This window comes from Gossypium hirsutum, chromosome A03 (assembly GCF_007990345.1).
Source record: "Gossypium hirsutum isolate 1008001.06 chromosome A03, Gossypium_hirsutum_v2.1, whole genome shotgun sequence".
In the NCBI taxonomy this organism is placed as follows: Eukaryota; Viridiplantae; Streptophyta; class Magnoliopsida; order Malvales; family Malvaceae; genus Gossypium; species Gossypium hirsutum.
Window position 1 is genome coordinate 1,979,090 of NC_053426.1, and position 56,175 is coordinate 2,035,264.

A 56,175-nucleotide genomic window follows, 5' to 3' on the forward strand; every position below is an offset into this window, starting at 1 on the left:
AACCCTACATGACCCATCACACTAAATAAACTCATTTGAAAAGGGGGGCTCATTGCTTGTGGACCAAACGGGCCAATAAACTCACTCCAATTTTTGTATCTTATACTAACTAGCCGACTCATTTGGGCAAAACAGACCTAAAATTTGATTTTGAAGAAATGGAGAAACAAACAAGAAAAGAGAAGGATATTTAGGTTAAAGGATGATAAGCCCTTCCCAACTCACCCTTAGCCTTTTTACAGAACATTGTTATAATAGTACCGTTCTTAACATTTTTGGACCCTAGGTAAAATAATAAAATAGAGTTTTAGATTACTTAAAAGTTAGAGAAAAAATTTTAAGTCCTTTAAAAATTAGTAAAAATAAAATTAGCCCCTAAAAGTTAAAAAAAAATTTGAGACCCTGAGCGGCCGCACCTTCAGATGACCCCAAAAACGGACCTGATTAAAAAGCTAGTTTAATTTCTTAATATCCCTTTGCTCCAAAAGCTATTCTATTTTTATCCATTGCTATGTCATGGTGACACAAGATAGATACAAGAAAATGAGTTGAAAATTGGCAAGCAATCACTACAAATAATTATCTAAAACACACAAAAGCAGACCTTATCTTCCACTTCATTGCTAATATTATGGTCACATTAGGCCGTAGTAGCAATGAAGCAACTGAAATATTATAAGATCAATACACCTTGCAACATGTGTGCCATGCAATGATCTGGAGGGACAGCAAATCATGTTTAACTAAACCCCAAGTTACCAACAACATTGAACAAATTATTATATAAAAGCATATTTGTCACGCAAAGGTAATGGAACTAAAACCAACCATTTTAACTCCTTAAATCCAAACTCCATCATGTGAACAATATTTGATTACATACACATTTATGACCTGATTCTTAAATAAAATAATGCTTAGGAATTATATGTGCTTTGGTATTATTTCAAGTTCAGGTCATTTGAGTTTTTTGATCAAGTTTTTTGAGTTAGGTCATTTCAAGTTTTAATTATTTTAAGTTTACTTGTTCGGGTTATTTTGGGTTTAAGTTGGACATGTTGGAGTTATTGACTTTTTTTATGATCAAAATGAGTTAGAATGATTCAAATTAATTGAGTTGAATTTTAGGGGTTGAGTCGACATTGACAAGTCTAAGCGTATATATATCTATTTGGTGAATCATATAATGTAACATTATTAAAAATAAAGTTATTTTTATATAGGGATAAATCTCAAAGCTACACATGAACTTTGGTCAAATGTGCAATGTTATACATAAACTTTGATTTTATGCAATTCTATACATGAAATTTTGATTTAATTTAATTTCCACAAAATATTAACACAATTATCGATATAATACTATTTTATGTTTACATATTGCATATAAAAATAATTATATTTATCAAATATACAAACAAATCGATATATTTATTTATTTAAAAATGCATAACTAAATCAAAGTTAAAGTTTTGTGTATATATTTGAACCACAATCCGAGTTTTATGTATATAATTGCACCAAATTAAAGTTCATGTATAAAATTACTCATTAAACCGAAGTTTGTATATAATTTTAATATTTTATCTTGGATTTTAAAAACTATAACATCACAAAAAAAACTTTGACGATATGGATATATACAGTATTTTAAACCTTAAAATCATAATTATTATTTTTATTTAGATAATCAAACCATGATTTTAAATTTGAAATATTTTATGATGTTTTCATCTCAAAATGTATGCCAATATATAGAAATGCTAAACAATATTTGTGCAAAACGATAGTTTTGTTTTTATAAAGACAAAAGAACACAACCTTGTGTAAAATGTAAGGCCAATATCAACCAAAAAAGAAAGGCAAAGTCTAGGACAAAATTAAAGGACGACCATATATGGCTAAGGAGGGGATGTGATGGGACCATCAAGCTTAGTGTGTGTGTTTTTGTAATAAGTAAGGACCAATCAATGATTTTTCTCAATCCTATTTCCCATAAGATAAATCACATGATTTCATCAAACGTTGGGTCATTGTCTGCTTCTTGTTTCTTTCTTCACTGTCAAAACAAAAACGAAAGCAGAATAGTGAAAGTATTCGTTGGTCGATTGTCTTAAAAAATTTAGTTTCTCCCACATTGAATGCTGGCCTTTTTTATGGTTCAAAAGCCCTGCAGCATTCATTTTTCAGCCAACTTAACTATATTCAATGTGATTCATTCAATAATATGATTCTTACATCTCGCAATCCCACCAACCTCGTAGAGTATTCTGTAAATTAGAGACCTACGATAATCAAATCCTGTCAACCAAAACTAGGGACCTTCTATCTTATTGTTATATCTCTTGATAAGATAACCAATAGTTAAGAGAAAATGATATCAATAGGGCGGTTAAGCTTTAGAGAATATGGAACCAACAAAAGACTAACATATGGCACCTCGAGAAGGGCCATTAACACCCTTTATAAATATTTAGATACTATTTATATTTAGATATTACAATTATTTTAACTTTATTTTTATCAAAATAATATTTAAATACTAACCCCTAAATTTGCACATGCTTTATAAAATTCCCTAAGATCTAGACTTTAGAATATCCCCCTCTCTCACACATTCTCAAATACTTTTCTCTCTTAAAAATCCATATTATCTCTTACACAATGGAATGAACCATGACCAACCACTGTAATCCTAATTTGATATCTATACATGTGAAACAGACCTATGGTTGAACAGAAATGGTTGTATTTGCAATTCCAAATTGTTGCCAGTATATGATGGTTACTGAGAGTAGGTGATCACCATTAAAGGCAAAACTTGCACATCAAATTCAATGGACTATGTGATTTGACTTTAATTCTAATTCTAATTTTAATTATAATCATCATACACCTTTCTTTTAATTTTATATTCCTTAGTTATCGTTTGTTTATATATCAATTATGAATGGAAGTTCCTTTCAAAAAGAAATAAAAATTATGAATGGAAGCTAGTCAAAGATTGTTTAGTCACACTTTATAATTTGCACCATAAATATATATATATTTTTCACACCATGTGAAAGAAAGAAAAATATATATAAAAAATAGTATCTGTTTTTTTATTATTTAAATTAATGACATGTTTTTTTTTTAAGAAGAAAGTAATGCTATAGTTTTTAAAAGGTAATGATAATTTTTTTTAATTCGTAATGACTAATTTTGTTTTTAATATTTATATTTTTTTGTTAAATCAATCTAAATTTTTTAAGTTAAATTTAGTCATTAATTTTTTAAAAATAAGCATATCGCTTGCTTGCTGATCAAAACATTTTTTAAAAAATGTTGGCGTGGTAACTTTCGTGTCTATCTGAATATGCTTCATGCTGATGTGGTATTATTTTGTCTTATATGTTATATTAAAAATATTTTAAAATTTAAATTTAAAATATTTATAATAAAAAAATCAAAAAGTTTAGCATGACATGCACGTGAAATCGTGGATTGTTACACGGACTACCATGCTTAAAACTTTAGTACTTTAGTCAATATTTCCATTAAGAAAATGATTTTAACTCCTCTTAAAAGATTGATGGTTAAATTCAACATTTTTTAAAAGGTTGAGAGACAAATTTAACTCAAAAAACAATAATGGTACTCAAATAAATAATAATGTAAACATTAAGGATTAAATTTATTATTATACTTTTTTTTAAGAATAGGTTTTAAATGATGTAGTTATTTTAGGGGTAGTTTTTTTAAATATATCATTTTATTAAAACATATTATATAAATAATTTAAAAGATAAAATTATATTATGTATATTTTAGGCCCTTATGTTTAGCATTTTGTTTGGTTCTTAAGGGAAATGTTGCATCTTAGTTTACTTAGTATGATTAATGTCCCATTTGCATTTGTTTAAGTTTTTATTTAATATTTTTTTTTAAAAGTTTTTTATTTAATTATGTTTGATTTTTATATGATTTTAGTATTTGATAATTAATTGATTATTTTGTAACTTGGATTAGGTTCATGAGAGCTTAAGGTTTGAGTCTGAGGACTGTAGGCAAAGAAATGGAGCATGGAAAACAAGCCGAGTGCCCCAACGTGTGATTGCATGATACTCCGTCGGCGCCCTTGCACACCAAACATTGAAGCCCAATCTCTCAATCGGTGCCCCTACGCAAATCCCAGTGCTAGCATGCATATTCTGTCTACAGTTTATTCAACTTTTAGGGGTATTTTGGTCCTTTATGAGTTCTACAACTTCGAGCAAGCTCTTCTAACCTAATATAGGTTAATTAGACAATATAAATAGGATATTTGGAGATAAAATTAGGGACCTTTTGCTAATTTCTAGCATTATAACTCTTTTATTTTTTATTGCGTTCTTTGCCTTTATGGATTTCTATACTCCCTTTTCTAGTAAAAAATTTATAGAAGTTTAAATCTATAAATTCATGAGATTTAATTTGTACTTAATTCTTCTTTATTTTTTAGTATTTACACATCTTCTTTTTAAATTACGATTGTTCAGATTTGTTAAATATATGGTTAGTATTTGATAACTTAAAATGATTGTCTTGTCAATTAGAATAATTAAATCTAAAATTGTTTAATTCATTCTAGTATTTGTGACGAACAGCACAATTGCGAAGTATATGATTGTGTGGCATGGATGCAGGGGCGAAGCCAGAAATTTTTTTAGGGGGGGCCGGATGAAATTTTAATTTTTTATAGTTTATATTTTTATAATTTGTAAATGATTAAATTGAATTTTTATAATTTTAGGGGGGCCAAAGTACAATTTTACCTTTACTAATTTAAAATTTTTAAAAAATTTCAAGGGCCTAAAATGAAATTTTCCATTTTAAGAGGGGCTGGAGCCCATGCCAGCCCCCTGGCTATGCCCCTGCATGGATGTGTGATCTAGCTTAGATAAACCTCATTAAGATAAGTTCGTTGGTTAGAATTAAGTCTCTCTCTCGTTCTTAATGTTGTCGGTAAGTTAAATATTGAGCGTTGAGTTACAAGGTTATTTATTGATAAGGGAAGTAATTTCAAACGAGTTCTCTCTTAGTTATCAAACAGGTAGGGAGAGATTGGTTGACCAGCGTTGAGTTAGCAACTAGAATTAATTTATTAAAGGCATTGAATATTGTGGAGTGTGCCTCACATTTTTTGACTCTTTCAACCACTTACCGTTACCCGTATCGCTACACAAGGACGTCAAAATCACAACACCTCTAACAAATGACAACGACGCAATGAGGAGTTTCTTGAGGTCACAACAATGGACAACATCATGACAAGACGATTTGGGACATTGCGACATGGCGACGTGTTCTCACATAAATCGGGTTTCTTTTCCTAGTTAAACTTTGTTATCTTTTCTCAGTTAATATTTAATTATTCTACGGATATTTTAATCATATATTCACACGAATTTCAACCTATAAAAGGGCCTTTATAACCTTATAATTGACATGGCGACGTGTTCTCACATAAATCGGGTTTCTTTTCCTAGTTAAACTTTGGTATCTTTTCCCAGTTAATATTTAATTATTTTACGGATATTTTAATCATATATTCACACGAATTTCAACCTATAAAAGGGCCTTTATAACCTTACAATTGATATCTTCATCACATTTAGATTAATAGAGTTTTGAGAGAGCTATAAGAGAATTTCATGTCTTAGTCGGAGAGCTTTGTTTCCGAGGTTTAGTGTTTATTTATTTTTAGTTATCTCCATCCTGCACTCAGTCAAATTATTTGTCGTTTAATGAAGTTTTCTTTACCTGTGGTTTTTATCCTCTTTGGAAGAGTTTTCTATGTAAAATATTTGTGTTCGATCTTCTCTATCTTTTTCTATTTCGTTGTTTATATGGGTTGATCCCCAACAAATATATAATTGCACCGATGATCAAATTTTGTGAATCAAATGGAGAATTTACATTTGGCTAGAGCTTTTCCTTATTAATTTTCCTAAACTTTTAATTATTGTTTTCTTCGTGAGTTTTTAATTTTTAATTTAATTTTTGTTTCTCTAAAAAAACCTTCATATTTATTTTACTTGTTTTATTCAAGAGATAAAATTATTATCAATAGATATGAATACGACCCTACTTGCTCGTATCTACTAGTTTTATATTTTCAAATAAATTTTAATTTTTTAATTCTCCATATTGCAGCAATATTTTTCAAATTCATTTAAAATATAACATCTACTAAATTTGAAACTTGAATTCACTTCCTATTTTCCATCTTCAAACAGAGACTTTCTATGTAAGAAAAACACTTTTTTTAATTTCATCCTAATTACTCCAAATGCATTCAAATTTTCTTGCTATCTACATCAACACATTTTTTATACATCCAATCATGAAATCTCTATAATCTTAATTTTATATTTTAAATCAATAATTTTATAGTTATGGGGCCTAATAAGGGAATAAACTATATTCAAATCTCAATGTTGTCCCCTCCATTTCCAAGGGCCACTATCCCAATGGTTGCACCAAACTTTGTGAATAGAGAAAGAGAGAGACTCACTACCAAGAAAAAACATGTAGCAAAGTGGTAAAATATTGAAGTTTTTTAAGTTTAAATTTCAGTGCTTTTTGATGCTTTATATATATTTTTATATAATATATATTTATATATAACTTACCTGTTTTCCCTTCAAAGTTTAGACTCCTATAAAAAGATTCCAACCCCATGATCCCTCTATTACAAAAATCCACTTTTTTAATTAAATACCATATGTCATGGTATTTTATGGAACTAATTTAGGGTTTGGTATATAAATCTTTTAATGACCTAAACTTTAGGGGGTGTGCTTGCCAAATTGGCAATTATTGGCAAAGTCCAAAGTGGGATCATGGGAAAAATTAATAAAATATTATGTAGGAAGAATTCTTATAATATAAACTATGTAAATAAAATAGCATGATGGAGATGGAATACCCTACTTAGCTCCCACTTAATCATTTCTTTTGTTTTCTTTTTCAAAAGAGAAAAAGGAACTTTTGAGGAAATCTTGAATATTGTATGCATATTATTTTGTCCCCTTCTATCAGCCATACCATGAAATTGTTGGTTTTATTAAATTAATATATCTGAAATGAATGCATAAACTTTTTCAAAAGAGAAAAGTTAACAATTTCCCTTGTTCATCTTTTAAATATATCTCAATTTGAATGTTGGGTTTTTATTTTTCGGTTTGAATCAGATAAGCAATCATCTAGAAAATTTTATAATTTATATAAACAATAATGTAAAATTTATAAATATATATAATAAAAAAATAGAAAAAATGCATCGAGAACATCCACCATATAGTGAACATTTTTATGTATTAATTTTTAAAAATTTATTTAAAAATTAAACGCGACTTTGAATGAAATAGTAAAGATTACGATATCAAGGGGTTCATAAATAGGAAAATAATGCGCTTCAGCCTACTCAAATTTATATCCTCTTGCATTGACAACAATACTTATACCAACCGAGATTGACATGAAATATGTAAATCAATACCCATACAAATAAATAAAATATCATTGTCATACATTAAAAAAAAATGCTCATGAAAGTTAACAGAAAAAGAAAGAAAAAAGAACTCAGTAGGTTAAAAGTCATGTTTGAGTTAGGGATTTTCATCCCCACTTTTGTTATCAAACTTAGACAAGGTCCAGTGGTTCTTTTCAGTTCCATTGAAAGCTCAAGATTACCAACAACACTGTTTATGTATATAAAAACAAAGTCTGTTAATTAATGTTTCTTTGTCTTTGATTTGAAGAAGCTGCTTGATGAAGAATGCTGTTTAAAAAGTTGGAATTGTACAGCATGAATGATTTAAGCAACGCCTTCAATTAGAATCAGGTTTTTTTTCCCTGGTATTTGATTTAATTAAATCAAAAGTCGAACTGTATTAACCCTTAAAATAAGGGTAAAGTTTTTTTTTCTTGTTGTTTTTTTTTCATTTACAAAATTTAAATTTAAAACTTTACTTAAAAAGTATCGAACTATTTATTACTCTATCTAACAATAATTTTATTAATGTAACTCACTTAAACAGGCACTATTAATTGAAGTTTGCCTATCACATTTTAACCTCATTTTGATTATATAAGTTAAAATTATTTAAATTTGAATTTGATCAAAAATTGAATGTAAAATTTAACCTCATTTAAATTTTTTAATAATAAATTATCCAAAACATGAAATAAGTAAAACTCAAAATGATTCAAATTCACCGAATCTTAATTCACCCGACCGAACCAAATTATCTTATTTAAAAAGGTTAGAGTAGGTTCAGTCGGTTTCCTTTTAATTTGCCCTCAATAAATTTACTTCAATTCAAAGTCTCGAGGGAATGACAACACAGCATGGTCAGTATCTTTATGATAAAGAATAAATCTATCAAAATAGTAATAATAAAGAATAAGGGTTAATTAATTTCACCAAACTTCCTCAAATTATGGTTTAAATTCAGTTTTACCCTCCATTTACACCCTTTTCCCCGATCACCCGATAGCTATAGACATTCATTAAATCTCAGCTTTTCGCATGGTAAAGCTCGGCCTCATGACCTTGTCTGAAAAGCAATACGTCTCACAAATACATCCTACAACACCAATCCCTTTAGGCAAACTCCAATAATGCCCTCGACTAACATTCACCACCTATGGATAGGGAACTCAATGGTTAGGATCTACACTCAAATATCATTCTTCTATAAATATTCTCTCGGCACCGGCGCAAAGACAAGCAACCCACATAGTCTATACTCTATCAAAACTTAAGCTCGAACTCTCAAACCACTAGTCTAACGGCTCTCTCCATCCATAGTATGCACTGCCTCAATTTTAATGGCTTTCCACACCCTATATGGTGTGAGCCGCCCCTGTTATACCATTCTACACTTTGTATAATCTCAATGTTATAACGGCTTCAAAATTGATCCTCAACTTCAAAATGTTTTAATTAAGGTCTCGAAATATCAAGTCCTTCCATCAATCTAACTGTTTGCTTAAACATTAAATGCCAACTTAATTATGATGTGGAGTGTATTTAAAACATGTGTGTACCAGTGCGTGATCAACCTGGTTCTCACGTCTTATGAAAAAGAAGAAAAAATATCCTCCATTAATTTTACTGACATTACATTTTAGATATGTTATATTCAAGCTTTTCATACAATGCGTAAACACGTACTTACGATTTTATTGATGAGTTTTAAATATGGATATTTGAAGTGAGCTTTAAACCTCAAGTTAATAGTGAGACTAACAGAACAACATAATTAATTCAATATTGATATGTTAAGAAATTAATTAGAAGATATAGCAGTTTGAGGACTAATTTAAAATTTGAGCCAATTTGAGGGATGTCAAGTGCTATTAATCCAAAGAGTAAAGATAGGAACTTTAGGATGTCAATGCAGGTCCTTTTTCCCCATTGCATTTAACTACATTTAATATTCTTAAACCACAAGATTAAACGCTTTTAATTAATTTTAAAAACATTTACCCTACAAATTAAATCTAAAAAAGAAAAATGGAAAAAAATAGGTATTAGCATTTATATAGTTATTTTCAATTTTCAATTTATTGATTTATTTTTAAAATTATATTTATTAATAGTTTACTTTTCTAATTTTAAATAATATTTTTATAAACATAAATTTAAACTAATTTATTGTTTTTAATAACTTAATTTGATATTTTATTTTATAATTTAACTTAAAAATGACAAAAATATTAAAATTTTCTTTTAAAATATCAAAATATTACATGTTAGGTACACAGCAATATAATTTGACACTAGACTTGTCCATTGACCGAGTGACTTGCCTAGCTAAGTTGGTTGAACTCGATTTAGGTTTAGCTTGGACAAAGATTTATTATTCCGGCTTAATATAAATTTAAATTATTTAAATTAATTATAAAATTATACTTTTTAATATTTTTTAATGGTTTATGTTCGTTTCATGGGCCATGTAAATTAATTGTTTTTGGATTCATGTCTACCTCTTCCAATAATATCATTTTCAAGGTTCAAACTTAAATTTTCTTCTTACGATAACAATGTGCTTTACCATTCTATCCAATAATTGTTGGTCTAAGTTTGTCTCAAACTTTAAAAAGAATCTTTTAAAATTCGAATGGCAGTTCAAATTATGAATTGAAATCAAGACTTTTAGAATTAGATCGATGATTGAATCGGTCAAGCTATTGGTTTGTTGATTCGACCAATTTAATCAATTTTTTCGGTTCGATTAAATAAATCAAAAAAATTTAAAAATCTAATTCAATCATTTTTTTCTCGAGTCAATCAATTTGTGCCGATTTTTAAATAAAATAATTTAATATCTTTCTTCGAACTAATACACCAGCTGATTTCCGGTCTGACCAACCAATCCTATTAGTTTCAAATAAGCTTGATGGAAACTCATCAAAATTTAAATTATGATTTAAAGACGAAAATAATATAATCTTTGTGAAGTTTGTCTAGTATGATGAGGTCATTTTTGTCATTCAACTTCACCCTCAACGACAGTATTTGTCATTTAATGTCCATTCACGATGTCCTTTCCCTTCCATTCCATTCTTCTCCCCTGCCAAAAACAAAAACAAACAACACAAAACAACAAAAATGAAAGCTCCCAACAAAATGAAACTCAATACAAACTTTTAGAATTTGAAGCGATATTAAACCCATTTCTTCTTCAAAAAAAGGGATCCGATAATGGCAAGTGGGTGGGTCAAATCTTTGCATTGCAAATCAAGAGCTTTTGAAGATGTTTATCACCCAAATCCCAAGCATTTAATACCCAGTTCTAGTTGTAGACGAAGCTCTCAAAGCATCAAAGATGTTATCAAAGCCACTAAGAAAATGCCCAAGAATTCAAACCCGAAATTGTTTCCTAGGTCCAACAGTCAACCCGAATCCGATTCGAATAACCCACCGCCTCGACCTCGCCGGAGTAGTTCTACTTCTACTACCACTACACGTTCTGTTCGGAACCCTGACCCTGTTTTGCCGTCGTTGACTGAGTTACCGGCGGGTCATCCTTCAAGGAATGTGGTTGAGATTATTTTTCATACGAGTTGGAGCCCCAAGGCTTTCACGGGTCGAATTGAGATGATTTTTAAAGTTCAAAACGGGCCGAGGACAGTGGCCCGGTTCGATGAGTACCGAGAGACGGTCAAAGCTCGGTCTGGGTCGGGTGGTTTGGTTTCTGGCGACGAGGAAAACGCGAGGTGCGTGGCGGATGGGAATGAAGTAATGCGGTTTCATTGTTTGGGTCCAACTCCGGGGAACTGTTCGATGAACGAAGCGTGGCTGTTTTCCAGCGGGAAAGGAGCGGCGATTTGTACGTATGCCGGGAGCGGTGAGGCCCACGAGAGCGCCGGTGGTGGGAAAGGGAGGAAAGCGATGTTGGTTTGCAGGGTTATTGCGGGTCGGGTCTCGAAACGGGTAGGGTTCGGGTACGAGTCATTGATGGATGGTCGGATCGGGTATGACTCAGTGAGTGGGGACAACGGCGAGTTGCTCGTGTTTGATCCACGTGCAGTATTACCATGCTTTCTTATTATCTACAAATTGTAAATTTTCCCTTAATTTGTTTTCTGTTTTATGTTTTTTTTTAATGAGGGGTGCATCGTCTTGGTTGCATTTTATCAACACAAGGTTTTTTTTTTTGGTTTAATTTTTCTCTTTTTTTAAATATATATAATTTTTTGTGATTATTATTAGTAGAATTAAATTGGGTTGATAGATGCTAATTCATCAATTTTGTCCTTTTTTTTTCATATTTTGGTATTAGATAGTTACATTTCAAAATTTTAAGGCTTAATGATAAAATATGATAAAATTTTACTATTAACGTTTATATGTTTTATCAAAATGACTTTAATTGTAATTTTTTAATTTTTTTATTATCAATCTTTGTTTTTTTTTTTAAATTATTATTTTTAAAACAAATTTGATGAAAATATGGCAAAAAAGTCAACTGTGGAATATATTTAATAAGATGTTCATGTGAAAAATAATAAAATAAATAATTCATAAAGTTAAAAAAATAATTCTTAATTTAAAGAAAGTAAACATAATTATTTTAAGAAAAGTTTCAAAATAAATGGATATATTTAATATATTCGGTTTAATTTATTAATTATCTTTTTGAAACCTTTAAATAAACGTTTATTTTCTTTAAATTAAGAATTATTTTTTTAATTTCATATATGATTTATCTATTTTATTATTTTTCATATGTAGCTATTTTGTTGAGTTGCCTAGGTAATAAATTATATCTCATTAAAAATATCACACATCATCCCTATTAATTTTTTTATCTATACTTTCATCAAATCTGTTAAAAAAAAGAGTTTGAAAAAAAGAACAAATATTGATGGCCAAAAAAACCTCAAAAATATAATTAAGATTATTTTAATAAAATTAGTGACCAAATTTACTATTCGGTCAAATTTAAACGAGAGTAAAATTTTTGGTTAAATTATGATTCAAGCCCTTATATTTTTGTACATTTAGAATTTAATATAAAAAATTAATTTTATTGAGATATCTCATTTTCGATAACTTATTAATTAACTCAATTTACCGTTTGGAATTTGGTAATTACTTTTACGTTATTGAATTTTGAATTAAAGTGGTGTTTATTGGCCATTTTGGCATTTGGATTTGGTGGAATATTTAATAAAAATTGACCTTAAGGACCAAGAAAATTTGATTAATCAACGTTATTGATTTGATGTCTAATTATGGGTCGTTGTGAAAGTTTGGAATACAAGTTTCAAGTTTGTTACAAATGTACTCACCTTCAATAGCATCCTAATTTTATTTTTATTTTTGAACATTTTTCCTTTTTATTTGTATGGGTTAAATTGAATAAAGATTTTCGTATTACACATAAACTCGTATTTGATATTCATGTAATTCATTTTTGTTAATGTATTTTTTTCTCTATCCTTTTTTTTGTGATGTTTGTCTATTTATATAATATGTGTATTGTTAATTGATAAGACATGCTAAGTAGATTTTATGCATATAGACACATATCCTACTCTAGATTTAACATGTGTTACACGTTCTCCTACATGTACAACTTTGCAGGGGAGTAAACTCGACGTGAAAGCTTAATCTGCGGCCTTGTGGGTTTGGACCGATATCGATCCAAACCCAAATGGACTTTGGACCGATAGTGGTAACTATTCTAACAATATTATAAAATTCCTAACTAAATGGAGTATCATTAAAGGATTTTGAATTGAGCAAAATGCAATCCAAATAATAATGTTTCAAGGTCCAATTACCTTTTATAATGATGATTTAGGATCCAAGAATAGATGGTGATATCCAATTGCATCCTAATGATTCTCAATGGAAATAAAAAGGGTTCTTAGATTATGATTTTGTTAAGAAAAAGAAGGAAAAAATAATACAAAAAGGCTTTTTAGGGTTATGGTTCCATATTCAAAGTTGTTGAATTAGCCAAAGATAATGATGATCTAAACCCTAACCACTTTTTTCCATCATCAAATAGTTGTTTGTTCAAATTTTGATGTGTACTTTTAATTTCTTTATTTTCAATTTTAAGATTAATTAAAAAAAGTAAAATTCAATAATAAAATTTGTATTATTTCCACTCATGGACGTGAATTCGCCCATATTTGAAGATCAATCTTAGGGAGAGTGAAATCGTAGAAGATTTGATCAAATTAGATCAAACAAATCGAATCTCTTAATTTCAAGAGATTGACTCGGATGACTTAAAGATATATCTTAAAGTTTTTTGATTTATCTTATATGTTATTAGGATATTGTTAGCTCTGACTACTTTGGAGGAGATTATTATTATATTTTATTTGTATATCACGAAGTTTAAAATTGTTTATATAGAGCATAGTTGTATAAACCAGATGAAGTGAGAGTTTAGCATTTATTTTGTTCAATTGAAACAGGTTATTGAGATAGCATATTGTAAGTAAAACAAATGAGTCAATTGATTTTACGAATTAAGTTTTTTAAAAAAAAATTATTAGAAAAAGATCCAAATCATAAATACAAGTGTGTGATAGTGATAATAGTAAATAATATGACTTAAATCATTCATTGTACGTGATCAATTGGGATATAATTTTCGACTCACACAAATAAATCAAAAATTTAAAAATTACAAGTAGTATGCCATATCTAAACCTTAATATCATATCAAAAGTTCAAATATGGAGATCGCTAGTAGGGATGAGTTCGGTTTCATTCAATTGAGTTTGCATTTTTATTTTCTGAATCATTCATGGTAATTCAATTCACTTATTTGTTTTTTATATTTATTTTGGTATTTATTTTAATAAAATGATTTTTTTATATAATTACATATGTGTTGATCCCCTCTAAATAATTTGATTTAGATTTATTTTGAGCCCTTGGTTGAAGAAGAGTAGTCGGGCTGTTTAGCAGCTGATGTCGACGAGACATATGCTGATGTTGGAAAAGAGATACTTAAAATTACTTCAACGTGGAACATTGAATGCTTGGCTGACATTTTCAGAAAAAAATGATACTAAACTGCAATCCTCACCTGCTCTAATAATCTCTTTATGCATTTACTGCCCTTGGGGGAGACCGATAATGAAAAGCTTGATAGGTGGCTAACAGTCACATCTTTCATCTCCACTTTACAACTTTTCTCTCCTATTACCCTAATCTAATACCATTTGCCTGCTAAATTTAGGAAACAATGCAATGCATTCATTCTCCAATTTCAGTTGATTTGGGTTCCTATAATTCAAGTTGTATTTGTTTTGGTTCTGGGTTGTTTCAAAATTACATCATTTGAAGTTTATAAGGGGGAAGAATTAAGTCGTATGAGTAAAATGATAGAGTTTGAAAGTAATATTTAATTTTTTCTATAAGTATTTGAATTGAATTTAAATTTAAAAAATTTATATTTTTAAGAAAATTTTATTTGAATATTATTCTCAATAAAATCGAATGAAGTTACTTAAAATTATATATTTAAAAAGAAAAAAAAAGTGAGTGAGTGAGTGAGTGAGTGAGTAAGTAAAAGATATATGAAAGACATTGGTTTCCAACTTTATTGTTGAATCATATAGTCAAAATCTATATACAAAACACATGCTATATGAAAAAGCGACATTTTAGCCACATCCAATTTCCTATTGTTGAGTCACTTTCCTTGTGCAACCATTTTCCTTTGTTTGTTAAAAAGGAAAGCATCACCAAAGGTATGGAAAGTGGTTTCAATTTGTCATTTAATTACGTGATTAGAGATTTAATTTTTATTTTGAAAAAATTAATTACGGTTGTCAACAATAAATATCTTAATTTCAAAAAAAAGAAAAAAAAGGGTGAGAGTATTAATGGCAAATCCTAATGTGGACACTCAAAGTAAGCATAATCTTAGAATTGGGCTAAAATAGGATTTATTTGGCACCCAAAGACAAAAGTTTCCTTCATTGCATTTAATTCTTGTACTCATTGGTCAGAAGATAGAATTTCTCTTCTGTCTATATTGTTATAAAACTTTTTTATCTATTTTATTATAAAATTTTTATTTAATCTAGTTTCTCGAGTTAACTTAACATAAATATAATTGAAATGTTACTTAAATTTAAAAGATTTTTAAAATCAAATTTTGATTCAATTCGATTCATTCACACATCTAGTTAGATTTATCCATGAGTAGGGTTACTCGATCTAGCCCGAAGGTTAGCTCGAAAAGTAAAAGAGTTTGGGCAAAATATAGACCCTAAAAATAGGTCTGAAAAAAATTAAGGCTTGTTTTCTAAAGGAGTCGGGCCTCGAGTAAGCTTTTTTAAACAAAAATATTTTTTTATTATTTTTCTATTATTTTGCTATTATATTGATACTATTTTGTTATTATTTGAATATTGTATAAGTCTTGTTTTATTATTACTTATTTTAGTGTTATTTAAAATTTTTTTCATTTATTAAAAGACATTTATTTTAATGTTATTAATATATTTGATGTATTATATTTTTAAAATTTATTTTTATATAAAAAATAATATAAATTTTTTTAATACAAATGAATTGCGACAAAATTTTAAACCCATAGATAACTCTTCGTTTAACTGATAATAAATTTTTATTTGGAAAGGGCCCATATGGATTTTTGGGCTGGCCGTTGTGTTCATAAATTATTTATCTAAAAGTGGGCCAGGAAAAACATGGAATTTTAGCCCAATGTAATAAGGAAATTAAAATTGTCAGAAGTGGGATTTGAACCCACGCCCTCTTTCGAAGACCAGAACTTGAGTCTGGCGCCTTAGACCACTCGGCCATCCTGACAGTTGATGTTACTTTGTCAAAGTTCTCTTTATACCTAGCTATGTTACCTCTTAATCGAAGCCAATTATTAACTATTTTTCTTGCAAATGTGAGGTTTGATTATAGAGTGTGAATAGGACATTTGTAATTGCATATATAAAATTTTAAATATAATATTTTAATATTTTATTTGAATAATTTAAGAGCTTAACTAATTTTTTAAATAAAAAATAGTTAGTATTAAAAATCTTTATTCGAATCTAAACTCAAAAATAAATAATCAGAAGTAAAGTCAAACATGAAAAATCGGGTTTTTTCTTTTATTATGTAAACGAGTTCAATTAAATAAGTTTAAGATGGCTGATAAACTCTTCAACAAGTTTAATTAAATGGGTTTTGTTTATTGATTCCGTTGAGAGCCTCAAGGGGTTCAGAAGGTGAAAGCGTATTCACCTATCAAGGAAACGTCAATATTTTCTCTCAAAAATTCATGAGACAAAATCTAAGTATAAAACCGAGCATAAACACTTCGAGCTCAATATCAGACCCATTGATCGAGGGACGACACTTTCCAAACTTCTCTTTGAGCAAGCCAGATCTATCCTCAACAATTAAATATATTACGATTATCTATAATACTAATTTAAATATATTATGATTATCTATAATACTAATTTACTAACATTAAATAAAAATATTTTATTAAATAATAAAAAGTAAATGTGTATATTCACGTGATGTAGAAATCTAGTGGTTTGAAAAATGTTCAATTAACCTAATGAAAAATACACTAATTCTCTAAGGTTTTCTTGTTAAATGATTTTTAAATAAAAAGGATGAATTTTAACCTTTATTATTTAAGAATATTATTAAATAAAATCATAAATTACACTATATTTTAATATAAATATGTGTTAAACATTTCATTATTTTTATATTAATAAAATATTTTAAATTATATTTTATATTAATATTTATATATTCATAGATAAATAATAGTAATCATATACTTGTCTTTTTTATTTAAAATTTGGTAAATATTTTTTAAAAAGTTTTATGATAGGTTCATAAAACATGAGGATGTAAGTGAGTATTTTATTTTTAAATTATTTTATACGATGCCGTATAAGATAAGATAATGTCACGTTAACTATAAAATATATCTATTGAAATTTGTCTAGTTAATTAAAAATAAAACGGTTCATGCCAATTTGAAAAAATAAGAGTCAAATTGACAAAGCTTAAATTTGTGATTAACATCGTATGAGGACAACCAAAGTTTCCAAGATCGGACCGATGGTTCAAACCACTGATTTATGATCCAATCAATATTTCAGTTCATTTGAATAAATTTTAAAAATATTTTTAAAAAAAAATGATTCAATTGTCAGTTTAACTGATTCACGAGTCAACCAATCCAACCTCTTATTCTAGACTAATATTCTGATTGATTTTCCTTCCAACTAGAATGATTCTAAAAACAGTGAGGAAAACCTAATCGAAATTTCAAATTGACAAATTTTGACAGAAAATACTTACTATTTTAAAGACTAAATTATTGCTTGGATGAAAATACTCAATAGGCGTCTTACTCGAGATCAATTAACCTCTATTGAAATTAATGTTTATACTTGTTTCTTTTTATGTTCTAGAATTGTTGAAACTAGGAATCATATCTTCTTTGAATGTGATTTTTTTAGGAAATTTTGGGAATTGGTATTACAACTTTGCAATATCAATAAAACTGTGGAATCTTGGGATCAGGAATTGGCTTGGGCTCTCTCCAAATTCGAAGACAAGTATCTTATTGTTGTTGTGCTTAAGTTGGCTTAGAATAAATTCACTCTATATAGTGCGAGAGAAAGATACTTTGGCAAGCCTTACTTTGTTAATGAAGATCAATTAAATGATACGAGGCAAATCAATCGAACATATGTTAATATTTAATATCAAAAATATCTTCTTCTTTTCTTTTTAATTCTGAGTTTTGGTACGATGGTAGAGTGTTCATCGCTTCAAGTGTGGTTTGAGTTTAAGTCACGATGTATGCGACTGAGGCATCCTAACAAACCGGTAGACTTGAACCTTGTTCCTACATGACCCAATCAATTCGATCAGGCACTTGCCATCTATTTTCATTATTCAACTCTTTGACAACACGAAAAATCAATTGTTTAACTCTTTGACAACATGAAAAAACCAAAAGCTCTACCCTCCCTCTCTATCTATCCAAGGGATGGAAGGGCGGAGGCCTTTGGTGTCTCCTCTAGTCAAGAATTGGGGCCTCATAATCACTAGCCAATATATTTTTCTTTTTCTCGTATGTTTTTCTTCATTCATGGTTCGATATTCTGGTGTCCTAAGCGTAGAGGAACAATACCAATCCATCCCGAACTTGGCGGTTAAACTCTACTGCGCTGACAATACTGTAGGAGAGACACTGCGGTAAAATAACTCAACGTTAGGATGATAAAAAGCTTAACACCTCTTATTCTTATTACGGTTAATTACATTGTCGTTAAAGTTTTGCTCTTCTCTTTTAATTCACTAAACAATTAAAAAAAATTTACTTTATTTTGATAACATTAAAAAATAAAATATTTAATATTAGAAATTAATTATATATATGTATGTGATTATTGTTCTAATTTCTCTTATGAGTTAAAAAACTTAAACCAAATGAGTTTCAAAGTGGGAAAAGGAAAATAAAATATAAACAAATGGCTATAAATTATTTCTCTCGGTGTGCTAAAATGAATATCTCAGCTATAAACCCGGCAATGCCACCAACCACTCTATCAGTCAAATCCCGCCACGTGGCGGTTATTGGAGCTGGTGCCGCTGGTCTCGTGGCGGCGAGAGAGCTCCGACGGGAGGGTCACTCGGTGGTCGTATTCGAACGCGGCCACGAAGTCGGCGGCACTTGGGTCTACACCCCTCAAGTCGAACCTGACCCTTTGGGACTAGACCCAAACCGACCCATCATTCATTCTAGCCTCTATAGCTCTCTCCGAACCAACCTCCCCAGAGAAGCCATGGGGTACATGGATTTCCCCTTCGTGACCCGACCCGGCGAGAATAGGGATCCGAGGAGGTACCCTGGTCATAGGGAAGTCTTATTGTATTTGAAGGATTTTGCAAGAGAATTTGGGGTTGAAGAAATGGTGAGATTCGAGACTGATGTGATTAAAGTTGGAATTTTGGGGGATGGGAAATGGAAAGTAAGGTCCAAAAAGTCCAGTTTTAACGATAATAATGAGATTATTAGTAAAAGTAACGCTGAATTTGATGATGAGATCTATGATGCTGTTGTTGTCTGTAATGGACATTACACTGAGCCTCGTATTGCTGATATTCCAGGTAAAGAAGGAATCTCTTTTGACCCATTTTTAAAGTAGAATACTTCTATGAATTGATGGGAATTTGATAGTGAATGTATGTGCTTTTGTTGTGATTAAGATACTTAGGTGAACAGATGAAATTTAGATTCATTTGAAGTGTAGCTAGAGGATCATTATATCGGTTTCGGTTTACCATTCATTTCATCATATGATAATTTGACAAGAAAGTGGAATTTTGATTCACATTTATGAAAAATGAGTTGTTTATATTGTTTATATGCTTCTTTGTTTTCTTCCAGGCATTAATTTATGGCCAGGAAAGCAAATGCATAGCCATAATTACCGCATTCCGGAGCCTTTTAGAGATCAAGTAGGTATCTGCTTTTTTACTTTTCTTTATCTTAGATTGTAGCTATACTGCATTGCAGTGTGGGATTTCCAATTTCCTAGGATTTGCTAGTCTCTATCGAGGGACCGGTTCTAGCCCTCTGTTTCTCTTGACAAACTCTAATCTTTGGCTTTGACAGGTTGTAATTGTAATAGGGAGTTCCGCAAGTGCAGTTGACATATGTAGGGACATAGCTCCAGTTGCCAAAGAAGTACATGTTGCATCTAGATCAGTGGCGGATGAAACGTATATGAAACAGCCTGGTTACGATAATTTGTGGTTCCATTCCATGGTACGTATATATATGTTTGATGGGATGATGATTGGATTTGAAATGTTAATATTTGGCAATGATGCAGATAGATCATGCACATGAGGATGGCATGGTGGTTTTCCGAAATGGGAAAACAGTGCTTGCTGATCTCATTATGCACTGCACTGGGTAATCTTCATTTCTTTTTTTTCCGTACAGGACACTGAAATAGTGTAGGAAAGCATTCTAATTTTTTATTGCTTCTTCCAAAAGGTACAAGTATCACTTCCCTTTCCTTGACACAAAAGGCATTGTGACTGTGGACGATAATCGTCTTGGACCACTATACAAGCACGTCTTTCCCCCAGCCTTAGCCCCATACCTTTCATTTATTGGGATACCATGGAAGGTGTGTTTCTATTCCTTTTATCATCTAAGAATTTCCCTTGTACTTAATCATTCTCATAATCACATTTTCACCAGATTGTTCCTTTCCCCTTATTTGAGTTTCAAAGCAAATGGATAGCCGGTATTTTGTCCGGTCGTATTACACTTCCATCACAAAAGGAAATGATGGAAGATATTCAAGCATTTTACTCGGCACTTGAAGATTCTAGTATACCAAAACGGTATACTCATTGCATTGGTCAATCTCAGGTACCATTTTATCTCATTATTGAGCTTATTCCATACTGTGAATCTGTCGTGCTATTTCTGTTTTTTTCATATATATGTTTTTTTGCAGGTTGAATACAATAATTGGCTTGCTACACAATGTGGTTGCCAAGGTGTTGAAAAATGGAGAGAAGCAATGTATTCTATGGCTTCGGAGAATCGGCGTCTTCTACCAGAGATGTACCGTGATGAATGGGATGATCACCACCTGGTTTCAGAAGCTTATGAGGATTTCATTAAGTACCCTTCAGCATCAAACCTTTAGAGACAAAAAATAAAAATAAAAATCAATTTACAATGGTGAAGGATGTCATTCACCCTGTTGTATACAACCCGGGTCTGTACCGTGGCAGGGTACTATTCTACCACTAGACCACTGGTGCTTGTGCGATGAAAGTCTCGATATACATAAATCTAGCACAAGAGTTACTAAACGAAGAGAATTGAAGGAGAATCAACTATATGAATTTTATTGAATATAGATCTTCCACTATCATCTATACATCGATTGCAACTATTCGTGCATTAGGGCTTTCAATTTTTTTTATGTTTCAAGTTAAGTTTTGACTAGATTGGGGTTCGGATTTTTTTATCTAAATCCTTGAATTTGTCAATTGTTTGTATATTGGAGTTTGAAAATTTTTTTTTTGTCACCTTAAAGTTCAGGTCTTAATGTGGAAACAATTGTTAAGAACAATTATCAAGTTCAAGGACTAATTTGGACAAAAAAAAGTTCAAGTCTCGATATTAGACCAATTATCAAATGGATGGACTAACTGGGACCAGAAAAAGGAAAGGTAAAACAAGTAAAGCTCTGTTAAGCGAATTTATAAAAAATAAATGCTGCTAGCAAAACCTTGATTACCAACAACCACTGACAACCTAATTGATATTAGTTAGTACTTTCTTTCCTCTACTTGTGCTGCACAACCAACCTCTTCAATAGAGAGTCCTTTAAGTTTGTAGCCAATGGCTTGTGGCTCGGTTAAGATGTCACCCACTTTGTGATAATGCCGTAAATTTGTTGGCAAACACCTTATTTAGTGCTGTTGCACCAACAGATTCAACATTTGAGCACCAAACACAGATATTGCAGCAATGAAAACAAAAAGAACTTCAAGGATCCATACTTTGCACTTAATGTGCGAAACAGATGGGAATAAACTTCACCAATAGGAATTGCATGAACTTTCAGATCATTCAATGACTATGAATGAACAGCCAAAAGTATTTTTCTCCCCAATAGGAAGTTAGGAGCTTCAGTTTGTAAGAGTCAAACCCGGGGAATTAACAATGGAGCTCTTTTTTCGGTTATCTTTACATGTTACATATGATTAAGGGAGGATCAAAAACTAAAGAGAAAGTGTGGGTTTTTTCTCCCCCCTAATAAAATGGGCTTCATTGGTGACATGTAGGCACATAATCATCCATGTTGGAACAGCGGGGGCGGCGGTGGTAAGCGATCTCAGGTGAGAAGGTCACGTCGGGGTATTCATTTGAAAGGCAATACTAGTACATTCAGGTATAAGGTTCACACAATTTCTCTTGAAGCCAACAGCTTGATGAATGTTTGATGACAATGGTGTTGGACCTCTATACTAGCATGTTGTCCCATCAGCCATAGCTCCCTTGTCTTTCAGTTGTTGGTGTTTACCCACTCGGGGTTTTTTCACCACAACTTTCTTAAGTTCTGCTTGATACTAGGTCCAGGGTTCGAATCTCGACATCCCCTTCCCTGCATCTTTGATTTAAAAAAAAAAAAAAAATTCTTAAAATCCATTTGAGCTGCAAAAAGGAATAACCTGCACCAGCCGGGAATCGAACCCGGGTCTGTACCGTGGCAGGGTACTATTCTACCACTAGACCACTGGTGCCCATATGTTTAGTAACAAATCTGTACTATTTATTTAATTAGTTCCTCCAAAACCTTGAAATCAGAGAAAATCACATGCTTAAACAAGTTCCCAACTCATGTTACATTAACAACGATGTCAGCTGACTTAAAATTAAATTGATATATTAATTAAATCTAAGCCTTCCCAACTAAGCTAAATAATGTAAATAGATGAAATGTCGTTGTCTCAGTTTTTCTTTTGTTCTACTTTGTCTCAGTTTTTCACATCTTTAACCATGTGCACAAAAATATCATTGTCCATTACCATTTCCTATGGTGGTATTGTCCCTTCTTTCCTTTTCCTTTTTGTTTTCTTTCATCAGTATCGTCCTTCTCATTTGCAATGTAGTTCAACATATTAAAAATATTGACCAAGGCGGGGTCGGGGAATCTATTATTGAATACTCGAGTTTGACATTTTTTTTTTAAATATGGTATTTGTATTCTTTTCATCTAACGTGGTATTTGTATTTGGTAGAAGTTATATATTTTGGTACTTGAAAATAACCAGGTTAACTTTTTAAGATTGATTTGATGAAAATTTATAATTAACTAATAATATTAGCAATTAACTTTCATGAAATCAACCCTAAGACTCGAATTAAGAAATAAAAAGTTAACATTGTTATATCTGAAAAAATTACAGTTTGACCCGTCAAAAAAGATAAAATTTTGATTTAATCTTAAAAGCTATAAAGATGTAAGGTACTATATTGGTGAAATTTTATTTTTAGTCCTTATAAAAATATACAACTTACTTTCAAAAATTAACTTTGCCCGTCTTTGAGTAGTAAAATGTATAACGTTTGCCAAATACAAATATTACACTAGAAAAAAAATATGGGTACCAAATTTTAAAAATGTGTCAAACTAAGGGCTTATTCTGCAGTGCTTAAAAAATGCACTTCTGGCTCCAAAAGTACATTTGTAATAAAAACTAGGCTAAACAAGCTGAATATATTAAACTAACAAAAAATTCAAGTGGCAATTTGCAAACAAACAACTAAAAACTTACAAATTGTTTCCAGTTTAGTCATGTGTTCATACATCGGAAAATATAAGGTAACAAAAAGCCCAAAATGGAAAATTTTATAGCTTAGTTTGTGCTGGCTTTGCAATTTCCATGATGTTACTGTCAAGTGCATGAACTTATCTTCCAACCAAACCTCATTTTTAATGTCTTTACTCTTATTTGTCATTTTGCTATTTCCCCCTTTAATTTGCCTTACATGCACCCTATAAAAAAATTTTAAAATTTAGATGAGAACATGGATGTCACCTAAAATTCAAATGCCACCATGGGCTATGGTCAACATTTCAAAAAGGCAGATGATAGTACCATTGTTAGCTTAATCATTACAAAACCCAGAATCTTGAAATTAAAAAGAAAATACCCCTCTTTGCTAATGGAGTGACAAACCTCAAAACTTTACTTAGCCTTCCATTTACTATTTGGCCATTGATCACTATGGATTAATTAAAGCAAGCATCCCTTTGGATGGTTGAATTTCATGCAAGCACAAACCATGAAAAAAAAGAGCCATGGTATCAATTGACTTCAAGTCATCTTTAGATGTGGAATGCCATACAAGTTCGTCATAATTATTATGTCCAAAACTTTTTTATTCACTCTAATCGTTGGAATCTACATAAATAAGGACGAAATAATCAAATTATAATCAAATTATAGGTGATCGTTTAAATTTTAATAATACTAAACTCTACAAAATTGGGGGAGAGCCAAAACTTCCCCCATAGATCATTATCATTATCTTCCTAAAAGCACACACGACAACATAAATATATATATTTGTTTATAACATTCAATTCAAAGGTGATCTATGAGGCACACCTTTCCTGCGGCTATTACTTTCAGCTTGTGGAATTAAAATGGAGCTTCTTTTGTTGGCCTTGCAGTTCATTGCATTGCCATCATCACCACCACCATTGCCAAAGTCATAAGCCATTTGAGGATCCTCTTGGAGATCTAAGAAGCTGAAATCAGTCCTGGTTTTGTATAAAAATGGAAGCAATTCATTGCTTGGGGGTTCAAGTTTTTTCCCATCAGACTTGGAACTCTCTATATGATTGATCTGCATGCATGTGAGAGAAGGAAAATTAAGTGACATGAACATGTTTTACTAGTGATTGGCTTAGAAGAAATGATGAACAAATGAACTAACCTTACAAGAGATGGAACAAAACAGAAATGGGTCTTGTAAGCTACGGTCACATTTTATACAGAAATTACCAGAGCCTCTAAATGGTCTTGACATTGGCCTTTCATTCAAAAACACTACTTTGGCACTGTTTGTTGTGTAAGGCTGTAGAGTTGAAAATTGATCATAAAATTAAGCCTAAAAAGAGGGGTTCTTTTTTACTGTTAATTCAGCCAAAGTTACTTACTTGAACAAGGGAACAATTGATAAACTTTTGAGCATCGCTCAACCTTATAACATCTTGATAAACATATCTTCTTATCTGTAAAAAGTGTAATAAAAAATCAAGCATTTGATGTGCAAAAAATGGGGCATTTATGGTACATATATAGATTAATGAACCTGTAAACGACGATGAGGACGATGAAGAGGCAAGCAATGAGGACATATAGTAATACAACAAGTCAAGCAAAAAATGTTCTTTTCATTTTTCTTAGCAGATTCATGGAGTAAACAAGGATCAAAGAATTTTTCACCAAGGAGAATTCCAAGCCAATGAGGAACTGATCTTGGACCAACCTGTAAAAAGAAACCAACTCTACAAAAATTAAACAAAACCCAAAGATTCCATGACATAAAAAAATTCCAGAAATTTAAGGTATAATGGAATTTCACCATGCTGTTGTGTGTGTGAAGAAGCAGGTGAGAGTGTCAGTAACGTTATAAAGAACAAAGGGGTCTTTTTTTAAAAAATGAAAATGGTCATTGATGATGAATGGAATGGCATTGAAAGAGAGAGAGAGGGAGGGGGCAAAAATGAAGAAAAAGAGAGAGATTTATGAAGAAAAGGGGGAAACGGCGCCTCCTTGACACTGCCAGCAACAGTCGGAGCAGGCAGCCACTGAATGGCAGTGTTGTTGCCAAATGGGGAAGATGGGGCCATAGGGTCCTCATTTAAAGCAAAGATGGAAAGGGGGTACACTAGTAGTTAGTTGTTGTATTTTTTTTTTGAATATCTATTGCAAATCTTTTTGTAGTTTTAGACTAAAAACCTATCAAAATTTCAATCTCCCCCTATAGTCATGTTGGATCCAGTTAAATCTAAATTGAATTGGGTCGGATTTAAACCTAATGGAAAGTTCTTCGATGCTGTTTACTTCGCGTAAATGATATGAATTTGCTAACAACTTTTTAATTTAGTGACAAAAGTATTATGTTGTGAGGCATAAGAGTTTGGGTTCAATCCTTGTTAACTCCATCTTTTGGCCTCAATTATAAAAAAAAAATCAATACCTTATTTAAAAGGCATTGAACTACTTACCATTTGACCCCAGAGATGAGCAGGTCTAAGCCCATTTCTTCGTACCGTGCACTATCTTTTTGGGGTACATTTATAATTAATTCACATGCATAAACCTTACTTATAAGGCATCAAACTACTTGTCATTTGACCCCATAAGATGAATATGTCTAAGCCCATTTCTTAATATTATGCACTAATTTTTTTGGTACATTTATACTTAACTCACACACATTGATTTGAATTTGAGACCATACTTAAAAAGGCATCGAACTACTTGGTATTTGACCTCTAAAGATGAGTAGATCTAAACCCATTTCGTCATACTTAGCACTATTTTTTTTTCTACATTTTTAATTGACTCACACGCCTCAAATTGAACTAAGCAAATTTCAAGCAGGATATAAAGCTTTTTAATACTGTCCTCTTCATGTACAAGATTTGAACTTGAGATTTTATTTAAAAGGCATTAAACTACATACTATATAACCTCAGAGACGCGTACATTTAAATCTATTTCTTCATATTGTGCACTAATTTTTTTTTGATACATTTGCAATTGATCACACACCTTTAATGTGAATCAATCATTGTCTATTTTACTCATTTTCGAAAATTAATATCTATATTTTTTATACAATATTAAGGATAAGAAATTTAGTAATACGATTTAAATTGTATTAAATAAGTGTCTAACAAGAATTTTAATTACTATTCTATTCAAATCAATTCTGGGTTTTGAGAAATTTTACATTAACAATTTTTCTAATGAGGTTAATGGTTTGGATTAAAGTATAATATTAACACTGAGAAGATTTCAAAGAGTCAGACACAAAGGAGATAGGAAGTGGGCTTGCAATTTTTATTTTATTCCTAAAATTTTATAAAATTACGTATTAATAAATTAATAAAATTATATTTTAACCCTTAATAATTTATGATTATTTTTTATCTCTTTAAAATAATTTTTAAATTTCGTCTCTGATAAAATCCGTATATAATATAAACATATGATAAAATTGAAGAACCCGTACATTATAATTACATAAAATAAAATTTGAACCTACATACTAAAAAGACGAGAATAGAGAAGAGACGGAAATACACAACTGTAGTTATTTGTGGTCGCTGAAAACCGGACCAAATTGGGGTAATGTTTGACCAATTGGCTCCCTAATGAAGAAGGGTTCATTTATTTCTTTGAAAATAACATCATAACTTAATTCACGGATTCCCTTTTTTTTTTTCTTCTCCATAATTTTCTTTGAAAATTTCTCTCCTACCTTTGATTCGATTTATGTAATAGTTTGTCATTCTCATTGAAAATGATAACTATTTTAATAATTATATATTTATTTAATTATAAATTTTAATAAAAAATTAATCACTTTGCTTTAATTTATAATTATTTAGTTATTATAGTTTATAAAAAAAAAATTAGTTCACTTATCGTTAAATATATAAAATTGATTTGCTGTATATAAATTATTAAACTGTTGATTTTTTTTTCTTATTTTTTATATATAAGTTGCTGAACCTTTTTAAGTCAACAATTTAATGAAAATATTTAACAATATTATTCGATTGAATTAATTATATGAAGATCAAATTTTGAAAAATTAAAAATCTAGAAATTAACTTAAAATTAAACCCTTTAATAAAATATTATATATATATATATATACCTTTTTGAAAACTTAAATTATTTACTGAAAATTTAAAAATAAAAATAAAAATAAAAATGTATAAAAATATTTTAAAAGTAATTCCCCTGAATCATTAAAGTTTTGGTTCTGATAATTTTGCCTGGCATTTCTCACGGCGTTTACTTACCTTGTCCCTCTTGATGGGAACAATGTTTTTCAAAACTATAACAATGATTAAATTGATGTGGTTGTCATTTTATCTAAATAAAATATTTAAAATTAAAAATCGAACTAATTATTCGTTCAACTGATTTAATTCTTTAAAACGAGATATTAATTAATTTTTTATTCAACCGATTGATATGATTCGATTCAAATATTTGTTCTCAATTTGAGAGTTTTAAATGAATTTTTGCTAACAAAAGATTTTGGGTAAAAATAATACTCTCTATGCAAGCAGAAATGCGAAAATTGAGATTTAATTAAAAATTAAAATTTTCATTTTTTTTATTTTAAAATTATAATTCAATTATTAATATTATTAATATTTTTTATCAAAATTTATTTTTTTACCGAATATACTAATTGAATTCATAATAATTTTTTTTTGAAGTTGGTATTATCGTATATGCGTACTGATATGTAAGAAATTATTAAAAATGTCAAAAATTGAACTAAGATTTTTAAATAAATATTTTTTATCATAGTTGTTAGAATTGAATTGCACCGATTGATCGGCTAAAGAAATTGGTCAGTATATTGTTTCAATGATTGAATTATCTTTATAATTTTTAACAATTTATTCAATTTAAACAGAATCAACCGTCAAATCAATAAAATAAAAAAACTCATAATTTAATCGGTTTAACTACTAATTCGACTTTTAAAATCATGTGTTTTACAAAAAGAAAGTTTTAAGGGAAATTTTAGTAACATATTTTTGTATATGATAAAAAGTCAAAACCTATTTATGTAAAATTCAAATCATTCCTGTCCTAGAGATGACATGACATGACACAACACATTTTTTTTCCCTTACATTTTCAGTTTCAATTATGCTTTTTAGTACCAATTTTGTTCTATTAACTGCTATTAAATCATGTTTATTTAGGCTTCACTTTCAGCTGGTGGAAGAAATCTGATGATTTTTTATTTTACAAAATATTCTTTATAAATAAACTTTTATTAATATTTATATGATTAAAATATGTTTATAGTCCTTGTACTTTCTGGAAATTGAGACTTCAGTTTTTTTATTTTTAAATTTTTAAATTTAAGTTTAACTATTAACGTTGTTAAATTTTTCTTGTTAAATTGGTTGTTGTGACATTTTAAAATTATAAAAAAATATATATCACTTGATAGCCATTTAATTAAAAAAATATGTTTCAGTTAACTTGAATTTAATAAAAAAAATTAATAGTATTAATAATTGGACTTGAATTTTGAAATCTAAAAAATAGATAAATTTAATTCTTAAAAATACAAATAAAAAGACTAAATTCCTAATTTTTGAAAAATATAAAAACTATAAGTAGATTTTAACCTATTTATATATATTTATAATTGAATTTAAATAGTAATTACTTTTCTTATAAAAAAATTTTCTTATCCAAATTTAAATCAAACTAAATAGGGCTCTCATTATATGATACAATTACTGTCCATTTATTCACAAATAGTATTTCAATTTCAAATCTAATAATTACAAAATATTTATTTCTTTTTTCAAAAAAAAATATTTAATTTTTTAAATATTCATTTCATTTCATAATGGCAAGTGCTAATAGGAAGTGATCACTTTCATTGTTCTTGTGACAATCCACTACTTATCATATTTGGAGTTAATAATTTACTGAAACAAGATTTTTGGGCCTTGAATTATGTTGATAATCTAGATGTATGCAAATCTTATTTTGAAAACTAATACATTTAAAGCATTATCCTTGAATATTGGATTGGATCAAACCACCAAGCAATTAAATCTTGGATTGTGGAGAATGAATTGGATAGCATTGAAGATGCCATTTAAGGTTGAAATCTTCAATGGTGTACTTTACATTGGTCTTTATTGGTAATTGCTTTTAATTATTTTGTAGTTGCTATTATTAAGGGTTGGATTATACTTTATCGCTAGTATGTTAGTAAGTCTCAAAAACTTTTATATATTGAGAGATTTGTATAGGTTTTGTACGAGAGCATAGAGCATTTTATTGTTCATAGAAGAACATATTGTTGATAGTGCATTCGAAGAGTAAACAAACTATGTTTACAATCTAAATTCTCAATGGGAAATTCAGAGGTAAGTATTCTAGTTTTTAAGTACAAAAGTGAGGTCTTTACACTTGGAGAGTGAGAAGACCTAATTCACTTATTATATTGTAGATTAAAATAGTGAAATTGCTCACCGAGCTAAACTCCACGGATATAGAAAAACTGAACTGCATAAATAATTCTTGATGTTATTTATTTATTATGTTTCACTTGTTTCTAGTAATGACAACCAAAGTGGCCATAACAGTTAAGCATTTCCATTATGATATTTGATTCTAAGCAAATAGCAATTGCTTGTTTCAACACAAGCAAATGAGGATAAAAGTCTCATACAATCATACATATAAAGGCCAACAAGGCTACAAATCTAGTTACACATAACGAGGAAAGGGGTTGAGGACCTTAGTCTCGTATCAGACATAGTCTCGAAAGACAAGTAAAACCTAAAATTTTATTAAAAAGAAAATGAGACTTCATTTCTTGAATTAGGCCTCTTCGTCGAAAGTAGAAGTAAGAAGAGACTCGGACACATATGATACTCTCAACCATCAAGATTAAACAAAATCTCGATGCGATGAGTCTCTATGTAAATCCTTATCGTACTGGCAGTGGAAACATCTCTAATATCTATATTGTCATTGAAATTTGCTATAGTCAAATGTGATCGCTTAATTCTTGATTTATTTATGACCAGATTTTTATGTATAAATGAGTTTTTGTATAAAAAAATAAAGAAAACTATCAAAATTGATAGTTTATATTATTATTTAGGAATGTTTAATTTATGTAATGTAGACTTATCTCTAATAATAGAATTACTGAAATATAAAATTACTTAACACTATATAGTTTGTTTACATGCACCATTTTAAGAATTAATCCTAACCTTTATTAGTTTTAATTTTTAAAGATGCATTGTGTTAGCAAGTGAATTAGAGGCGAAATTTCCACCAAGACAAAACAAAGGCCTTAAATGCTAGTGATTTACCCAAAGTGGTAATTTTTATTATATTGGCTGCAAAAGCTTATACATCTACAATTTTTTGATTTATTTCTATCTCAAAGCTCCCTAGATAGATAGATAGATACATAAATGCATTCATGCATACAATGGAAAACAGAGGTAAACACCATCAAAGTTGATTTTCATATGCATGACAAGGTGAGGAGTAGAATTAATCCACTTCCTCAATCTTGGGTCCCGCAGCAGAGCCCCCAGACCCAGCCTCAGCACCACCCATGGGCACATCACCACCAGCACCACCTTGGTACATCTTGGCAATGATGGGATTGCATAATCCTTCAAGTTCCTTCAATTTGTCTTCCAATTCATCGACCTCAGCCAATTGGTTCCTATCAAGCCATTCAATGGTCTCATCAATGGCTTTCTCGATCTTCCCTTTGTCTGATGGATCAAGTTTACCACCAACCTTATCATCTTTAATGGTGTTCCTCATATTATAAGCATAGTTCTCAAGTGCATTCTTAGCTTCCACCTTCTTCTTCACTTGTTCATCCTCTGCTTTATATCTCTCTTCCTCTTGTACCATTCTTTCAATCTCTTCTTTACTCAATCTTCCTTTATCATTAGTGATTGTGATCTTGTTCTTCACTCCTGCTGTCTTGTCTTCTGCAGACACATTCAAGATCATTTGCATCGATGTCAAAACATACATTGATCTTGTTGGGAAGAAACCGAACAACCGAAACAAAGTGAAAGCACAACCGGTGTTCTTTCTCTCCTTATAACTCCTGTAAAAATTATGGCAAGCACAATAGCACAAGATATGTTCTCTAGCAACCTTAATCAACCACAAATCAACTAATGCAACCACAACAAAAATAAATAGAGACACCGATATTTTTACGTGGAAAACCCCTTTAAATCAAGGGTAAAAAACCACGGGACTTTAGAGTCCGATAAAGAGCTCCACTATCATCAAATGTTCAACTACAAGATCACAATATCAAGCCTACAACAAGCATTCAACTCCGACAAGGCTAACAACATGTAATCTTTAGCAAAAGAGAGAAAAATGAGAGAACATCACCAAAAACGTAGCTGCTGAAAAATGGGTATTTCCGACGCTACAAGACTCGGATGAAAAATCCGACCGTACAAAGTCAAGAACACCTTATCACCTAGCTGCTGTCCAAAAATCAGCTCAATCGAACCACGGATGGACCTTCGATCGAAGAGTTGATCACTGCTGCACCAAGCTTGAAAATCTGATTTTTTCTATTCTCTTTCTCTCTATTTTTTTTTTCTTTAGCTCTTTGCTAAAATTTTTGCCCAACACCCGTTAAAAACCCAAAATGACTTTTTTTGACAAAACCAAAGAAGGGACAAAACATTATGGCATAAAATATGGGTTTCCCACATAGTGGGACCCATACCCAACAAATCTCCCCCTCCAACTATGTGGGGAATGCCTCCATACCGGAGGTCAAACAACATGCTTCAAACTTTCCTCTTGGTAAGGCCTTCGTCAACATATCAGCACCATTATCATTAGTGTGTATCTTCTCAAGCTCTAACAGCTTAGCTTCAAGAACATCTCGTATCCAATGGTACCTCACATCAATATGCTTAGATCTAGCATGAAAAGTTGAGTTCTTACCAAGATGAATAGCACTCTGGCTATCACAGTACAGGACATACTTCTCCTGAGTAAAACCAAGCTCATGCACAAACTTCTTCATCCAAAGCATCTCCTTACACGCTTCGGTTGCTGCAATGAACTCTGATTCGGTGGTGGACAATGCAACACACTTTTGCAGTCTCGATTGCCATGCCACAGCTCCCCCTGCATAAGTGATTAAGTAACCTGAAGTAGATCTCCTCGAGTCAATGTCTCCGGCCATGTTTGAATCTGTATACCCAACAAGAACAGGTTTCTCATTGCCGAAACAAAGTTTCATGTTGGAAGTGCCACGAAGATATCTCATAATCCACTTCACTGCATTCCAATGCTCTCTGCCTGGATTAGAAAGAAACCGACTAACTGTACCAACGGCATAAGCCAAGTCTGGTCTCGTGCAAACCATTGCGTACATCAAACTACCCACGGCTGAAGAGTAAGGAATTTTCTGCATCTCTTCCTTCTCCTTTTCTGTGGAAGGACTATGCTTAACACTCAATCTAAAGTGCATAGCAAATGGAGTATTCACCGCTTTAGCTTTGTCCATACTAAACCTTTGAAGTACTTTCTCAATGTACCTCTCTTGTGATAACCATAATTTCTTGGCCTTTCTATCACGTGTCAGTCTTATGCCAAGAATTTGCTTTGCTGGCCCCAAATCCTTCATTGCAAAGGATTTACTCAACTCTTGTTTCAACTTCTCAATTCTAGAAGCATTCTGACCAACAATAAGCATATCATCAACATAGAGCAAAAGAATAATAAAATCATCACCAGAGAATCTCTTAACAAACACACAATGATCAGAAGTAGTCTTCTTGTAGCCTTGCTCCCCCATAACAGACTCAAACTTCTTGTACCATTGCCTTGGAGCTTGCTTCAAACCATACAAGCTCTTCTTCAATCTGCACACATAGTCCTCTTTCCTTTGTGCAACAAAACCCTCTGGCTGCTCCATGTAAAGCTCTTCTTCCAAGTCACCATGAAGAAAAGCAGTTTTCACATCCATTTGTTCAACCTCTAGGTCATAACAAGCTACCAAACTCAGTATAGTTCTGATAGAGGACATCTTCACAACCGGAGAAAATATTTCTTCAAAATCAACCCCCTTTTTCTGAGTATAACCCTTAACGACCAATCTAGCTTTGTATCGTGGAGATGAAGACTTCTCTTCTTGCTTCAACCTGTAAACCCACCGATTCTTTAAAGCTCTTTTGCCTTTAGGCAGTTTCACCAATTCAAAAGTATGGTTCTCATGCAAGGATTGAAGTTCGTCTTTCATCGCTTCAACCCACTGATCTTTGCATTCACTCTCCATAGCCTCTTCATAACATTCAGGTTCTCCCCCGTCAGTCAAAAGAACATATTCATCAGGAGAATACCTGACAGAAGATCGTCGATCTCTAGAAGACCTTCGAAGTGGAACTGCTGGTGGAGCTATAGGTGCTTGTTGTTGATCATTCACAACATCATCCATGGGAGTATCAAAGTCACCTATAGTCTGATGGTCACCACTAACATCACCATGCACATCATCCTGGATAGGATCTGGTGAAGAGTCTAGGGGAACCGGATTCACATCGATCAAGTCACCACTACCTTGTGAATCCACTTTCTCCGTCTTATCAATGTCATCAATGGTCTGATCCTCAATGAAGACAACATCTTTGCTTCTCACGAGTTTCTTCTGAACTGGATCATAGAGTCTATAACCAAACTCACCATCTAGACCATAACCAATAAAAATGCATTGTCGAGCCTTGGCATCCAACTTGGATCTTTCATCCTTTGGAACATGAACAAATGCTTTACAACCGAACACACGTAGGTGATCATATGACACGTCTTTACCAAACCAAACTCTATCTGGCACATCACCTTTCAAAGGAACACTAGGAGACAGATTTATCACATGTGTCACTGTATTCAAAGGTTCAGCCCAAAACGATCTTGGTAACTTTGCATCTGACAACAAACATCTGACTCTCTCAATCAATGTTCGGTTCATTCTTTCAGCTAACCCATTTAACTGTGGAGTCTTTGGTGGTGTTCTCTGATGTCTGATTCCCTGTCGCAGACAATACTCATGAAACGACCCTGTGTACTCGCCACCATTATCAGTACGAATGCACTTCAACTTCTTCCCAGTTTCCCTTTCAACTGATGCTTGAAACTGTTTAAACACCTCAAAGACTTGATTTTTAGACTTCAAAGTGTAAACCCATAGCTTTCTTGAACAATCATCAATGAAAGTCACAAAGTAAAGTGCACCACCATGTGATCTTACTTTTATCGGACCACAAACATCTGAATGGACCAACTCTAGCAACTCTGATTTCCTATGAGGAGGATGGCTTCTAAATGAAACTCTTTTCTGCTTTCCTGCTAGACAATGAGCACAATTCTTCAGTGTAGCATTCTTTAAACCTGAAAGTTGATTCTTCTTCGCTAAACAGTTAAGCCCCTTCTCACTCATGTGACTGAGTCGTTTATGCCACAACTCAGTTGAGTTGTTATTCAGTGTCACATTCACCGTCTCTCGAGAAGTCAAAGCTTGCATCAAGTACAAATTTGAGCTCTTCTTTCCTCGAGCCACAACCAAGGAGCCTTTAGTCAGCTTCCACTGCCCTTCACTGAAGGTGTTACAAAATCCCTCATCATCAAGCTTTCCTGCAGAAATCAAATTCAAACGGACATCCGGTGCATGTCTGACATCCTTGAGAGTTAACTTTGTTCCATTGTTACTTACCAAGCTAACATCTCCCATACCAATAACCGAAACCAAACCATCATTACCCATCTTCAATACCCCAAAATCACCAGGAGTATAAGATGTGAAGAATTCCTTCCTCGACGTGACATGAAGTGATGCACCAGTATCAATCACCCAACTAGTCTCGTCGCATGCTAGGTTGACCAAATTCTGATCACAAATAACTAACAAATCTTCACGAGTAACAGTAGCAACACGCTCGGATTTTTCATCGTCATTCCGGTCGTGTTTATCACCACCACTTTTGTTCTCTTTCTTCCACTTGAAGCAATATTTCTTGATATGGCCTTTCTTACCACAATGATGACACTCAAGATTCTTGTATCTCGATCTTGACTTGCTTCGGCTTTTATCTCTACCCTTTCCATCTTTGTATCTGTTTCTCCCCCTGTTCTCGATAACCAACACCTCGGACTGTGATGTAGAACCCTGAGATCTTCTTCTAACCTCTTCATTCAACACACCACTCTTAGCCAAATCCAAAGTAATAATACCCTGTGGGGCAGAATTAATGAGTGAGACTCGAAAGGTCTCCCAAGAGTCTGGTAGAGTAGCAAGCAACCAAAGTCCTAAAATCTCGTCATCAAATTTGACACCCATACCAAGCAACTGATTCATCATACTCTGAAATTCACTAACATGGTCAGCTATAGACATTCCTTCTTTATATTTCAGCGCCATCATTTTCTTCAGCAAAAATAACTTGTTATTGCCCGACCTCGAAGCATACAAGCTTTCAAGCTTCTCCCACAATGTTCGAGCATGTGTCTCCTGATCAATGTGATTGTAAACATTTTCTTCAACAAATTGCCGAATAAAGCCACACACTTGTTGATGCTCAAATTCCCATTCTTCATCACTTTTCGAATCGGGTTTTTGAGTAGTAAAGACCGGAAGATGCAAAGCCTTCACAAACAACAAGTCCTTCATTTTATTCCGCCAAAGTTGATAATTTGTGCCATTCAACATAATCATCTTGCTCGTATTAATTTCCATAATTATCTGACACAATAACCAAGCTCTGGTACCAGTTTGTTGGGAAGAAACCGAACAACCGAAACAAAGCGAAAGCACAACCGGTGTTCTTTCTCTCCTTATAACTCCTGTAAAAATTATGGCAAGCACAATAGCACAAGATATGTTCTCTAGCAACCTTAATCAACCACAAATCAACTAATGCAACCACAACAAAAATAAATAGAGACACCGATATTTTTACGTGGAAAACCCCTTTAAATCAAGGGTAAAAAACCACGGGACTTTAGAGTCCGATAAAGAGCTCCACTATCATCAAATGTTCAACTACAAGATCACAATATCAAGCCTACAACAAGCATTCAACTCCGACAAGGCTAACAACATGTAATCTTTAGCAAAAGAGAGAAAAATGAGAGAACATCACCAAAAACGTAGCTGCTGAAAAATGGGTATTTCCGACGCTACAAGACTCGGATGAAAAATCCGACCGTACAAAGTCAAGAACACCTTATCACCTAGCTGCTGTCCAAAAATCATCTCAATCGAACCACGGATGGACCTTCGATCGAAGAGTTGATCACTGCTGCACCAAGCTTGAAAATCTGATTTTTTCTATTCTCTTTCTCTCTATTTTTTTTTTCTTTAGCTCTCTGCTAAAATTTTTGCCCAACACCCGTTAAAAACCCAAAATGACTTTTTTTGACAAAACCAAAGAAGGGACAAAACATTATGGCATAAAATATGGGTTTCCCACATAGTGGGGCCCATACCCAACAGATCTGTGGGACACCTCTCGGTGCCGGTGGGATACCCGTGAGCTCAAACTTGCCAAGCAAGTTATTGGCTTTGGTTCTTGCCCTTTCACCTTCATACACTTGAATCAAAACCCCTGGTTGGTTATCAGAATAAGTAGAGAATATCTGTTCTTTTTTGGTAGGAATCGTTGTGTTCCTCGGAATCAACACAGTCATTACACCGCCAGCGGTTTCAATACCAAGACTAAGAGGTGTAACATCAAGAAGAAGCAAATCTTGAACCTTATCATCCCCTTCACCACTCAAAATAGCAGCTTGTACAGCAGCACCATAAGCGACTGCCTCGTCAGGATTTATGCTCTTACAAAGTTCCTTGCCATTGAAGAAATCTTGCAAGAGCTGCTGAACTTTGGGAATCCTTGTCGACCCACCGACAAGAACAACCTCGTTAACTTGACTCTTATCCAGCTTGGAATCTCGAAGACACTTCTCAACAGGTTCCATACATTTCCTAAACAAATTCATGTTCAATTCTTCAAACCTAGCCCTTGTAATGGTGGAATAGAAATCAATACCTTCAAATAACGAATCAATCTCAATGGTGGTTTGAGCAGTAGATGACAATGTCCTCTTCGCCCTCTCACAAGCAGTCCTCAGCCGTCTCAACGCCCTTGCGTTACTACTAATATCCTTCTTGTGCTTCCTCTTGAACTCTTGTACGAAATGATTCACCAACCTGTTATCGAAATCCTCGCCGCCGAGATGAGTATCACCGGCGGTGGCTTTAACTTCAAAGATCCCTTCTTCAATCGTCAACAATGAGACATCAAAAGTACCCCCACCGAGATCAAAGATCAAAACGTTTTTTCACCAGACTGCGAAGCTTTCTTGTCCAATCCATATGCAATGGCAGCAGCAGTTGGTTCATTGATAATCCTCAAAACGTTGAGTCCAGAAATAGCACCAGCATCCTTTGTAGCTTGTCTTTGGGAATCATTGAAATAAGCAGGGACTGTAATAACAGCATTTTTCACACTTTGACCCAAATAAGCCTCCGCAACCTCCTTCATCTTAATCAACACCATTGAAGAAATCTCTTCTGCAGCAAACTGTTTCTCTTCACCTTTGTAAGTAACCACAATCATTGGCTTATCACCGGGACCAGCAATGACCTTAAATGGCCAATCTTCATATCGCTTTGCACCGAAGGGTCACTGAACCGACGACCAATCAGACGTTTAGCGTCGAAAACAGTGTTTGAAGGGTTCATGGCGACTTGGTTCTTGGCCGCATCTCCAATGAGCCGCTCGGTGTCAGTAAAGGCTACGTAAGAAGGAGTGGTACGGTTGCCTTGATCGTTGGCTATTATCTCCACCCGATCGTTCTGCCACACCCCAACACAACTATACGTGGTCCCGAGATCAATCCCAATCGCCTTTCCTTCAGCTTTGGCAGCCATTATCGAAAAACAAACAGTAGATTACAAGAAGAAACTAAACTGAAAGGATTTGAGAGTTTTTTTAATCAACTTTGGTTTGCCGAATTTTTCTGGTTGAAGAGCTAATGGGAATGAGGGTGGTATTTATACATTAAACAATGGGAATAAGCAAGAAATTAGTAGAGAAATGTAGAAAGTAAAAGAGATTTGAAGAAGAAACGACAGGGGGCAGGCCAGGTCATGATGATGAGCAAGCTGGAAAATTCTGGAATTATAAGAACCCACCGAGACTCTTGTTTAGTTAAAATTTAGGTAAATTACACCAGTCACTAAATAATAGATAATTTTTTATTTTAGTTATTTAACATAAAAAAAAGTTATAATTTAGTTATTAAATTATTCGAAACTCTTTATATAAGTCACTAGACTGTTAAAATCAATGCTATATAGTTTTTTATGTTCACATTGCCTATACCAATCGAAAGCTTTATTTTCTCTTTTCTTCTATAATTTATTTATTTTTCATAAAACACATTTAGACATCACGAATTTGCAACACTAACCATCAGATCAATATGGATCTACGGTATATTCTTCTAATCGTCGACGAGTACTGGTCTATTGAACCGATCGTTAAATCATCGCTTGGAGCTCACTAGTAGAACTTAAAAAAAAAATTTAAATAGTTCATCACTTAAATGAACATTTTCAAATAATTCAATGAATAAATTGTAACTTTTTTTAGTTAAATGACTAAAGCAAAAATTTACCCATAATTTAATGACTGATGGTGTAAAGTATTTAAATAGTGACCCAACTATTATTACTGTTATTTTTATTTTATTTTTTGTCATCTAAGTTTAAAACTTTTTATTTTAATCAATAACTTTACTTAGGTGAATTTAATATTTTAGTTACTTATTTTGTTAAATTATTAACGAAATGTTGACGTTTCGTTTTTTATTGGTATAATAATAAATTTAGCTTCACAATGTCTATAAATTTTATCAAATTGGTCGTAATTCTAAAAATTCAAAAAATTTAGCCATTAACTCTAGACATTTTATCAAATTTATCTTGATTCTTAAAATTTTAAATTTTAAAAAAACTTTAAAAATAAAATTTATTTTAAAAATTCATTTTTCTATAAAAATACATAATATTTTATAAAAGATACATACAAAATTATAAATATATATTTATAATTTTTTTCTTATTTTTTATCATGACATTTATTTATTAAAATAATAATTTTATAAATAAAACAATTTAAGAAGAAAAAAAAACCCATAAGAGGACTTAAAAGCAGATTTAGCAAATTCATGAAAAATAATCCTTATGATTATCACTTGATGAATAAAAGTTTTTTAAACTATATTTTAGTTAAATTATAGGTTAAATTCAAAGTTACTCCTTGTACTATGCATAAATTATAGATTTAGTTCATGTAATTTAATTTAGTTTTTTTAATCTTTTTGTATTTTAATTTTTAAAAGTTTTAATTTTGACCTACGTGGTAGCCGTTAAATTTCGCTATTTTCAAAATTTTATGTGACAAATATAGTATCACATATGTAATGTCTTTTCAACTTGCTTTTTTCACGTAATAATCACAAAAAAAATCACTTTATTTTAGTTAAAGAATTTAATGGTACCAGGTAAAGTTAAATTTAAAAAAAAAACTAATATAATACTAATAACACATAATATAACAGTATAAAATTTTAAAAAAACTAACCTAAATCCACAACTACCACATAATACAGTAATAGTAACAAAATTTAACTTAACAAATTTAATTACTATTGCTTAAAATTTTAAAAATTTAAAAATATAAATATTAAATTTTACCCTATTAATGGAAAAAGACAAAATCTATTACTTATGTAGGGACAAAAATTAGCCACCAGTTAAAAAAACAATGTTGTCCACTTAATTTTTATATATTATAGAGTTAACTGTACCATATATCCTAAAATTATAACACTTATTTAAATTTGTTTTCAAATTTTAAAATATTTTAATTGTATTCTTAAACTATTGATGTTATTAATAAGGTCCTTTCATTACTAAAATCATTAATTTAACTACTAAATGAGATATCAAATCTTATATGGCATAGTTTAAAATGAATATTGTAAAAATATTGGTTTTAAAATTTTTCACTCTTTTTTCGGTTTTACTTTATTTTTAAATTTTTTACTTTTAAAAGTTATACGGTAACATTTTACTTATTTAAAAAAATCATTTTAAATTGTATTAAATTAACAATTTTAGTAATTGAAGAACTTGATTGATATAATATTGATAGTTTAAGGATGTAATTAGAATATTTTAAAGTTTGGGAATTAATTTAAAATGAAAATTATAGTTTGGGGATGTGTTATGCAATGAAGTTTATATTATAGCAAAGTTTAATAGGATTATCTTGTACTCTTTTGTAGCAATTTAAACAGACTTCTTGTGGGAGTGTCCATCACAACTCCTTATTATCAGGTTAATGTTCTTATCCTTACCTTATTTCCTTCTCCACTTTGTTTTTTCTTTTACTGTTACCTTCTCCATTAATAGCACACAATACACAATGAAACATTGAATACTCTAAAAAATCTTTTATACATATCATTTTGGTTTGATTCGATATATACATGCATATGCGTTGTTCTTCTGAGTTCATACTGACCGTTTATGAAAGGGAGGATGTCTTAGTGCAACCATATTCACTGATATAATCTTGCATGATATTTATTCATGATACAAATGATTCTGTAGGTCTGCAATACCGAGGATGACAGTTTATTAAGCTTCGACTTGTGCATGGTGATGGAAACGGCGGCAGGTATGTAGAATTTATGACACTGTATTGCTTTATCTGCGGATTTTATGTCGCTGCAGACATCTCAGTGCTTCCGCTCAAACCAGTGATCTATCGGATTCTAATGGTTCAGTATTGGAATTTGCTTAGAGAAAGTCCTCTTATCTCTGTGTACATACAAATGGTCGTTTTGACGTCCCATGTGTGCCGCAATCAATGGAATCCACCTTGAAAAAGGCTGGTCTCACTGCATCCATCAGGTATTTCTTTCATATACCCGGAGATAGTATGACTTCCATTTCTAAATACAGTAATCCGAGCACCACATCCATTCCTTCGGTGTTGGACAATGCGGTTCGAAGCAGAAAGGTGAAGCCCAGCCATACGATCATGGCCCCAAGTTTCGGTGCAGGTCTAACTTAGGCTTCTGCTGTTACTAGATGGGGATGAAACGGATGCCTTGCAGCTAAATTAACCTTCTAAAAATGAAGAAAAATCATATACTTTGTACCAACAAGTTCACCATGCTCACAAAAACTGAAACCTTTTATAACCATAATTAATGTAAGAAAAAATTCACCAGTGGTATGAATACAGACATGAAATAGACATTAAACTAAGGATTGTTACTGTTCTGACAAATCGTTAGGCTTGTCTTTAATAGTTTGCAATGCCCCATCAATGGCAGTATCAAATGCATCTTTTTTAGTCCTCAATCCAAGTGAACTACCATGCCTTCTATACATAACTCTAGGGATTAATTCAATAACAGATTCTCTCATCTTCCTTACTTCACTCCTTGGAATCCCCATTAACACATCTAAAATCTTCAACCCTTTAAAAACCACTTCTTCTTTAGGTATAAACACGGAGAATTCAGGGTATTTTTCCTCCGGTAAATGCCACCGGTACTGTGATCTCGCCGACATTTCCTCGAAGAAAACCGGGATACACCCAGCAGTGATAGCATCAAAAGTCGACCTCCTAGTTGGTGTATCCCCTGGTGGTTGTAAACAAAAGGTAGCTTGTAACATAGGTCTCATATACCTAATAGGATCATGTTCACATATCCCATTAGAACAATCCACTATATGACATATCTGTGAGTAACCTGTGTTGTCTTTGGTCATACTAGTGTTGGCATTTTCACATTCGGTCCTTATACTCCGCCTGATATTCGGGCTAGCGCCAATCCCACCACCGCCAGCAAACAACATCAAAGAAACCCGTCTCGACCGTCTAACTCGTTGTATCCACGCCTCGAAACAAGCTAAATTCGGAGGATGAAATGAGGTCGGATAAGGCACGGCATGTTCTTGCCATGGCCAAGCTCTTCCTTCAGGTACTAAAACAGTAACATTATAAAATTCAGGCAATTCAAGAAATGAAGTACCCCAAATAGGCGGATCATTATCCAATGGTTGGGAAAAATCCCAAGCTGGTCTAGACATAACCAAGAAATGATCATGTCCCATATGTCTGTTCCAAATTCCAGGTTCATCTGATTGTAAGAAATCAAACAATCCCATCCCATGTTGGAAACTAGAATTCACATCAGGACCATATAAATACTTCAATGAATCAATAGCACCATAATAAGGAAGAAACACAGCATTGGCAACATTAGGATCATTTGTAAGACAAGGGTATTCCAGGATTCGTCTATGGAAGATAAGTTCAAGTAATAAAGGATCAGTTCTATACCAACTACGAGATTTGGTATGGGTTTTTTGTCCTAAACCATGATTAGCTAAGTACGGACAAAAATTATCAAAAATTGGGTATTCAGAACAGTTTGTAAGAAGATCAAGATTGAACCTTGATGGGAGGTTTCTGATGTAGATCCAACGGTTGTTACAATCTTCTGTTGTTGTTGGGTTGGTTGTTGTTGATGATGATGATTCAGTGTTTGAGATTTGTTGGGAAGAAGCTAAATTTATGAGTAATAAAAGGATGAAATGGGTTAAGTAAGCCATTGAAGAACAAGATGGAGAAAAATTGAAACTTTAAAGTCTAAAGAACATATTTTTATGTAAAAAATTGCAGTTTTTTTTAGTGGGAAAGAAGAGAGCTTCAAATCCAAATCTGGAAAAAGAAGAAAAATGAAGGATTTAAGGACAATTAGTAAGTAGAAGAAAATGGTTGTTTTTTTTTTAATGCTTTTTTAATTTATTAACTTTTGGGGGGATATGAACTACAAGTGTAAGTAGAAACAGGGTTTGGAGGGCTTCTTTCTTTTGACCCACCATTGTCGGTGGAAAGAACAAATGCCTGCATCGGCTTTTCGCTCTCTCCAAGCAATACGCGTCGATTTTTTTGGTAAAAATACAATGGAGGCCCTTATACTAAGTGTTAGATTACATTTTGCCTTTTCTATTTAAAAGTGTTTAATTAGTTCATGTACATTAAATCAAAAAATAAATTAGTCTTTTTTGTTAAAAAAGTTTATACATTTCCACTATTAAAACTTAAAAACTGGCATGACTAATAGAATAATCAAACAATAACACATGACATGTCATGTGTAGCTTATGTGATGTACAAGGACTAATTTTTAATAGGAATGAAATTTTTAATAGAAGCACTAATTTATTCTTTAATCTAAGATACAGGGATTAATTTGACTATTTTCTAGTAGATGAGTAAAATGTAATCTAACTTTTAGTACAAGTGCCTCTTTAGATTTTTACCATTTTTTTTTGCTTTTTTTTTATTAGATTTTTTTTAACCTTTAAAGATCTCGGATCCTAAAGGAATCAATGTCAGGATCTTAATCTGTTAAATCAGAAATTCAATTTGGCCCAAATTATGAAGCCCAAGTGGTTTAAAACCAAGAAATTTTTTGACAAAAATCCTTTATTTATTAAGGTTTAATTGTAATTTTAATCTTTTAAATTAAAATTCAATCACTCCCTTTTTTAAAAAAAATTATAAAAATTTAATTGTGACAAATGATAAAGTTAAAATAATAAAGATTATGATGTATTGAGTTTGAATCTTCGTATTTATTTTTTTAGATTTTATGTAATTAATTCAATCAAAATTTTAAATGATTATCTATTTATTAAGCCCTTAATTAAGTGGTGTTTTGACATCAACTTATTTAAATAACAATTAAAATATCATCACTATATTCTATTATTTCAACTAAAATTTCATTTAATTTTTACCAATTTTTCATAAATAAATTTTACATAATTTTGTTTTTGAATCAGGGTTTATCACAAAGTATAAATTGATAACACCGTTAAAGCGATGGTTGGAATTTATTGTAAAATAAGCTTAAGCATGCAACTTTACTATTAGTTGAATATAGTAGTTTGAATATTCTATGTAGCTTTGTAGCTTCGTGTGATTGAATAACAGGAAAGAAAAGATCACATTATTATTTTATTGAATTGTGTTATGAATCTAAATCTACTCGCAACATAAAAATATTAAACCCCATATTTCAATATACTATACACTATCGATACTTATTGGTTTCAGTTGTCAAGACGCATTACACTCTTAAAGGAGAATGCAAGTTTAAACTTTAGAAATGACATTAAAACAACTATAAACCTCGTAGACATAGAATGTAAGATGTAACATTCAGACAAGCTCTAAACCTCATAGATAGTAAAACATACATGAAATATATAACAAAGACATAATGACACATTAATCCCTCAACATTTATATCTTTTGTCAATTTAGTCTTTTTTTTAAGTTAAATTTAGCTATTAACTTTTTAAAGAGAGTTAAATAATTCCGTAAAAAAAATAACAAACGAACTTTTTTTAAAAATAATAATGAGCAAATTTGACTCTTTATAAAAGTTTTGAGTTAAATTTAGTTAAAATCAAAAGAGACAAATTAACAAATATATATATATATAAACACTAAGTACTAAAATTATCATTATTCCTATAAAAATACAGTAGATAGACTGCTGTAATCGTTATCCATATTGTAAACTTAATGAAAGCTAGTACAAACCTTCTTTAATCCCTTTGAAATTTACAACCAGTATCTAAAAATGATTGAATCGGATACTACACCCCAAAACTATGTGAAATTCATTCAAGTAAAGACAGCCATTGAAGCAAATAAAACCTTGAAAAATGGTGGGGTACTAAGTACTAACCTCAAAATTTCCAGGTTCACAAGAATAATATATATTATGAAAACCAAATTCTCAAAATCCCCAGTGAGTTCCTCCTCCATTGATATCCATCATCATCATCAGCTTACATCTTCGAAATTCACCAACCAATGCCGTATCTTTAAACCCAACAAGAAATTGGGCCAACCCTTCAAGAAACAACGCACCTTGATACACATTGGTTGCATTCACAATCTCAATTATCACACTCCTCCTTAATCTATTAGCTCCCATTAACACATCCAACATTTCCTCCATTTCTGCCTTTACAGCTTCTTTTATCCCTTTCTTTTTGAACCCTTCGTTTGAATCCCATTTCTCTGCAACTTTCCGAATAAAAGCTGCTTGGACTTTCCTTACTCTTGAAATCAATGGGGGAACCATTAGTCTTAACCCACATTCGATTTGTTCGATCCGTAGGATTAGTTTCTCTGGTGGGTTAATCCAAGCTGTTAAAACTTGATATGGTTTATCGAGTGATTCTGGGTTTTGGGTTTTGTTGTTGTTTGCGGCGTCGATGAATGAACGGAGGAGATTGGTGAAGAGATAAGGATGGAGGTCACCGAGGAAAAGGAATGGGGTTTCGAGTGAGTTACGCCAAGAAGGGAAAAGAATTTGAGAAACGTCGACGGCGGCGGCTTGGTCGAGGGAGTCGTAGTAAAAGAGGAAGTGTTGAAGGAGGAGGTCACGGCGGAAAGGGAGGAGGGAAGGAGAAGGAGATGAGAGGGATTGGTGGAGGAGAGGGAGGAGGGTGTTTTTGATGGTGTTGAACCAGTTTTCGTAATAGTCTTTGAAAGGGAGTGAGGTGGGTTTCTTGCGGGACAAGAAAGAAAAGGGTCCCGGCATTGTTTGAAAGTTAATGGTGGTGGTGACTACGGCGGGTGACGACGGTGGGGGAGACTCACGGTGGTGAGAGAGTGGTTTTCTTGGTGGCTGTTTCTTTCTTTCTTGGATTTTGTAGTACGAAGAAAGAAAGGAACAGAGCACGACAAAAGGGTGGTTTTAGAGGGAAAAATGGGAAGGTAATATATAGCCTATCAAAAGTATGGGCCTTCATTTTGTTCTTAATCTTAGGGTTTACTGGAATTATAGCCCATTGATGAATTGGAAATTGGGTTCAAACTGCGAAGTTAATTGGTGATTTCTAAGTTTTAAAATTTTTGAGTTATTTCCATTTTGATTACTTTTTGTTTCAGATTGTTTCGGGTTTAAAGTTTCTTTGAAAATTTAATCATTCGAGTTTAAGGTTTGGGTCTTTTGAATAGAACATCATGGATTTGTATCATTTTGTGTTTTAATTATTTTGAGTTCAAGTCATTTTAAGATACCTTATATCATTTTGGATTTTGATTAGGGGTATAATCAAGTCAAGTCGAGTCTGATGACTCAAAATTCAAGACTTGATACTTTATTTGAGCTTGATCGATCATCTATTTTTAAACTCAAGCTCAATTAAGTCTGTTTCATTTTTAATATGTAGTAGCTCAAACTCGAATAACTTATGAGTATTAGTATCTCATTTACACTCCTAATTTTGATCGCTTTCAATTCTAACATTTTGGCATACTTCTTCATTTCGAGTTGGTTTTGGTTTGGATAAGTTTAATGATTCAATTGAATTCTGAATTCGGGTTAAATATTTTCAAGTTATAAACTTTTTATAATTTAATCAGCTCGATACATCTACTAACTACCACAGCTAGGAAATCAGATCACAATGTAAAAAGCCCGTGTATTTGTTTTAACTTATAAAAAGAAAGCCTTTAGACCAAATTTCAACAGCCCACAGTTTGGGTTTCCCTTTTTACGAATGGATCCAAAAACAGAACCGAAAACGGAGAGCTTGTCCTCGTCAATGGAACAAAAACAAGGGATTGCCATAACCAGAAATTTTAGTTGTTTTTCTTCGTTTGTATGTTTTTTTATGCTTTGATCAAATTAGAAAAAATGAACCAAAGTTCATTAAAGTTGAAAATAAATGTTAGCAAAGTTCAGTCAAATTATTTAATACAGAATCCATCCAAAATAATTCATTTTTTAAAGGGCATTCATAGTCTGCTACAGGATGGTGGGGGCGTTGGCCCCTTTGATTCAAGACGAAGCCGAAGAGGTAGGGGTCTTTGCTGGTCCCTTTGAGCAAAACTTTCAAAATTTTCACTTTTTTAAATAGTTTTTAGCTTGTCTTTAGTTGACATCATTGTTATTACAATAATTCGAAAAATATAATTTTAAACGTGTTTAAACGCATAATATCTCGAAAGAGATATTTTCATAAGGTAAATAATATTAATTAGAATATAGTATTTTGCTTGTGCATGTGACATGCACCGAAACTTTAGCTTTCTCCACCTAAATCAAAGGATTCGAATATCACTTTCTTCCATTTTTATTCGCCATCGAAATCAATTGAAATTAATGAGACCTAATTTGATGATCTTAAAGATTATTGTCTTTTTATGACAAGTTGAGGGAGAGGGTGCATGTAGATGAAAAGCTCTTACAAAGCTATTTAAGACAAGAAGGTAAGTTTCCAACTCATGAAAATCTTTGAAAAATCAGTAATCGTCACAATAATGTGCAATATGGGAGTATCTTTGCAGGGTCAACTTGGCTCTGAACACCTGAGCTTGGAGAGTTTTAGCCATTAATGGGTCTCGCCCTACATAATACATAATATGATATAATTTTGCATATAAGAGATTGAAATATCTTACAACCTTAAAGTCCACTGTCCAGACAAAATGATGTCGATAATTGGTATTCGTTCCTTTTTATTAAGTTATCTATAAGCCAAATTGATTCTAGTCCATGCACACACAAATAAAAAAAAGACACACTCGTTGTTCACTGTTGTAATTGGTTCTTTTCCTATTGAGGAAAATTCACAGAACTGTCTTGTCTCTCTGTCTCTGTCTCCTCCTGCGCTAGACATGCATGAGCACCAATGTTAATCATTTATCAGTTTGATTAAAAATTATTAAATTAAAAAAAATTCAATCCCAGATTTAATTGTTTCTTAATTGGTTTATTTCATTCGTATCAGTTTTCAATCCAATTAGTTCAATATCATTCTTTATATTGATATCTCGGTTGATTTTTTATTTGGCTCAAATACCATTAATGAGAACACACATGCAAAATCGTGTTTTTGGGTTATTCAAATTGTCTTATTTTTAATTTAGGTCATTTGAATTTGGATTAATTTAAAATTCAAGGCAACTTCAAGTTAAATGGATCCGTGTTGTTGATTTTTTACTTCAAATCGAGTTGGATCCAATAAGGGGTAAAGCTAGAAATTTGTGAAATTTTGGAGGGCCAAAATAAAAATTTCTCCATTTTATTAATTTATCAAATCAAAAGGGACCAAACCCATTGTCTATCCTCCTTGGTGCCACCTTAAGTGAATTTTCAAGTTTAAATCATTTAAAAAAAATTCGAATCTGAATTCACCTTAAATTTATGGTAATACCAAAAATTCAAGTTAGTTGAAAATATTTATTTTGGGGCATGTGAGTTACTTGTGACCCAAGCATAAATTATGATTAGATTTAAAAAAAAAACATAAAAATAAATCATGGGAATATAATGCACCCAATTGTCAACTTGATTAATTAATTGTGTGAAATTATTTGTTGAAAGATGGAAAATTAATATTCACTTTCGGTGATGGGAGCATTCATATTTATACAAATTATTTTATTCATCTGAAATAAAATTTTAAAAAGTGAAATTGAAAAATTAATTTAAAAATTGGCAGATGCAAATGAAAATAGAGAAACTTCATTGTCAACACATTAAAAATGAAGTTATGTACATATGGTAGGATTGCATGCAATCTTCTAGATTGGAACAGTTAATGTTAAGTGCATATAATTAGAGAATAAAATTATATTTTAAGTGGCTAAATGTGGTAGTTGATGGGCTCTAATTAAAAAATTTTGACAACCTTGAATGTGAATCTCATGGCTATACTAATCTCTTTTTTAATTCTTAATTTAGTCCTATCGATTCAATTCTGAATTCTAAATTTAAATTGAGTTAATATATAAAATCATGAATTCAAAATGTTATAACTTAATTCACGAGATAATGTGTCATAATTTAAAATTTTCCTTTTAAATATTCACAAATTTGAACTCATGTTCTCACAAATAAAAGAGTGCACCGTATAAAATAGATATCAATTAGTCTACTTAATGATAGTTTATATTTATTCTGAAAGAGTGTATTTCTTTTTTGTGTGTGAGGGTATGGGTCGGTGTTTTTTGAATCAGACCAAACCGATCAATTGATCCAAGAATTGATAAAAAGAATTAGAAATGGGGGTAAAAATCGATCTAGACTATGGACATAAAGGTTGAATTGGCCTCTACGCAAATTGTTTAGAATTGGTAAAAAATTGGAAATCGGAACAAAAATTCAACGATTGAATCAAATTTATGTATATATCTTTAATTTTATGATATTTTAATTATTGTTGAACCAATGGTTGCAAGGGTGTAGCTAAGGGGGTTGGTAAGGGTTCCAAAATGGAAAATTTTTTATTTAGGCTTTTTAAATTTTTTAAAAATTTAAATTAATAAATATAAAATTTCACTTTGGCCCCCTCTAAAAATGATAAAATTTTGATTTAGTCCTTTAAAAATTATAAAGATATAGGCTATTAAAATAGTAAAATTATATTTTTACTATCGTAAAAATTACAATTTAACTTCGACCCCTAAAAGTTTTTCTTCACCCCTAAATAGTCAAATAAAAAACCGATGGTTTAATCAGTTTCACTATTTATCCTATTATTAAAACATTGATAGGAGCTAAAATATGTGGAGTTATAGCTGAAGTGGGAAAACCTTGGGATATTTGTTGGTAAATTAAAAGAAAATTGCAAAATATATCTCACGATGTGACTAAGCTACCGAATTGAACTCCAAATTCATCTGAAACGAAATGATTAAAAATTTTAAAAACCCAAATTAGTGTTACCTAAAACCCCATTCACAAGTCTAAATGGGTATACGACGAACTAGTGAAATATCTACGTGGCCGACTCCCCACAGCAAGGAGTTTGTATTAATTGATTGAAACTTGTTTGATAGCAAAAGCTATAGGAACAAGCTGTCATTTTTATATATTTCAGGCACAACTGCACGTTGCTGGTCACAAATTATAAAAGGAAAAAAAAAAGGGGTTTTAGGGTTCACTTTGGAACGAAGCTGAACTCAATTCAATAACTGCTTAACTATATAATTTGGTGGTAACTAACCATCGGTGAGGAACCTTCTTTCTGCTTCTCAATTTTTGGACGGTTAAATTCTGCTTTTAGCCTATGTATCGTGAATTTAGTTTCAGTTTTGACTTAAATAATATAGTTCACTTATTAGTTTTGTACTATACGTAGAATCGTAAATTTAGCCTATATTCTTCAATTGAATCAGGGGCGAAATCAGGGGCTAACAGAATCTCAGTCCCTTTAAAATGGAAAATTTTTTATTTAAGTCATTTGAAATTTTTAAAATTTTAAATTAGTAAAGATAAAATTATACTTTGACTCCCCTTAAAAATGATAAAATTTTGATTTAATCATTTAAAAATTATAAAGATAGAGGCTATTAAAATGGTAAAATTGCATTTTTACTATTATAAAAATTACAATTTAATTTCGATCCCCTAAATTTTTGGCTTCGCCCCTAAATTGGATAGTTCTAAATCCTTATGCTTTTCCAAATTTTGAAACTTCAGTCTTCACACAAATGACAATCATTAATCTATTTACTGATTTTTAGTGAGTAATGTGTGGAAATAACAAGTTGACATGACATTATAAATATGGTAATCTGTTTGTTGCATCAGATTTTAAAAATAACAAAACTTAATGAATTTAACAATAATCATTTAACTATTTTTTGACAATGGCACCCAAGGGTTCGACCAATGGACAATAATGATCTTGTTGGTTGAACCAAAGTTGAGAGACAAACCATTGCCGATGGTTTTTATCTAATCGTACGCTTTCCTTCTTTTTATAAGTGTCTATAGATTTAACCGAATCGGATTCATATTAATCTCATTTATAATATCAAAACTATACATAATTATTTAAATTCTACTTAATTTACCTATGATGGTCATTATATGAAAGTTGAAACAATCAAATCTTTTCATCCATCAAGTTTACAATTATTTTCTTTTGTGAAGTAAACTCCTCTTTAAGTTAGATGATGTATTTAGTCTGAATTTAGATTATTTAAATAGATTAAACCAGATTCACCACGAGTTTAGATTAAGATTTTTATTTAAAAAATCCGACATAACTCATGATAACTCCATCCCATCGTAAAGACTATGTCCATGACTGATAAAAGTCTAGATGAATTGGTAAAAAGTAGGTTCCATGGAAGAACATGCGTCCATCCAAAAAGCTTGGAAAACTATGTTACTCCCCATATTTTAACAAATCGTAAAGGAAAATTAATCTTACAAGTTTTGTCTAATGATGTAAGCGATGATGAAAAAGTTTCACAAATATTCTTCTCCACAAATTTACCTCTTAATTCCTCCAGTAATTTCTTTTTATTTTAATGGTGAAAGCTATTTTAATATAATTTAAGTGTTTTTTTTTTCTACCTATGTTTGAATAAATTGATGAAGAACACGACCTAACCTTCTATTTGAATTGTTTAAATGTTTTTTTTTACTATATTTTTTCTGTTTTAACTTGTAATACAAGTAAACAAAACTCTGGATTTATAAAGAAATAAAAGTCAACTATAATTTGAATAAAAATTAAGAATAATGGTTAGTCGAATATATGCATATTTTAAATTATTCGAATATTTATTTTGAATTCGCATTTGATAGTAATTTTAAATTTTGAATATTATTCGAATCTACTATATTCAAATCCATTAAAAACAGATTAAATATCTACGAATATTCGAATCCACAATCTAAATTACCATATAAATTAAAGCTTAATTAGCCTCTAAAATATATCCATTTTTTCACTTTGGTACCTAAAATTTTTTAGCCCAAATTGGTACTTAAAGTACACTCATTTTGTAATTTAGTACCTAATGTATGCTTCCGTTATATATTTTAGTCTATTTTTAACATATGTTAAAAAAATTTATAGCCAATCACAAAGCACCAAGTGGCATTATTATGTAAAAACAAACAATTTCTTTTATTAAATATATATACATATTAAAAAATATATATATATAAATTCACAAAAATATATAATTTAGAAAAAACATATAAACTATTAAATTATTAAAAACAAAAAATATATAAAATTTTAATATTATGTTTATATTGTTTAAGATTATTTTTATACTTTTAATTTTTAATTTTTAATAAAAAATATTTAATTATTTATAATTTTATGCATTATTAATTACTTTTATTTTTTAAATAGTTTTTCACTTTCTATATTTTATATTTTTTTTCTAGATTTTATATATATTTTTTAATTTTTAAAATAGAGGAAGATAAAATAAAAATTTGACCGATAAGAATAAGGTAAACTCAGCACCGAGTCAGGTCTCTCTCGTCATATCATCACAGCCACGTCATCCAACAACTTCCTCGTAAATCGTGAAATCCCAAACATGAAAAACAGCCACGTCATGAGAGAACCGGTGTCAATGATTGGGTGCATTGGAAGATGTGGGGTCTGGAGTTTTGTCATTTAGGATAGGGACAGAGATTCGCCCACGTGTATCCAAGGTGGTTTCACGTAACCGCGGCGAAACCGTACTTGCCTAACTCTCACTTTGTAATTTTCTTGTTTATTACATTGTATTTTATATGCCTTTTTTTAATCAAACATTGTATATGTCAATGGAATTAAAATACGAGATTGTAGTTTTGTCATCAGATGAAGATATTTAAGGATCCCAAACTTACTTTGAAAGTGATTTCTTAGTTCTTCAAATTTTTATAATATCAGTGCAGATAACGTAACGTGTTAATATTTTTATTTGTTATTAAAGAATTATATGTAAATATTTTGATTAAATCTTGAATATTTAGGTAAAAGTATTATGAAATTTCTTGTATTAAAATTTAAATTATATTTTTTTATCTATTCAAAAAATTAGTAAATTAATACTTGTATATTAGATCAAAGAGTAAATATGTTTTTTTCGTTAAAAATTTCAAGCAATTTATATTGTTAAAAATTGACATAGTTGACAGAGTAACTTAACTGTGACACGTGGCGTACCATATGTACCGCATACTGATGTATAAATACTAGTTTTAACAATAAAAAATAACTTTTTTTATTGAATGATCAATTTGCTCTTAAATCTAACGTATATTGACTAATTTGTCTATTTTTTGAGTGGAGGGGTGTAAACTGCAGTCTAAGAAAATAGAAGTTTTGTAACAAAGTTTTCAAAATTGAGTTGGTGGTTGAACAGATCAAACTATCGATTCGATTGATTTGTCAAGTTTAATTAAAAATATTAAAGTTCTAGTTCAATCGATTTAATCAATTTTTTTCTCAATTTAACCGATCTGTTCCAATTCCCAAATCAATCAATTCAATACTCCTCTGTATATTAATATTCCAATCCGTAAACAAATTTAATTCAAACAACGTTGATGTATAAGCAATCATGGTATCAATGGGACATGATTGTTACTACAATGCTCTAAAAAAATATTTTTTACTTCATTGATAAGTTTATTATCAAGTAATATCAATAGAATTTTAATAAAATCAATGTTATAAAGTTGTTAAAGAAAATATAGACTATGCAGCACAAATAGAACCTGTATAGAATTACTTTTCTTCTATTTAACATTTATTAGAATAAGGTTTTTCAACATTTAAATAGATGTAGTCGAAGCTCCTCTTATACCATTCATTTTTCAACATTAGTGAATTTCTTCTCCTTTGCCCATGATTTTTTTCGAAAGAGTTTCCACGTAAAATTTGTATGTTCTTATTTTTATTTTTTTTGTGATCATTCTATTGTCATTATCGACACTTATTTTAACAATCCAATCTCTTAATATCTAACATAAACTTAGAGTTTATCGTCTTTTAAGGAGTTTACAAGCACAAGTACAATCGCAAATAATATATTTTTAAATAATTATAATTAGAATCAAATCTATATAAAGCATACCTGAAATATATCCGAGACTAGACTAAAATAAATCTAGACATGATCTACACATAATATAACTTAAACTCTGAATATCGGAGACAACACCAACTACATTATATTAAAATTTTTGTCAACTTCAAAATATACATTTTTAAAAAATATATTTATATGTTATATTGTCAATCTTACATGTAAAATATTTAATGAATTACTATTATTTTAGGAACTGATTACTGAAAATTGAATCTACGTGCTTCGAGTATATCGATTTTTTATTTTAAAATATCTAGCAAGGCAGTGACCATATCTATTTTGTATGTTATATTATATATATATATCATTATTTTAAAATTAATAGATGAATCTATAAAATCTTTGCTTACTGCTATACATGAAACCAACATGAGAAACCATTTATTTAAGTGGCGGATAGCCAATAAATCAAATTAAAAAACTATCATTAAATTAAATTAATTTGCAAAAGAAAACAAACCAAAAATTCCAAAATTAATAATTATATATTTAGTCATATACAGTAGTTATTTTCTTCTTATTTTAAATAATTGCTTAATCTTATCCACCATTTAGTGCTACACAACAAATGTTTGGGTTAAATTAGAGCACATAATTCAATTGGATTTATATTTTAAGTATTGTTATATATGGTTAGTGCATAAATTTAATATTCACGATAAAAAAATTGTATATATATATATAGCATTAAAATATTTATTTTTTAAGGTTAACTGCATCAGACATCTTAATTAATTATATATAATTTAGTGGATTGAGCTCTCAATCGATATGGGCATTGTTGTTAACGTAAGAGGATGTGAGTCCGAGTGCGCTGAAACGCATTATCCTCCTATTTATCAGTTAAGGAGAGATTAGGGGTAATTCTAGATATTGTGTCAAAAAATACAGATATGATCAAAATATATAATGAAATTGTTCAATATATATAAAATTTAGATTCTATATTGATCTTTTGACCTTTGAACGTTTTAATTGAATCCTTAAAGTATTAATATTATATTAATCATGACTTTCAATTAATTTAGTTGTCAATTCATGTATTAAATGTTGGTTTAAAACAAATGTGGAACATTTTTAAAACACAAAGATGAAATTATAATCATGAGTATTGTATCCTATTGCATGGACGATGTGGATTTGCCATGTCAAAAAAATGATAGTTAGCAAATAAGGACTTATTTTTTAAACGCATTATATTCAAATTGCCATTGC

The 56,175-nt window shown here is 31.1% G+C and overlaps 5 protein-coding genes, 2 non-coding genes and 1 pseudogene across 8 annotated transcripts; 2 read left to right on the plus strand and 6 right to left on the minus strand.

Annotated features, from left to right (window-relative positions):
- Positions 1-10,583: 10,583 nt before the first annotated feature.
- LOC121223593 (uncharacterized) lies at positions 10,584-11,742 on the plus strand. The gene has a single exon (XM_041105381.1). It carries the CDS (start codon positions 10,739-10,741, stop codon positions 11,600-11,602), a length of 864 nt encoding a protein of 287 aa, XP_040961315.1. The 5' UTR covers positions 10,584-10,738; the 3' UTR covers positions 11,603-11,742.
- A 4,522-nt stretch (positions 11,743-16,264) lies between these two features.
- TRNAL-CAA (transfer RNA leucine (anticodon CAA)) lies at positions 16,265-16,348 on the minus strand. Its single transcript has one exon. It is a non-coding gene; the product is annotated as a tRNA-Leu (tRNA).
- A 2,677-nt stretch (positions 16,349-19,025) lies between these two features.
- LOC107944621 (flavin-containing monooxygenase FMO GS-OX-like 4) lies at positions 19,026-21,486 on the plus strand. The gene is made up of 7 exons (XM_016878431.2): positions 19,026-19,687; positions 19,968-20,038; positions 20,196-20,348; positions 20,416-20,498; positions 20,583-20,718; positions 20,793-20,966; positions 21,055-21,486. Exons 1-7 carry the CDS (start codon positions 19,048-19,050, stop codon positions 21,247-21,249), a joined length of 1,452 nt encoding a protein of 483 aa, XP_016733920.2. The 5' UTR covers positions 19,026-19,047; the 3' UTR covers positions 21,250-21,486.
- Positions 21,487-22,787: 1,301 nt separating this feature from the next.
- TRNAG-GCC (transfer RNA glycine (anticodon GCC)) lies at positions 22,788-22,858 on the minus strand. Its single transcript has one exon. It is a non-coding gene; the product is annotated as a tRNA-Gly (tRNA).
- A 989-nt stretch (positions 22,859-23,847) lies between these two features.
- Positions 23,848-25,998, minus strand: LOC107944622 (protein RGF1 INDUCIBLE TRANSCRIPTION FACTOR 1). Of its 2 annotated transcripts, XM_041105391.1 has the most exons (6): positions 25,713-25,965; positions 25,440-25,616; positions 25,285-25,359; positions 25,062-25,202; positions 24,731-24,971; positions 23,848-24,114 (listed from the first exon to the last, which is right to left on the minus strand). In XM_041105391.1, the coding sequence occupies exons 1-6, from the start codon at positions 25,713-25,715 to the stop codon at positions 24,104-24,106; spliced, it is 648 nt and encodes a 215-aa protein (XP_040961325.1). In that variant the 5' UTR covers positions 25,716-25,965; the 3' UTR covers positions 23,848-24,103. The 2 variants fall into 2 exon arrangements, with proteins under 2 accessions (XP_040961325.1, XP_016733924.1); XM_016878435.2 differs by lacking the exon at positions 23,848-24,114 and having other exon boundaries at positions 24,544-24,971; positions 25,713-25,998.
- A 5,248-nt stretch (positions 25,999-31,246) lies between these two features.
- Positions 31,247-39,065, minus strand: LOC121223598 (heat shock 70 kDa protein-like; annotated as a pseudogene).
- Positions 39,066-42,183: 3,118 nt separating this feature from the next.
- Positions 42,184-43,904, minus strand: LOC107943943 (probable xyloglucan galactosyltransferase GT19). Its single transcript, XM_016877759.2, has one exon. The coding sequence runs from the start codon at positions 43,632-43,634 to the stop codon at positions 42,285-42,287; it is 1,350 nt and encodes a 449-aa protein (XP_016733248.1). The 5' UTR covers positions 43,635-43,904; the 3' UTR covers positions 42,184-42,284.
- A 1,686-nt stretch (positions 43,905-45,590) lies between these two features.
- On the minus strand, positions 45,591-46,812 carry LOC107943941 (protein INAPERTURATE POLLEN1). The gene has a single exon (XM_016877757.2). It carries the CDS (start codon positions 46,649-46,651, stop codon positions 45,839-45,841), a length of 813 nt encoding a protein of 270 aa, XP_016733246.1. The 5' UTR covers positions 46,652-46,812; the 3' UTR covers positions 45,591-45,838.
- Between the last annotated feature and the right edge of the window lie 9,363 nt (positions 46,813-56,175).

Coding starts and splice junctions, on each gene's coding strand:
- LOC107943943 (XM_016877759.2), bottom strand. CDS start 43,634: ATGGCTTACTTAACCCATTTCATCCTTTTATTACTCATAAATTTAGCT.
- LOC107943941 (XM_016877757.2), bottom strand. CDS start 46,651: ATGCCGGGACCCTTTTCTTTCTTGTCCCGCAAGAAACCCACCTCACTC.
- LOC107944622 (XM_016878435.2), bottom strand. Junction 25,203..25,284: donor TCAATTGTTCCCTTGTTCAA/GTAAGTAACTTT, acceptor TCAACTCTACAG/CCTTACACAACAAACAGTGC. Junction 24,972..25,061: donor TTTGTTCCATCTCTTGTAAG/GTTAGTTCATTT, acceptor ACATGCATGCAG/ATCAATCATATAGAGAGTTC.
- LOC107944621 (XM_016878431.2), top strand. CDS start 19,048: ATGGCTATAAATTATTTCTCTCGGTGTGCTAAAATGAATATCTCAGCT. Junction 20,499..20,582: donor CTCATTATGCACTGCACTGG/GTAATCTTCATT, acceptor TTCTTCCAAAAG/GTACAAGTATCACTTCCCTT. Junction 20,719..20,792: donor TTATTGGGATACCATGGAAG/GTGTGTTTCTAT, acceptor CATTTTCACCAG/ATTGTTCCTTTCCCCTTATT.
- LOC121223593 (XM_041105381.1), top strand. CDS start 10,739: ATGGCAAGTGGGTGGGTCAAATCTTTGCATTGCAAATCAAGAGCTTTT.